Raw genomic sequence first — 72,089 nt, forward strand, 5'->3', positions numbered from 1 at the left:
AAATAGCATCAAAGTTCTCACACACTTTCAGAGCCATGACCTCGTTACTTACACACCACCAGACACATTGCCAAAAGCTGAATTTACCTATGAAATGTTCTTCAGAAGCAGGAACAACATAGCTGACAAGTCTCATACCCAGCATCAGTACAGTGTCAGACCCCTTTTCTGCCAGATGAACAGGCTTTCTGCTCTGAAAGTAGTGGAAACTATCAATAAGGGCACATATAGTCAGATGGAACCTGGTCATTTGCACTGTCATGATGACTGCCTCCACAATGGCAGAGACAACGTATATCAGAAGTGCAAGGGTGCAGATTAAGAAAGACGTCAGAATGTGGAACAGTTCCAGGGTGGACATACTGAGGCATCCTCTTTTATTGTTACGGGGTGGTGGTGGTGGACCCAAGTGCACAACACAGACACAATAAAACAGAGGGATGGTCCAGAGGGGTTTATTGTTGGGGTAAGTGCAGAGGAGAATGACAGTGATGGAAAACAGACAGGACGGCAGGGTAGGCTGTGCAGGGTTTGGCTGGGAGGCAAGGTTGGTGATCCAAGGGTAGAATAAACTATTATCCAGCAATGAATGATGTGAAAACCAGGGTTGATAAACTGCAGGGCTGATGAGTTGATGGGAGACAGGTGTGGAGACTGAGGCAGAAGAGTGGGTGATTGGAACTGGAGACCATGGCCACACCCACAACCGGGAAACACAAACAACAATCCGCCACTAGGGGGCAGAGGGCATGACACTTATCTTCTCTGGGGAGTATTGCTGCAGTGGGATCTTCTCTTCCACATGGGCCACTGTTTTACAGTTTATTTCTACCTCTATCAATGACATCCCCTAAACGCATGTTCCATAAACTAACAACACAACCAGTGAACTTGGGTACGAGTGTTATATTATATCAAAGGCTATATTAGATAGATATATAGATTATTTTTAAAGAACAACATTAATAAGACTTGAACTACCACTAATGCAAGCCATTTATGATGACGCTTTTCCAAGTAACTTGCTTACCATTACTTTTTTTCATGATGACAGACGGGGAATGCTGCACATCTAGAGAAAAAATTTAGTTCAGCAGTTTTATTTTACATTAAACCACACCCCCTACACTTTCTTGCCTGAAAGAAGAAGGAGGTAGAATACCGCTATACTGAATCACACGTGCGATGGAGGGTAAATATAAAATTTGTGTTTAGAAGCTCCTATAGGCAACCGCAACGGTTAGCCTACTGTGGGCCAATATTAGCCCTCACCGATGGCCGCAGGGGGGCGTCCAAGTTCAATCATGTTCATTCATCGTAAAGGAGCCACCTTCAAAATTCTCTATTAGTGTATGGCTGTGTCTACTACTGCGCACTTGTGCACTTCGAGCACTGACTTTCAGTGCTTAGGGCGCTTCACTCACAAAACCAGAAGAATTCAGTGCACTGAAAGTACCCGGATGGCGCACTGCAAACTGTCCAAAAAAACAGTGTATAACGATGGACACTACTCGCCCTAAACGGGCGCCATCTTGGCTTCCTAGCGAAAAAAAGGAGGAGCCCTTTCGGCAGCTTTTTCCACTTGAGTGGAGAAGCGCGTTCATTTTGGCAGGTTTTGCGGGTGTGGCGAGCAGATTTGCTTCCGTCACTTCCACCAAGTGTTTAACGTAAGTGTTCCATTTGAGACAGCACTTATCAGCGACGGAGTGCACTGAATATGTAAGTGCACTGTTTTGCAGGGCACTGTATTGCAGTGTACTTCATAAAGTGCACGGTAGTAGACGTGTCTATGTCCACATTTTAATTCAGATGCTGATTTACACGTACTGTTTAGCTGAAATATGAAAAGTTAAAAATTACAGTTTTGAGGTTTGTCCGCCTCGCTTGACATCTTGCAATGACTTCTGGGAAATCAGAAGCGTTCTCGCTGGTCAAGTCACCATCCGATGCATACTCGATAAAAGGGGCGGATCAGGAACATTTCCGGGTATTTTTGGCGTTCTTGGTGACTTGTGTCAGAGAATGGCTGTTTATCAATCCGAAGACCGCTGAGAACGCAAGTACATTCTTTTGAAGAACGTTCTGGCAAGCCTCCTTGCGAGAATGGTCTTGCAAGGACGCAAGGACGGAGAAAGAATAGGCTCTGTGCACAATCGTACTGACGAACTTCCGCTGTAGCCGCATTAGGGCAAATCGGCTACCGGTTTACTGGAGACCATCACAAAATACTCAACTTTAGTATATGTCTCCAAGCCCTGCCTAAAGTAAGCGTCAGTGACGTCCATCGCATCGTAAATGCTTTTTCCCCTGCTCCAACAAGCAAGCTGGACAACGGATTCAAACTATACATATCCAATTATCTGCACAACTATGAGGGTAAGTAGTTTAATGTGGTGTTCGGTCGGCTAGCGGCTAAGCTAGTTAGCGATGTGTTCATTTTTAGTGTAGTATAGAAGCTTGTTTTTCTTTATTTGAAACGCTAACTGTCCGTTTTTATGTATTATCATTTATTTCTGCCCCTCTCAGTTTCTAATAAAAATCAGGACACAGGGGAAGTCGTGGTCAGGGCATTGTGCTACAGGTTCATGCAGAAAGCTGAGAAACCTCATCAGAGTATGGAAGCAAATCGTGACCAAAATTCAAATGAAAATGCATTTCCAGAAATGCATTTTCATTTTAAGAATGTGGCTGCATTATTTGACTCATAAATCAAATTAGTATTCAATCATCCTATTTGCATTTTCATTTTCTTCTTTAAGACTGCTCATTCTTTCCCTTAATTAAAATGAAAACGAAAAAGACATTTGAAATTTAATTTTCAAAATATGCCCCAGCAAATAGATACCAAAATTCAATTTGAAATGTAAAATTTGAAAATGAAAATGCATTTCCAGAAATGCATTTTCATTTTAAGAACGTGGCTGCAAAATCGTGACCACAATTCAAATTCAAATGCATTACCAGAATTGCATTTTCATTTTCAAGAACGTGGCTGCAAAATCGTGACCACAATTCAAATTCAAATGCATTTCCAGAAATGCATTTTCATTTTAAGAACGTGGCTGCAAAATCGTGACCACAATTCAAATTCAAATGCATTACCAGAATTGCATTTTCATTTTCAAGAACGTGGCTGCAAAATCGTGACCACAATTCAAATTCAAATGCATTTCCAGAAATGCATTTTCATTTTAAGAACGTGGCTGCAAAATCGTGACCACAATTCAAATTCAAATGTATTTCCAGAAATGCATTTTCATTTTAAGAATGTGGCTGCATTATTTGACTCATAAATCAAATTAGTACTGATTAGTACTGAGCGGACATTGCATTTTCATTTTCATGTTCTGCCCGCAAGAACTGCCCATAATTCGAAAACGAAAATGCATTCTGAGCGGCGCAGTAGAGTGACGTCAGTAGCCGCTCTTCTTCAGCTCCCTGCTGACCGAGCTACCCATCTTGTTCGGTAGGGGGCGGTGTGCACATACGCATTGCATTACATGACAAATGTGCCGGGAAATTGATTGAATTGCCGGGTCTTTAGAGGACGCATCACAGATCATGGCGCTCCCTCAAATTGTGCAGACACTGATAGAATTAGCTGAGCTGGTAGAAACTAATAATATATCTGAGTCTGATGCCCGTGACCGAGTAGAACAAGTCACAGAGAGCTTGGCTGCATACTCTGCCGTCACAGACGTACACATTAATGAGGTTGCCATAGTAAACCTCTCTTCAGTCCTGGAACGGCTGGATGCTGTGGAGCCTCAAATGGGACGGGGACGACCAACCATCCACATCCCGTTCGAGTCCATCGAAAACTATTTATTAAATGGTCTACTTTTTCCTGTGAAAGCAAGCTGTTTCACCTTTGGCCTGGTTCAGACAAAATCTGAATTTCCGCAATCTGAATTTGAATTTCCGCAATCTGAATTTCAAGAATCTGAATTCCTGCAATCTGAATTTTAGAATGTTTTATTTTTGGATCAAAATAATTCAGTTGTATTAAATTTGGCATACAAATAATTCAGATATTATATATTCAACAGCAATATATTTCAGTTTTATGAAATTCGAGACACAAATATTTCTGATCTTTCATATTCAAATTCAGATACTTTTGTCAGCTTTCTAGCTCCGTAAATCCGTTGCTTTGCATCCTCCGACGGATGGTCTGGTGGCCGACAACAGCTCCGCTATGTCCTTTATTTTTAAACCATTTAATAAATAGTTTTCGATGGACTCGAACGGGATGTGGATGGTTGGTCGTCCCCGTCCCATTTGAGGCTCCACAGCATCCAGCCGTTCCAGGACTGAAGAGAGGTTTACTATGGCAACCTCATTAATGTGTACGTCTGTGACGGCAGAGTATGCAGCCAAGCTCTCTGTGACTTGTTCTACTCGGTCACGGGCATCAGACTCAGATATATTATTAGTTTCTACCAGCTCAGCTAATTCTATCAGTGTCTGCACAATTTGAGGGAGCGCCATGATCTGTGATGCGTCCTCTAAAGACCCGGCAATTCAATCAATTTCCCGGCACATTTGTCATGTAATGCAATGCGTATGTGCACACCGCCCCCTACCGAACAAGATGGGTAGCTCGGTCAGCAGGGAGCTGAAGAAGAGCGGCTACTGACGTCACTCTACTGCGCCGCTCAGAATGCATTTTCGTTTTCGAATTATGGGCAGTTCTTTGCGGGCAGAACATGAAAATGAAAATGCAATGTCCGCTCAGTACTAATCAGTACTAATTTGATTTATGAGTCAAATAATGCAGCCACATTCTTAAAATGAAAATGCATTTCTGGAAATACATTTGAATTTGAATTGTGGTCACGATTTTGCAGCCACGTTCTTAAAATGAAAATGCATTTCTGGAAATGCATTTGAATTTGAATTGTGGTCACGATTTTGCAGCCACGTTCTTGAAAATGAAAATGCAATTCTGGTAATGCATTTGAATTTGAATTGTGGTCACGATTTTGCAGCCACGTTCTTAAAATGAAAATGCATTTCTGGAAATGCATTTTCATTTTCAAATTTTACATTTCAAATTGAATTTTGGTATCTATTTGCTGGGGCATATTTTGAAAATTAAATTTCAAATGTCTTTTTCGTTTTCATTTTAATTAAGGGAAAGAATGAGCAGTCTTAAAGAAGAAAATGAAAATGCAAATAGGATGATTGAATACTAATTTGATTTATGAGTCAAATAATGCAGCCACATTCTTAAAATGAAAATGCATTTCTGGAAATGCATTTTCATTTGAATTTTGGTCACGATTTGCTTCCATATCAGAGTATATGGTGATGTCGATTGATAAATTCAAGTTCAGCCAAAATTTATAAGCTTGTTACTTTAATAACCCGGCGTTCCTGATGTTCCTGGGGTTTAGCTAAAGTCAGTTATGTTTATTTTAACTCCCCAAAATAATGATCTTTATTAGGCAGGTAAGTTTACCTCTGGGTTAAATGCGTTCTTATTCAAGTTTTCCCCAACTCAGTCATTCACTTCAGATGCAATCTTGTGTTTAAGGTATTAGGCTATCATGTTTCAAAGAAAAACGATTATGGATCTTGATTTAATGCAGTTGGCAATGGCATATTATACAACATACTGTATGTAATCCAACATATAGAAATTAATGACATTTGACAATGCCCTGACCACGACTTCCCCTGTGTCCTGATTTTTATTAGAAACTGAGAGGGGCAGAAATTCAAATGATAATACATAAAAACGGACAGTTAGCGTTTCAAATAAAGAAAAACAAGCTTCTATACTACACAAAAAATGAACACATCGCTAACTAGCTTAGCCGCTAGCCGACCTGTGTTACCAGAGAATGTCTAATAAAGAGAGAACTCCCACTCTCGGGAAACTTCCGGGTTCTGAACTGGTTGCAGTTCCACTCAAATTCCATATAAGGGCGCTAACGGTCGAGTGCAGAATGAATGGAGGTCTATGGAGCTGTACCCCTCAAAATCCACTTTTCTCAGGATATAATTTTTTGTCTAGTAATTTGAATTCTGAATTCGACAGGGGAGGCAAAAAAAACACACCACTGGGTGTTAGATTTTTTTTAAAGTCGCCTTTCTGTTCTAAAAAGCCTTTGAAAATGGCATTGACGTCATACACATCGTATGACCAGAGGTACTGCTTGACGGCAAGCTCTGGTTACTTCCACTTTACTCTCGAGGCATCGACAACACAGCTGACAGGTTAGGCTCTCCCTGTCAATACAAATGCTAGAAAGAGTTTTGGCTTGCTAATGTTGTTGCTAATGTTGCTAATGCTCTGACATTCTGGTTCTGCTTCGGATGCCATCAAGCGGGATCTCTGGTCGTAGTCAGTCCTTCACTAACCAATCAACATTCGTTAGCAGAATGCTAGTGTGTTATGGGCAACAACGACTTACCCCGTAAGAAATCGAAAGGACATAAGTACTCGTTCAGTCAACTTTTGACCTGAAATCCATGTTAAACATGCAAAAACTATAATCAAATCTGAGATTTATCAACGACAATCAGGCGAAAGAGACAAATTTAGCCGTTTAGCTCCATAGACTCCCATTCATTTTGCACTCGACCGTGATCACTCCCGGTGGAACTCTGGTGGAACTGCAACAAAATTCGGTACAATGGGGCTTAATAGGGAGTGGGCAGGCTCTCCTTAAACAGGCTCTGGGTGTTACGTCCCAACTGGTTCCCAATTCAACTGGTTCCCCAGCTGTGCGTGGCACCTATCAGTCCGCCTCCATCACCAGATTCGTCACAAATTCGCAAACATTTTACTGGCGATTTTCAAGTCGGATCTCATATTTGCTGCGGCAAACATGAAAGTAGGCCAATAGCCTACGTGCGCACTACATTAGGCTACCATTTGCGACAAAATAAATGGAGACAAAATAAAACATTTGCAGGCTCGCATGAAGTGGGATTCGATCCCACTAGAGCAAAAATACGTTCACACGTAGGTCAGTAGACTTACGCCGCGTGCCATACCAGCTCTGAAATATAGGCAATATGATTACGTACTTGTTAACTACGTTGGCCTTCAGGTAACATTTTGATTTGGCTTCTTCTGAATCAACTGGTTCCCATAGACACTACCCGAATGTAGGCTACTAATCACGTATTTGGGGTTGTTCAGAGGCAATAGCCGTATTTACCACGACATCAAAGCTCCTTCTGACACCACATATTAAAAGATCATACGAAGAACGTCGCTGCTAACCCAGACAATATGATCAAAATACGCGTAACACAACATGGAAACATTCGTTTCCTATGCGATTTGTGTAGCCTATGGCTGAGTGTTTCTTCGCTATATCTTTTGAAATCAATTCATTTCATAATTGAATATTCTGAACAAATGTAGTGAGCGCTACATTACAGCCAAGCACACCATAATAAATGGAAGCTAAGAAAATAAAAGATTCGAGTTGGATTCGATACCACAAGCAAAAACACCTGCATTATTACAAACCATTGCATTATACCGTGAGCCACTGAGTCACATGCAAGTCATGGTCACAAAATCTTTAAGAACGTTGGCCTTCAGGCAACATGTTGTTTTGGTTCTTCTGAATCAACTAGTTAACAACATGTTGCCTGAAGGCCAACGTTCTTAAAGATTTTGTGACCATTACTTGCATGTGCTTCAGTGGCTCACGGTATAATGCAATGGTTTGTAATAATGCAGGTGTTTTTGCTCGTGGTATCGAATCCAACTCGAATCTTTTATTTTCTTAGCTTCCATTTATTATGGTGTGCTTGGCTGTAATGTAGCGCTCACTACATTTGTTCAGAATATTCAATTATGAAATGAATTGATTTCAAAAGATATAGCGAAGAAACACTCAGCCATAGGCTACACAAATCGCATAGGAAACAAATGTTTCCATGTTGTGTTACGCGTATTTTGATCGTATTGTCTGGGTTAGCAGCGACGTTCTTCGTATGATTTTTTAATATGTGGTGTCAGAAGGAGCTTTGATGTCGTAGTAAATATGGCTATTGCCTCTGAACAACCCCAAATACGTGATTAGTAGCCTACATTCGGGTAGTGTCTATGGGAACCAGTTGATTCAGAAAAAGCCAAATCAAAATGTTACCTGAAGGCCAACGTAGTTAACAAGTACGTAATCATATTGCCTATATTTCAGAGCTGGTATGGCACGCGGCGTAAGTCAACTGACCTACGTGTGAACGTATTTTTGCACTAGTGGGATCGAATCCCACTTCATGCGAGCCTGCAAATGTTTTATTTTGTCTCCATTTATTTTGTCGCAAATGGTAGCCTAATGTAGTGCGCACGTAGGCTATTGGCCTACTTTCATATTTGCCGCAGCAAATATGAGATCCGACGTGAAAATCGCCAGTAATATGTTTGCGAATTTGTGACGAATCTGGTGATGGAGGCGGATTGATAGGTGCACGCACAGCTGGGGAACCAGTTGAATTGGGAACCAGTTGGGACGTAACACCGGAACACCACATTAAACTACTTACCCTCATAGGCGTGCAGATAATTGGATATGTACAGTTTGAATCCCTTGTCCCGCTTGCTTGTTGGAGCAGGGGAAAAAGCATTTACGATGCAATGGACGTCACTGACGCTTACTTTAGGCAGGGCTTGGAGACATCTACTAAAGCTGAGCATTTTGGACACTCGGGTGATGGTCTCCAGTAAACCGGAAGCCGATTTGCCCTAATGCGGCTACAGCGGAAGTTCGTCAGTACGATTGTGCACAGAGCCTATCGAGATGGTTAGGGTTTTCCTGGACTCGCAGCATTATGATAACTCTGACTAACTACAAAAACTAGATAACAAAGCTAAAAAATGGTCCGTCTACCTGTAATTTTACGTTTTCTGTAGCCCTTGCTAACTTACAGTACCTGTTAACTAGTGTCTGCACTGCACTGAGATGCTACTAGCTAGGTTATCGACAAGTCGGAGCAAATTTACAAATTAGCCGTTTCATCAATAAAATAAGAACATTTTCAGCGACTGAACTGCCTATTTCTCGTCACATTTTATTTCAGATGCTGATTTACACGTACCGTTTAGCTGAAATATGAAAAGTATAAAATTACAGTTGTGAGGTTTGTCCGCCTCGCTTGGCATCTTGCAATGACTTCTGGGAAATCAGAAGCGTTCTCGCTGGTCAAGTCACTATCCGATCATAGAGTTAATATAACTAAAGTAAGCTACTTTTGTCTTCCAAGATGGCGTCCCCATTCATTTCTATGAAAAGTGCTCAGTGGCGCAGTGAGGCAAGCGAGAGCGCGAGACCGGACACGGCCATCTTTCGACTTCCGTGTCTTCCTGTCTAGCTTTAAACAATGGCTCTTTTTTTCCCTAGCTCCGAGAGCTCATGTAAATCGGCTATCGGCCAATGTGAACTTTTCTGCTCGTGCCCTGTTAGTATCCGCGAGCACATTTGCAGGAAACCTTCATTGACTAAGCAAATAAATGGGTTGCTAGTTTACCCATTTCAGATTGGTTTCAAACTTAGCAAAAATCTGGAAAAATTCTTCTATGAAAAAGCTAGTAGTATGAGCCAGGTTCGAGAATCAAACAAAAATTATTGGGGGAGATAGTTTTGTAAATGTTGAATGGAGTTAATAGAATAAAAACGACCGGAAGAGTCGGAAACCTAACCGTACATGCAATACCACCTACATCCACCGGGGCCATTGCTTCAGGGCGAGGGGTGGGGGCTTGCATCCATAGTTAATATAACTAGAGTAAGCTACTTTTGTCTTCCAAGATGGCGTCCCCATTCATTTCTATGAAAAGTGCTCAGTGGCGCAGTGAGGCAAGCGAGAGCGCGAGACCGGGCGCGGCCATATTTCCACTTCCGTGTCTTCCGGTCTAGCTTTAAACAGTGGCTCTTCTTTTCCCTAGCTCCAAGACCTCGTGCACGCTTGCAACTAGCTGTACACGTCATACTTTGCGACAACCAGTTGCGAGCATAGATTTATATGATTACGAGCGTGTGAGCTAAGGCAGAATCTATGGACAGAAAGTCCGATAAGAATCAGAGACATGATGCCAACTTAATGGAAATGTATTCTGTCACTGTATAGTATTCCTTCTACTTGTTTTTTAGAAATAGGCTATAGGGCTAAATATTAGGCTATTCTAGATGGAACTCATCACATATGTTGCTTTTTTTTCTTCGTGATTTCCAACGCATTGTATCGGATGAAATAAACTGTTAACATGATCAGCTCCGTCGTTGTTCTCGCCAGGCAAAGAAAGCTTAGTTATTTTGATAACAGAAATCTTCCATAATGCAGACTTATCAAAGCTTACTGTCAACTTAATAGTCAAACGAAATGCCACGAAAATCACACTGCCTTCAATTTTACATCAGTGTCGAAATGCGACCTGTGTTTTATATGTTCAACCTAGAAAACCAAACGTCTATTAATGGATATAACGTGATCTAACAAGACGTGTTAATAATGTAATAAATAAAAGCTCGAAGTGTCTAAAATATTATTGTTTGAACATTTGCCTTTGAAAGGGGCATATTCATAGAACCATATAGGCTACAAGACGTTACCATCAGATGTGGCCTAAGTGGGGGTGAAACATAGTCACTGAGGACCTTCATTATCCACAAAAGCAGTCTGGCACGATCAAAAAAAGAATAATGGGTGTGTATAAGCTTCTGAAGGCAAGACTAATATTATTTAAATATATATCAATTCCTATTGCGGTTAACAGTTAAAGTATTAATCTTCGTCTTTGCTCCAGATAGACATGTCAACAATCTATGCTCGCGCTTAACATAATATATTTGCCATCATATCATGAAAGTTTTTACGAAAAATCAAATCCGTTTTAAAATAACGGGAATAAACTATATCAACATTTCATGTATGTGTGACAACGATTTGCTAAACTTGCTACAACAAGGCAGGCAACTCAAGCCATTTCTCCCTGTGCTCATTCAATATAAGTCTATGGCTCATTCAGCTCCATGTAAATCGGCTATCGGCCAATGTGAACTTTTGTGCTCGTGCCCTGTTAGTATCCGCCAGCACATTTGCAGGCAACTTTTATTGACGTAGGCAAATAAATGGGGTGCTAGTTTACCCATTTCGGATTGGTCTCAAACTTAGCAAAAATCGGGAGAAATTATTCTATGAAAAAGCTAGTAGTATGGGCCAGGTTCGAGAATCCAACAAAAATTATTGGGGGAGATAGTTTTGTGAATGTTGACTGGAGTTAATAGAATAAAAACGACCGGAAGAGTCGGAAACCTAACCGTAATGCAATACCAGCTACATCCACCGGGCCGTAGCTTCAAGGCGAGGGGTGGGGGCTTGCTTGCATCCGATGCATCCTCGATAAAAGGGGCGGATGAGGAACATTTCCGGGTATTTTTGGCGTTCTTGGTGACTTGTGTTCTTTGGATTGGAACCGTACTTGGGCAATAAAAGATGACGTCAAACGAGTTTGCAAGAACACAAGAACGGAAAAAAACGTGGATTGATAAACAGCCACTGTCTAATAAAGAGAGAACTCCCACTCTCGGGAAACGTGCGGGTTCTGAACTGGTTGCAGTTCCACTCAAGTTCCGTATGAAGGCGCTAACGGTCGAGTGCAGAATGAATGGAGGTCTATGGAGCTATACCCTCAAAATCCACTTTTCTCAGGATATAATTTTTTGTCTAGTAATTTGAATTCTGAAATCGAAAAGGTAGGCAAAAAAAAATACACACCGCTGGGTGTTAGATTTTTTTAAAGTCGCCTTTCTGTTCTAAAAAGCCTTTGAAAATGGCATTGACGTCATACACATTGTACGACCAGAGCTACTGCTTGACGGCAAGCTCTGGTTACTTCCACTTTACTCTCTAGGCATCAACAACACAGCTGACAGCTTAGGCTCGCCCTGTCAATACACATGCTAGAAAGAGTTTTGGCTTGCTAATGTTGTTGCTAATGTTGCTAATGCTCTGACATTCTGGTTCTGCTTCGGATACCATCAAGCGGGATCTCTGGTCGTAGTCAGTCCTTCACTAACCAATCAACATTCGTTAGCAGAATGCTAGCGTGTTATGGGCAACAACGACTTACCCTGTAAGAAATCGAAAGGACATAAGTACTCGTTCATTCAACTTTTGACCTGTAATCCATGTTGAACATGCAAAAACTATAATCAAATCTGAGATTTATCAACGACAATCAGGCGAAACAGACAAATTTAGCCGTTTAGCTCCATCCCATTCATTTTTGCACTCAACCGCGATCACTCCCAGTGGAACTCTGGTGGAACTGCAACACAATTCGGTACAATGGGGCTTAATAGGGAGTGGGCAGGCTCTCTTTAAGGCTCTGCTTGTGTTCTTTGGATTGGAACCGTACTTGGGCAATACAAGATGACGTCAAACGAGTTCGCAAGAACACAAGAACGGGAAAAAAACGTGGATTGATAAACAGCGTAAGTCGGGAATGGATCTCATTCTATGTCGGGAACGGATCTCCATCGTCTGCCCTTGGATTTAATGAAAGGCATGATATGGAGATCAGTGTTCCTCAAGCCGACAATCTTGTGTCCGTTGTTGACCCCAATCTGCCAAGGCTTTTTACCTTCTATAGAAGGACAGGACTTGCAACGAAAGGGAAAAAGTATGACTGAGGAGAATACATTGAAAATAAATTAAATGCATGTCAAAGGAAGGGAGATAGAATAACGATAAACATTGTGTGGAAAACATGGCACTAAATACCCATATACCGTAGGCTACATGCTATGCATATTGCGGTAAGCAGGTTACAGCGTCTGAATAGCTATGCAACCGTTCAAAATAGTTTACCTTGTCAAATACTAACAAACATTTGATCCGGCACCGCGGACCCTGTAGTCACTCGATACCGACTCAAGTGTGTAAGTCATTTATTGTGTAGGCCTATGACAAAACTGGCTCCACGATGTGCAAATAATATTGTGATTAGATGGTCTCTATGTCGTGACTGTAATGTGCATAGTAAATGCTATTTACCACTTTTTGAAAAAAGCTTGACCGTAAATGTAGCTTTCATCAGTCCTGAGAATAACAAAATGCATTGTACTTTTACTAACTCTTTCAGGATATGTGTTTCATAAGATGTATGTTTGCATGAATATTTAAAGATATACTTCACTGTTTTAAGGCTGAAGAAAGAGAAAAAGAAAGCCGCAATATGATAACTGCTTGGAGGGCTCACCTATTAATCGGCTTTTCCTTTGACGAAGCTAAATAATGAGGCTACTTATGCAATGAATCCACCCTCAGGGATACTCCCTACTGTTGCCCAGAAGTGATTTCACACAAATGCAGATCCCTCTGCTCTATGTTGAATTCCCCAGGTTAAAACAGCAGGGTTCTGGGCCCATCCACTTACACCCTTAGGTCCCCCCTCAAGTATACTGACCCTCACAAACTGTACTACATTGTATATTTACACACACATTTGTGTCAATGCAGTATAAACATCTGCAATTGATATGTATAGCATGTACCATCTAGGTTGGATCCAGTGACACATTGTCTGACATACTGTACCATAGTTGTGTGACTGAAATACAAATTAAACTTGCAATTGACCTTCATAAAGTATATTGTAACTTATGAACCAAAGGCCCATGTCATGAATTCTTGAGATGAATATGATGAGCAAATATGGCAGTTGGATTGTCATTGGAAATCTATCCCACCCCTAAAGTAATATATATTTCAGACAAGCTTGCTCAAATATACATTAAAATTTACAGTATTTCACAGGCATGTGACATATTCCCTGATGTGCATAGAATGATTGAAGGACAGTTTGCCACATAATGTTTGTACATCTAAATGGGACATTTGACTGTACACTTTATTTAAAATAATGTCTTTATGTTTAGTAAATGTTCATCATTAAAGGAAAGTGTGAAATATTGCAAATAGAAGAACGTTTTATCATATACCTCTCCTATGTTCTGTAATAATACCTTTCATTGAGTGGAAACAAGAAGCTTTCTTTTCTATTGTGGGTTTCAAAGCTTTGCTTCGGGTTTCAAACCTATACTGTGGAAAGTACTTGTGTCGGTGAGGACATTCAAATGGGAGCTTGGCGTTGAGGATCATTATCAGGATGCTTGTTCCTGCATCCTTGTTCTATGGTTGTGTCTGCCAGTGATAATGGCAGTGGCCTGCAATGCATGCCAATAAGCCAACATCAGCTCTTTCAAAACATCCATATTGAAAGTCAAGTGGTTATGCTTTTATCCTTCTGTCCATATAGTGCTGTGAAGACAATGCTGTGAAAACATCTGTTTCATGTCTAGAGCAGTGTTTCTGAAGCCCATGCCTACACACCTGAACCACTTTACAGACAAATATCTGCCTTTTTACAATGTTTACAACGAATTAAAGAGCAGTTGATGTACTAGTAAGAGCCAAAGGGAGAACCCAGTACAGTCTTATCCACTGCTAGATCAAAGATAAGGGCCTCGATATATTGGATTTCTAATTTTCTCAAGTGGTTTCCAAAGGAAGCTCCCAGCCCTACAGGACACCTACCACACACGTTGCCTAAGGAAAGCTGGCAGGATTCTAAGAGACTGTTCCCACCCATCCTTCAGTCTCTTTACCCCGTTGCCTTCTGGCAGGCGTTACCGCAGCATCCGGTCGCGCACACGCAGACTGGACAACAGTTTCTACCCAAGGGCCATCAGGCTTCTGAATGGACACTGATATGGACATTGTTTTTCTGCACACTAGTCACTTATACACTGTCACTTTCAGCTACTGGTTGCTCTATCAGTAACTTGCACTACTATACCTCACTGTACCTCGCCAACAGGCTCCTGTATGGTCATTGACATAGTCACTGATCTGCAAATTTGCACTATTGTATTGTACTCCACTTAGGTTAGAATAGGTTATAGGGTTGAAACAGTTTTTTTGTGCATTTAGGGTTAGTATAGTATACTATCTATTGTTATCTGTAATTTAGGAAGTTTTAGTATTAGGGTTAGTATAGTCGATATTTATTGCTCTCTGTATATTTAGGAAGTTTCACTTATTTAAGCTCAGCATTGATGTAAATTGTGTTCCGTGTACTTATATGTTATGTTATGCCAGGTGCTTGCGTTGTCTTGTCTTAAGAATTTCAGTGCCCAGTCTAACCTTGTGTTGTTCTGTGTACCTGACAAATAAAAGACTTGAACTTGAACAAAGTATAAAGGGCATGCCTTGCTGTTGCCTGGCCACACAGAAGACCTGTGACAGCGAACAACACATAGTGGTGAAGAGGTGTAGTCTCTAACGGGGTGATTTGCTGGATGATGTTGCTTAAATATATGATCCCTTTGATTGCTTTTATATTCGAGCAGCAGACCTCTGGTTGATGGGTGACGAGGGCTACATTAATTTGGTCATGATGATAGTTTTTTCAAGTGGTCCATCCACTTCAGTGAACTTGTTTGCTGATCACGGAAGTCTCAAATAATCATGTCACCCCTGAGTGCCTGTTCTCTGGCCAAAAGCTATTATTTAGATGTTAGAATCGTTATCACCTTGGCTTAGGACCACTGATACAAATACCCCACTGTTCAGGTAGTGCTGAGATAGTTTTGAACCTTCCTACCCTTCCCATTTGCTCAAGTATCAATACAGGGGTGGCAGCACTCTCTTTAGAATGCTGTAGTTCAATTTACCAATTGGATTGTTTTGCTTGGGGTTGGTCTAGTGCAGTTTAAAGATAGTATTTTTTCCAAAAAAGCTTTCGGTCCAGTTGAAGTTTCAGGTTGGCCTGCAGCCAGGATGACAGTTTGGAACAGTCCACTGCAGGGGCCTTTGGTAGCTTGAGTGGAAGATAACTTTTCTGGAGGTCATTTGGAGATTTTAAGACTGGCACGTGTCACCTTATTATAAAAGGTAAGATCTTTATTCACATTAGTTGACACTATTGCAGGACTTTTCCCATTTAACCATAGGAACCTTGCATTAGCTGACCCTGGCAAGCTGATCGAGCGGACTCTAGAGGAGAGTGGCTGTGATTTCTGACCTATTTACAAAACGAGACAGAGATTGAAGACGAGGAAGAAGCTTTGCAGCCGGACAAGTGAAACAAGCTGGTGAAACAAGCTGAAAAACCTTTTGTTGAAATAATCCAGTGCTATTCAATACAACACAAATTGAGAGTTGGATGTGATGTCAATGGCATGGATTGCGTTGCAAGTAAAATTGCTGTTTGCTATAGAACTGCACTTTCACAATGCTCTGAGATACTTGAGTTGGGCTAAAATAGAAGCTTTGGCAAAATATTTCAGTGTTGGTTAGATTGCTGGGTACACTTAAAGCAGACAGCAGAGAACTGGCAGGAAACTGCCAGCAGCAGAGCAGAAATGGAACAGAATCTGGTTCAAAGCTTGAAGTTGGTGTTGAATATGAAAGATTTTAAGCTTGAAATGCTTCTGAATTCTTACATAATTGTACAACCCACTGGAATTCACTTAATTAAAAAAATGTATTTCCAATATGCCCGGCACGGTTTCTGTAGTAAGGGAAGGTACCAAATATCTCATCATCCATGCAGGAAGGAGAAAATAATGGACGACGATGATGATAATCTAGTGTGTTCCTTGATTTTTTTCCAATATATTAAGGAGACTAAATAACATGTTTATAAGAGTTCCTTTTGAATGCAGAGATAGCCTTGTGGAATCATTTCAGAGCATAAGAATGTGCTATAAGTTTGCCACTGGCTGACAGAAGCTCTACTCAAGTCTCCAAGGCAACCCGTTTAAAGGTTGGTTTCTGAAGGTAGTTGATGGCGCAGGAAGACCGCTAGTCATTTTGAAGATGAGAAAAATTAATTGTTAAGAGCAGGTGGCAGCTGTTGCAACGGTGACCGAAGGGATAGTTATTTGAGTGATGTGTGCGTAGCCTAAATTCCCATATTTCTCCTTCCAGATTTTGGACTGTGGACGGTGCTCTACGTTCGTAGTTTGCTGTAAACTGCCTTATCAAAGGGACCGACACGATATGGGGACTTGATATTTTCATGGGAGTTCTCGGCTACTTATTGAATCTGCTCCTTGCCATCGTCTTCCGATTTTTTTTTATTATTATTAAACGGAATATAATTGAAAGACGCAACCTTCAAGTCTGTTGTCGACTAACAACCAAGATCACAAGGGATCACAAAGTTTCTTGTTCTGAGTGGATTAAAAACCTACAACGACCAAACACTTTTTGATTGTGTTGATTTTCTTTTTTCAAAGTCGGCTACGTTACACAGCTCATGAGGGACAAACAGGTGCTTTTTGATGGACTTGGTATATTTCATCTTTCTTTCACACGTTATTCTATGAGTCATTAAGAGCGAAACGCAATATCACTTTGCCCGCGTGAAAATCACAAGGTTTATCAAGGTCACCATATATGTGGAGGATAATTCAATATGCTTGACTACAGTTGCAGATCAGGTACGACTTTTTAAACGTCCTGTCTTTATATTCAGAATCATAGGATGTATAGTATACTAATTTCATGTGGCGCTTATGTAAGCGGGAGAGGTAGATGAAGTCACATCATTTTAGTACAATATGTAATTCCTGCATGAACAAAAACAAAATCTGAATAATGAACATGTGTTTGTGTAACAACTTCTATAACAATAATAGCCCACACATTTTAATCCAATAAAATAATGTTTTTTGTTTACACTGAGGATGAGGTTTCCAATATAATCACATGGGGGGTGAGAACTTATAAGCGCCTAGATCCCTACCGCATGAAGAGAGATGAGTTTCAATGTATCTTATAGTAGCCTACCAATGCGTTATAGTTAATGCATCGTAAGTCAATTTGTTTTAAAATGAAAACTACGAAATGCTCTGTGTTTTTGATTTTGAACATTTTGATTTTTCAACAGTGTAACAGTGTCCAGTGTTCTGAAGAATTAATTAATGGAGAAGAACAACAAAATCCATTCTGTGTTGTTTCCCCCCCGGATATGACTGACAGCCCATATTAAACCATTATGTTTGATCAAATGATGGAACACACACAGAATGGCAGCTGTAATACATCCATTTGCAACAAGAGTAGAACTGGAGACACGCTCCAGCTTCCCACCTTCTCCACCGCTGCGAAAGTCAGAGTGATCATTACCTTTGCTCTATGTATTTTGTCAGCTGTCTGCAACCTTGTTGTCCTGTGGGCAGCCAGCACAGACGGCAAACGCAAATCTCATGTCAGGATACTTATAATCAACCTCACTGTTGCAGACCTGTTAGTGACGTTCATCGTAATGCCTGTTGACGCTTTCTGGAACATCACAGTTCAGTGGCAGGCAGGGGACATTGCCTGTAGACTGATGATGTTCTTAAAACTTGTTGCAATGTACTCCTGTGCTTTTGTAACTGTCGTCATTAGCTTGGACCGACAGTCTGCTATCCTCAACCCGTTAGGCATCAGTGAGGCCAAAAAGAGAAGCAAAGTCATGTTGACTGTGGCTTGGGTGATGAGTGTGATTCTTTCTGTTCCACAGGTAAGGTTCTGGGTTGGAGGGATTTAGTGTTCTTTACAATAATACCCCATCAAAGATAACCACATTCCTATTACATTACAACCCACAGCTATTTAGGTCATATACACATAAATTATGCAAATCAGGGCTAAGAATGTCAAAACATAATGCGACAGGCCTAATGTCAGTTCTTATATTTGGTTACAAGTAGAATTTGAAGCTACATTGAGTGGACATTTATATAAAGACCAATTGTTTGGTTACAATTAGGATTAAACATTTAGCAATACATACTGCAATCTATGGCGTGCAATGAACCCACCACATTTTTATGTGTAAACTGGAGGTAATCGCAAGATAGCTAGACACACTAAGGGATGCAATTGCTATGTAGAATACTTTGTTACAACCCCAAAATACAGACACCATGCTTTGGTGTATTCTACAATGTTCCTTGACTACACAAGAACAGCTGGTCTTTTGTGTGTAAGCCATTGCTTTTCTATATCAAGTTGGAAACCTAATTATGACAAATTCAGGACAAAAGGATATGCTTTCTTGAGGGAATGCATTTTTTCTATTTAGAGGCAAGTATTGCAATGAATGACAGGTGTTTATACTGACTGTGTAACCTTTAAACCAATGTATGATTGTGAAAAACCTAAATTTGTGGATCTTGACTCTGAAATGAATTTAAATAGACTACTCACATTTTTGTCTGCACATGAAAGCTGTCTGACCTTTCAGGGTACGGAAATGATTACATTTTCTCTAGTCTGGAAGCCTACTGAAAAACCAGGTAGCAGAAATGATGACTGCTTCTTAATTTGCAATTAAGTCATTACCCATCAACTAGACTTGTGTCTCTCTTCATGTTTAACTAACGCTGGATTTTCTTTTGCAATCTATATAATTTAACAGACTCAATTGTGGATTTGTCACATTGTACATAGATTACACTACTGAGCTTGCTCTACTCTGCTCCATGACACATTCATGAAAAACCTTATAAAGTTCTACCAAATTACTTCTCATTCTTCACACCAAACCACATAATTACAGATGGATTTAGAACAAAGTCTGATGACATGAATACAAACCTATGAATCATGATGTGCTAGTTAACCTCAGTGACGGGTGAAAAACTTTCAAGGAAGTTTCCAGTAATGCTTGTCATGAGCTAATGTAAAAGAAAGATTTACACATGGATTACAATGTCCAAATCTGCACTGTGTAGAATCCTCTTGTACAGTACATTTTTGCTTCTTTATCAAAGTAAAACAGATACTGTATTATTGCTTTCAAAAGATATTTCATTGTTCTGTCTGAAATAGATTTAAATGCTCTGTCACTGAGGGATTTATTGGCCATGGTTCCTTCACAGAATAGGAATAAAATCACATAGATGATGGGGACTAATGATATTGCTTTGGCTGTGCAGTTCATTCAGGCTTAAACTTGAAGAAAAACACTTTACGATATCATGCATGTCTCTGAATACGTTCCATTTATTGTGACTTACAGAGGGATCATGAGAAGGGAAGTAAAATGACGACTGTGTTCTCACGCAGATGTTTCTGTTCCACAACGTGACGATCACAGTGCCAGAGAACTTCACCCAGTGCACCACCCGAGGAAGCTTTGCCAACCACTGGCAGGAGACCCTTTACAACATGTTTACTTTTGTATGTCTCTTCCTGCTCCCTCTGGTCATCATGATCTTCTGCTACTCACGGATCCTGGTGGAAATATCCAGTCGCATGAGTCGAGGAAAGAGTGAGTCATATTACATCTCCCCACGTACCTCTTACTGTCAGTATAGTGTGGTGGTTGTCAATGTAATGGCACAGTTGAGACATAGTAGTCTGACTATTTAAAATTGTGCATCTTACTGAAATAATAAATTTCTTTATGTCAGTGTCATCTAGGGAGGTGCATCTACGTCGGTCCAATAACAACATCCCAAAAGCACGAATGAGAACTTTAAAAATGAGCATAGTTATTGTGACATCCTTCATTGTCTGCTGGACCCCATACTACCTACTGGGTCTGTGGTATTGGTTCTTCCCTGATGATCTGGAGGAGACTGTCTCCCACTCACTGACTCATATGCTCTTTATCTTTGGTCTTTTCAATGCCTGCTTGGACCCCATCACTTATGGGCTATTCACCATCCATTTCCGTCATGGCCTCAAACGCCATTGTCAAAATGTCGCTGAGTCAGAAAACACAACACTAACTGGATTGTTTAAGTGCTCATCCGTCCGCATGACACGACTCTCACATCAAAACCAGGTGTTGAACAGTGGCCACACCATAGAGGTGGAACAAACCAAGACAGCGTGTCGCTATAGCAATTATCTTACAGTAAGCAACACTGGAGAAGGTGACCCCAGATTCAGGCAGGTTAGCCCTGTAAGCAAGATATAATGGAGCCAATGACTTCTTCTCAAGAGCATCGCTTCACTTCAAATTTCAGCAGTGGAGTCTAAAATCAGTTACATGGAAACACAATACAAAGGTTTACAATGGAATGTTTCACTGTTCCATAACAATGGGTTAAATACCAGTGTTTTTGGTGCAGGAGGAGAAAACATTTGAAATTGTTACCGCAAGTACCAAAATAGAAGATTGTATGAAAGTGTCCAAGGAAAACAATTTCCACCAGCGGGAATATCAAGCTTTTACAGGTCTCTGACAAAGATGATATTCAAATATGAGTTTGTGAGCAAATATCGTATTTCATTTAAGTCATAACTCATTACTGTGTCTTGATGCATGTCCATTGCAGAAAAATGTCCTACTAAATTGAGTAAAGTATGTGATTCCAATTATACACATAGGTAGATGTAATCCATGTGAAAACATTTCAAAACATCCACATTTTTTATTAAACATAATTGCCGCAACTGACATAAAATGGAAGGACTGAAAGCAATGGCAAAATGTAATGTTGAATTAAATGTGAGAGCTGTGAGAGCCTTGCACCAGGCTATTTGAAAAGACAAGGTTCCACTCTAAAATATCCACAAAGTAACAATATAGGTCACCCCTAAGCAGTCTACATTCCCCAAGGTAAAGCTTTATATTAACGTTGTATTTCTGTAGCTGGAAGTATCTGGATCTAGTTTCCTTTACTTTCATTCATAATCTCAAAAATGTTTGACCAGAAATATTCAAATGATTTCCAAGGCTGGTAAACGTGAGCAGCATTGCAAATATATGCCTATTTTAAGCATAAGAAATCCACTCAGTGAGGGTCATACAAATAATGATGTTCATTGCGCCCTGTGAATAATTGCATATAAATAGGTAAATGTGAAATAAAAATGTGTTGAATGAACAATGAAACCAATGCTATGAGATTGTCAGAATCCATTCTGACAAATATTTTTGTGAATGTAGCAACATTTTAAAGTATTCGTGCTTTGTTGATGTATTCATGATCATTGTTAATGTCTATGGCCTCAGGTAAATGACTGAATAGTGTGTTGAGACATCCATTTGGAGACAGATCAACTGTAAAATCCAATTCACTTGTCATTAGAGGAAATAATGTTGTAGTGTTGTATTTGTGCTTGGATTGAACTTTAGGTTTATTTTGACACATTGAATGTAAAAACGCATGGATGTACAGTATAGTAATGTTTGTGTTTGAATTAGTAAATTAAGGAAACAATATGTGTTTGCATGGAAATATGTAGTGCTATAAAAAACCTTCCCTTTCACATTTTTTTTTTTCACTGTTTTGACCACTGAACATTTATTTGAGTATTTGAGAAATAGAGCAAATTATCTCAATGTCCTCATGTGTGTCGAACAGTAGTATCAGATCACAAACTGCTCAGAATGACTGATCACCAATAAAGCCACAGAATGAGGCTGTCAAATTTCAATTCACTGGGAATTACAATGTATGGTCATGGAGCCATTTCATGTAAAACCCTATAAAACAAAGACAGTTTTACAAAATAGTGGGGAGAACAGTTGTCTACAGTTGGCATCTTTATTTATGGTAGTACTGTATCTATCTCCACTACCAACGCTGGTTTTGTGTGTAAAACTGACATATTCTAAACAATCTACTGCATCTAATCCAATGCAGACAGCAGTACCTTGTTGACAGACAGTGAGGAGTAGGACACAGGAGCTTACTTCAATAAAAGATAACAGTTCCCTTAGACATACAGTGTATCAGGAAAATATTCACAGCACTTCACTTTTTCCATATTACGTTACAGCCTTATTTTTATTCCAAAATGGATTCAATAAAAAAATAATCTCAAAATTCTACACACAATACTCATAATCATAAGTGAAAAAATAGTGTTTAATAGATTTGCAAAAATTTAGAACGAAAATATAACATGTACATAAGTATTGACAGCCCTTGCTCAATACTTTGTTGAAGCACCTTTGGCAGCAATTAGAGCCTGAACTATTTTTGAGCATGATACTACAAGCTTGGCACACCTAGGCCGACTCCCAATTCTCTGTCTTACCCCTACCCCTTTTTGAGGGTAAAAATGACGTTGTGTCCTTGGGCAAGGCACTTCAACCTACTTGCCTAGCATGCCTTTGTGTAACACACTTTGGTTGTGGTACACAAAGTAGTATGTCCACAAATAAAGCCAGGTTTTTCATGTATTGTATAAATGTTATAAACATTTAATTTATAGTTAATGTTTGTTAGCAATTACATCCAATTAATTTATTTATCAATGTTCAATGACTAGTGAAAATGTGGTTGACAATAAAATATTCAATACACTTTTCTTAATTTCGGAAAACAATATTTAAAACACTGTGACATAAATACAAAATGTGTGTACATAATAAAAATACAAAAAAAATTAATCCCTCTGTTCAGAGTCCATCTGATTCTACATTGTTTGAAGTTGTTTTGATATAAAAACGTGCTATACGCCGCATTGAAATATAAGCCGCACCACCACAAGAAAAATGTAAAATTGGTGAATAAGCAGCGGCTTTATTTCCGAAAAATATGGAAAGTAATGTGATTTTTTTCTTTTCAATAGATTAGCACACATTTAAACTATTTTTATTATGGGGTATTGTATGTAGAATTTTGAGGGGATAAAAAAAAAAATCTATTTTGGAATACAGCTGTATAACAACATGTGGAAAAAGTGAAGCGCTGTGAATACTTTCCAGATACAATTTACGTGAACAAACTTTCAATGTTGGCAAAGTTTCATTTTCACAAAAGGTACCTCTTTTCTAACAGGGAAAATAAAAATGAGATAATGTGCCAGATGAATCTTTCATTTTCAGGTATTCTACAGTGCACCCACAAACTGGCACATACACAGTATGGTTGATGAACTATGACGTGCTAATCACAAAATAGACACATTTGTGGAAAGAAAATATCAGTTGACTGTGGCAGATACAGTGTTGATCTCTCTTTCGTAAAATAACTGAGCTTGTTAATGACTACAGATACCTCCAAGTCAGTCACCAGAGTCAACAATTAGCAAAGTGGCCAAGCTCCTATTTATCCATCATTTTATTTTTGTTTTGTCTTTGGTATTACTTTTGGACACGTCTGCCTATTGATCAACTACTGAATTGATTAAACTTCTGATAGCCTAAATTAGTATACTTTTATTTTTTTGAGGACTGCACATTCTCATGAGTCAGAAGGTGGATATAGTTTTTCTTGATACCAATTCATAAGTTGAGCTTATCACATGTTCACTAGGTATTTACTGTGTTTTCCTTCTTAGCCACCCAAATGTAATATGCCTCAACTGACATGTTCACTGGAAACAATGCAAGTGTACAACAGCAGTAGTTGTAGATATGCAGTATACTATATACTCAACTTAGAGATGTGGCTTGCTTGAGCATGGCTCATCCGATCTTCCTATAATGAATCTGGATGTGTGAGATTTGGCAGGACACCGTTTCCCTGATCAATAATAAATAATTGCCTTATCCATGCTGTTGCAATGCAACCGTACAGACAGTGCAGATGTTTTCATTATTTGAAAACAGCACAATTCAATGAACCTCTTGTGCTTCACTTTCCATTAACAATTCAAAAAGATGCTTTATAAACCCATCTAACATCGACATAGTACAACTACTTTTCATGACGTTATCTTCCAAGAACATGGAAGGCCATATGGCTTAAGGAAAAGAAAAACATTTGAAAGAAGAGAAGTCAATAAATGGATCTCTTCCAGCTTCCCTGTGCTAATGTCAGAACCATTTTTGATAAAGGGCTGTGTCTATTCAGAATTTTTACTCAAGCAATACATGTACCATGGACCTAGAAAGTAATGTAATTGTTTGTAGTTCTTGCTGTACAGATATCTTTGGCAGTTTTAGCACAAAATACACAGGGAGCTGAAATAATTTTGTTTTGATAAAGAATGTATGAAGACATTTTCATTGAGGAACATGAGGACCTGACTGAATCTTATTCCATCATCATCATCATCATAATATTTAATACTTTGTCAATCACCCTTCCCATACAATGACTGCTTGAATTCTGAGACCCGTGGTTATCACCAGATGTTAGCCTTTTTTCATGGTGATCCTCAGGTCTCAGTTATTGATATCTTCACTCAGGGCACAACTTTAAAGTATGCATAGGCTACTCACTATGCATACTTATGCATACAAATCAGACGTTTATTTCTACTATGGATATGGACTTAACCACCAAAACAGTATGCAAACAGACATCCAGAGGCTACAGTATTACCTTTGGAGCATGGAAAGCCTACTGTAAGTGACTCAAAGGCCTTAAGTTAAAACCTACTTAGAAAATGTCTATAACCAGTGTTAGCTGTATCAACTAGATCAAGGTTTTCACTGCCTTAGTGTGATAGATACAAGAAGAACCAATAACTTAAAATGCACAATGATATTTTATTATCTAAATAGTAAGATAATCAATACAATAATAATGAAACATAATAAAATACAAAACATACCTTCAGAGCAATCGTTAACGAAGGTAAACACAATGAAACTGGGCGCCTAACGCACTGGAGCTCCTATAGTAAACAAAATTCAAAGTGATTGGTAAATCTTCTCCATATATACCCAAACATGCGTACTAAAATAGGAACACCGACCATATGAAAGAAAGGTTGTCTAACGCATACATTACATTTAGTCATTTAGCAGACGCTCTCATCCAGAGCGACTTACAGTAAGTACAGGGACATTCCCCCCAAGACAAGTAGGGTGAAGTGCCTTGCCCAAGGACACAACGTCATTTGGCACGGCTGGGAATCGATCCAGGTTCTGATTACTAGCCCGACTCCCTCACCGCTCAGCCATCTGATTCCCCAAGTGTACATATTCAAATTGGATTATCAACGGTTTACTCAAGGCTGCAGTAGACCAAGTTTGAAGCCTACTTCATGCACAAACTCTGTAAACTCTGTAAATGGTAACACTTTACAAAAAGGGTGCATTAATGAGCGTTCATTGATGCTTTAACTAATGCATGAATCATCATAAGTTAATACATAACTCAGAAGGTTTGTTACGTAAATGTGTTAATAGGGAGTCACATATGATTTACTAATAATTAAATCTGGCATCATGGATCAATTCTATCAATATTACACATGAACTGATAGTTAAGTTAACTACTTGCGAACTAATACTGTTCTTGTGAAACCTGTTAAATGTGCCTAAAAACGCCTAAACAGCACACTCAAAGTAAATTGACAGCTGTTCTTGAACCATTTGGAGTACATGCATGTAAATGGGCTCTTTTGAAAGCTGACACTCTGAAATCATGTTCCTTGTTGTCAGGACCCCTGACAGTCCTACTGGTGTTGAGTAATAGAAGCTTTAACACAAGGAAAGTGAAAGTTTCTATTTCCGCCTAGATTTTGTTTTGAAAACAGAGGCCTGAAGAGGCCTAGAGGTGGTAGGTATTAGCTGGAAGACAGAATTGGACCAGAGGTTGAAGCCTTACCCAATTCAAATCAAAAGTCAAACATAATACCACAATATATTCATATTTGACACATGTTTTTATAAGAGTACATCCAGGCGTTTTCTAAAAGGGCCTTTTGGAGACTCCAGAATGACCCTTGTAACCAAGGTCAAATTCTTAGGATAAAAAGGTATAATTGATATCTCTAATGAAAGGTGGTACTTAGAACTATCATATATAACAGCTAAATCCCTCATTAGTATTACTGAAACACAAAAACTGAAGCATGAACACATTGGAGTGCTTTATCTGATTCCCAGGATTGGCGCACAAAGAACACTGATTCTTTCAACCATATTGCGCAATCGACTTATATTTTGAAGGCTCCACAACACCTAACAAATGGGGTATTGCCATTTACAACTAGCGCTAAGCTACAAGGATAATTAGCTCATTTCAGAGCCAGTCAAAGTTCAAAAAAATCGTGTTGAGGGGGCAGGGGGGGGCGGCCATTTTAAGACTATCCCCGCGTTTGTACTCGACCCACATCGACCCACATCTCCTCCTATGAGACTGAAATAAAAATAATTGGCAAAGGAAGAATGAAGCAACAAGATCGTGGCTATGTGTGGATATAATTCACTGTTTGGACAATTACTCGACATGGTTAGATACTTTGGACCGTTGGGAATTACGCAGATTAGGTTTTGATGGGTTGTGTGCATACCTGGAACATTCCGAAGTAATGGTAGGTAGCGTTAAGTAAAACTTTTTTCTCTGGCATTGTTGAAGGAAATGTTAGCGGACAAAGACGTTGACGGTACTTACTGTTGCGAGTTGAACTTGAATTGGTTTATTTCAATGGAAGCACAAGAATCGTAGCTTTCCAATGATGTATCATTTGTGTAGCCGTCTAAAAAATATATTACTTACGATTGAGTGCGTTGTAACTGAGGGAGGGGCAGCGTTTCTAGTGCAGCACTACTACCCCTTCATACTATATCTGACCTATTACATTTACATTTATGCTTTTAGCAGACGCTTTTTTCCAAAGCGACTTCCAAGAGAGAGCTTTACAAAAGAGCATAGGTCACTGATCATAACAACGAGGTAGTCCCAAACATTGCAAGCAGCCAAAACATGAAGCATACATTGTGAAAAAAAACTAAACAAGTGCCAGAAGGGAAGACCCATAAGAGCATGCAGTTATACAAGTTACTAATTACAACTAAAAAAACATTAACCACAAAAATTGCAGGACTGTACCTGTAGAAGAACAATCAACAGTTAAAATATTTCACAGCGAGTACAAGACTTAACTTTATTTTAATAATGTTATAACTAACCTACAAGAGTAACAAGTCACTCAATAAGAGTCATTGTGATCCTGGAGGAAACTAACATCAGGTCCAGCCAAGCATTCCTAAGTGCCATTGTACTCAATGGCACTCTATTAGTCAACGTGCAACTGTTTAACATGTAACAGACGTGGCCTTGTTCCATCAGAGGTACACTGGCCGATGTTCGCCCTTCACTGGGATCAAACCACAACCAGCTACGCCAACAAAAGGCTAGCTATTCGTTGACGCGGGTGGCCTGTTACATATGGATTGGAGCAAGTTTAACCGAACAACACGGGCTACACACAGAACACAGTGTGGATGGTGTGTGGCTAGTCCAGCATCAATACTCAACAACCATAACCTCATAGAGACGGTACCTAATAATTTGTTAATCCTCATGTGCCTCCCCAGGTAAAGTCATAACATAATGATACATTCAGAAATCATTAACTAATTATTCACCAAACAAATAGGACTTACTGTTTTTTCAGAGACAACATTTACCGTATTTTTCGAAAATAAAACCGCGTTGATAACCCGATTTTTCATTTTTCTTGTGGTGGTGCGGTTTATATTTCGGCTTATAGATAGATTTTATAACAACACAACAGTCAGTAGAAACACTTTTTCCGTGAATGCTATTTAACCCGTGAAGGCGTAACATCACATATGTGCGTAGCCGGTGAAGCGAACTACCTGAAATTAGTTTTTGTAGGTTGGGATGTCTGCTATGGAGGATTCTAGGGTCCAAAACTAAATAAATACATAGTTAAATAATTGAATGGCAAAATACTTGAATAAATAAATAATTATATAATAAAATTAATCAAACAAGACACTAAATATATAAATTTTACATGTACTTGTGTGTATATATGTATATAGATTTTTGTTTTAATTTGTTCATATTTATTTATTTATACTTTCATTTATCCACGGTGTATCCAGTGTTTGCTGCAGCAAAATATATCTTTCGTCACCAGTCACCATGGGCGTATCTAGCCCTATAGGGCACGATTAATCAAATTTTAATCACGATCACGATTTCGGCTTCCCACAATCAAATTCGCATGATCGAGCGATATTTAAAATGCGTCATTCCGTTCAGAACGTTCCGTATCAAAGTTTTTTTTTTTGCAAAGTCAATCTAGCGCTCCGTAAACCAATAGGTGCGTTCGACAATGGCTGTGGCTGCATGAAACGACCAGCGAGAGTTGCCGCTTGCAGTCGGGGAGGAGTTATAAATGGCTCATTAAATCGGAAAGATTGTCATTTTATGTATTGGGCTATGGTAAACTCTTTCTCCAATCTGCAGGCTGCAGCCGGCTGCGGCGCTGCATGGAGTTGAATACACCTAATGTCTGATCACGTGCTTCCATGAGCCAGAGTTGTTCCCTGCACTACGCAGCTCAGTTTCCAGATGTAGACGGTAATTTACAGACGATAAACGTGAGGAAAATTCTGCAACAGATGGCAGTCGGTCATAAGGCTGCTATTTTAACAAAGAAAACCAAAAAAACTACCTGTGACCTGCCTTCGCTAACCCTTAAAGCCTTGTTTTAGATACAGTATAAGTTTAGATATTTACATTTAGTCGACGCTCTTATCCAGAGCGACTTACAGTAAGTACAGGGACATTGCCCCCGAGGCAAGTAGGGTGAAGTGCCTTGCCCAAGGACACAGCGTAATTTGGCTCGGCCGGGAATCAAACTGGCGACCTTCAGATTACCAGCCCGATTCCCTCAACGTTCAGCCAGACTCCCTAGATAGCTTGCAAATACAGAGGATAGCGTACCGAAGTTGAGTTAGCCAATGTCGTTAGCGATGCTAGCTAACCTTAGTTTGCTAGTTGTATAACATTTAACTGGGTCTTGCAGCGCTGCTTGATTTACTGAAATTATTCTGAAATGTTATGTTCTACTAGCCATTAGCCTACTTGAGCAAGGCACAGTTTTCCAAAGCCCTAGTGTAACTGAGGCGACACAGTAAATAATTCCTCTTTCAAGTAATAAGCCCCCGTTCCATTGTTGAGCATTAAATTAGCTGCAAGGTCTGTAGAGATCTTGGGACTAAGCCACTCGATCGAACACAGATCTGTGTTTTGCTAATGCAGAATTTGGTAAAATAAAATCGGTAAAATAAACGTAATGAGTGGAGCATAACATGAAGTAACGTGGCATTTTAATTTGTGAGTTTTAACTTGTCCAGTGGGGCAAGTACATTTCTCTTCCACTTGGCCTACAAAAAAATCCACTTGTAGCGGACAAGCCTTAATGTCGAGCCCTGCATAATTGTTTTTTATTGATTATAAATGTTGAGTTTTATTCACATCCATTATGCAGGTACAATGCATTGTGACAATAAAATCTGATTAGGTTAAAATCAACAAATAATCATGATAATTAATCGTGATCTCAATATTGATCAAAATAATCGTGATTATCATTTTGGCCATGATCGTGCAGCCCTACTTCCAACAGGAGGTCAGTTTCATGGTCTTTGTTCCATGTGGTTTGATAATACCATAGCATTACAGATATAGACAACACTTTAAACTGCATTTTCAGACAATCAATATTTAGCATGTTTACCTAACCATGTCTTTCCTTTTGATTAAAGCTGTAAAAATGTATTTTTTTTTGCTGAATTGTGCATCCCCTAACACTGATCACTTATAACAAGAGCCAGCAGGCTTTTGAATGGATATTGATATTGACATTAAGAAGAGGTGTTGAAATTAATTGAATAATCGATGCATCGCAATGCGGACATGGACGATGCTGCATCGATGCAGTGGCCGACTATAATCGATTATAACGCAATGATGTCGCTAGATAATTTTCCGGCCGTGGCATAAACATTCAAATGAAAAATAACGTTCTCAGTAGCCTAACCTGTTTCCTCTAGACCAGTGGTTCTCAAACTTTTTAGACCCCGTACCACCTCAGAAAATATTTGACTCTCCAAGTACCACCATCGTGACCAATGTTAATATACAGTACGTAGGCTATACCTTATTGGGTCTAGACAAACATTTTTTATTAGGATTACAGTAGCCCCGGACTGAATTTCTTTGGCGCGCAAGCGGACAATTTAGGGGTACACCTTATATAGATCTGCAATGCAATTATTAATGTAGAGAGGGGGAAATTTTACCTGCCTGATCCTTGTCGGTACCTTCGCTTCTCTACCTGCTTCTGGATTTTGACTTCCTGCTTGAATATTGGATACGACTAGCCTACTCCCTCTTGTACCTTTGCTAAATAAATCTGCGCTCTGCGCTTGGGTCTACTCCTGTCTCCTGTGATGCGTTACAGAAGACTTCGCCTCAACAAGACCCAGCGGAGTTTGTCACAAGCCCCTCAGCGTTTGAGGATGTCCGAGCCGGGTCAGCATGCAGTAGGATCCCCCAGTATGCAACAGGTCTTTGAACACCTTGCTGCTGTACAAACGGAGCAAGGTCACAGACTCGGCCAAGTTGGGGAATCCCTCAACAATTTAGCGGGAGTCTTCCAGGATTTAAAACACCATGTGATGAGGCTTTCTGCTTAGGAACCAGCTCCTGCTGTTACAGCTGGGGTTTCTGGTGCCGAAGCCCCCCCCTCCTCAGCTCAGCACTCTGCACTCCATCTAGCTCCACCCCAGCGATATGATGGCAGCCCTGAATCTTGCAGAGGTTTTCTAACCCAGTGCTCTTTGGTTTTTGAACTGCAGCCTACACAGTTTGCCTCTGGTAGCGCTAAAGTGGGTTTTCTTATATCTAGACTCACAGGAAGAGCTTTGGAGTGGGTCACGGCAGTGTGGGATCAACAGAACCCTGTTTGTTCAGACAGTGAGATGTTCATGCAACAGTTAAAACGAGTGTTTGATCATCCCACTAACATGCTGGAAGCTGCTAAACGCCTCCTAAATCTACACCAGGGACAACAGTCTGTTTCTGACTTTGCTATAGATTTCACCAATGTCTTTTACCTGTCATTGTCTATGGGAGTGTGAGTCATGCAACCGTTTCAGCCTTGATAGACTCTGAGTCTGCAGGAAACTTCATAAGTAAACGCCTGGTTCAAAAACTTAAACTGTCTACGTCACCCTGTTCTCCACCACTACCGATTACATCCATTAACAACCAGCCCCTTGGTTCTGGCTTCATTACTCAAGCTACAGTCCCGGTAACTCTGGTTGTGGGTGCTCTTCACTCTGAGGAATTTTCTCTGTTAGTCATAGACCACACAACAAACTATGTTATTTTAGGTATGCCATGGCTCGCTTATCATGAACCACAGATTTCCTGGTCCACTAATGAACTGCTCCGTTGGGGTAGCAAATGTGTTTCCCAGTGTCTTGCTAAACCCATCAGAGCAACCAGCATCGAGAGCCCTTCAGTCTCTGTCACACCAGAAGTACCCTCGGCATATCTAGACCTCGCAGCGGTCTTCAGCAAGTAGAGTGCCACCTGCCTGCCACCACACAGACCGTGGGACTGTGCCATAGATTTGGTGTCTGGAGCTACTCCACCCAGAGGTAGGATTTATCCATTATCGTTGCCAGAATCAGAATCAGAATTTTTTATTGATTATAAATGTTGAGTTTTATTCACATCCATTATGCAGGTACAATGCATTGTGACAATAAAATCTGATTAGGTTAAAATCAACAAATAATCATGATAATTAATCGTGATCTCAATATTGATCAAAATAATCGTGATTATCATTTTGGCCATGATCGTGCAGCCCTACTTCCAACAGGAGGTCAGTTTCATGGTCTTTGTTCCATGTGGTTTGATAATACCATAGCATTACAGATATAGACAACACTTTAAACTGCATTTTCAGACAATCAATATTTAGCATGTTTACCTAACCATGTCTTTCCTTTTGATTAAAGCTGTAAAAATGTATTTTTTTTTGCTGAATTGTGCATCCCCTAACACTGATCACTTATAACAAGAGCCAGCAGGCTTTTGAATGGATATTGATATTGACATTAAGAAGAGGTGTTGAAATTAATTGAATAATCGATGCATCGCAATGCGGACATGGACGATGCTGCATCGATGCAGTGGCCGACTATAATCGATTATAACGCAATGATGTCGCTAGATAATTTTCCGGCCGTGGCATAAACATTCAAATGAAAAATAACGTTCTCAGTAGCCTAACCTGTTTCCTCTAGACCAGTGGTTCTCAAACTTTTTAGACCCCGTACCACCTCAGAAAATATTTGACTCTCCAAGTACCACCATCGTGACCAATGTTAATATACAGTACGTAGGCTATACCTTATTGGGTCTAGACAAACATTTTTTATTAGGATTACAGTAGCCCCGGACTGAATTTCTTTGGCGCGCAAGCGGACAATTTAGGGGTACACCTTATATAGATCTGCAATGCAATTATTAATGTAGAGAGGGGGAAATTTTACCTGCCTGATCCTTGTCGGTACCTTCGCTTCTCTACCTGCTTCTGGATTTTGACTTCCTGCTTGAATATTGGATACGACTAGCCTACTCCCTCTTGTACCTTTGCTAAATAAATCTGCGCTCTGCGCTTGGGTCTACTCCTGTCTCCTGTGATGCGTTACAGAAGACTTCGCCTCAACAAGACCCAGCGGAGTTTGTCACAAGCCCCTCAGCGTTTGAGGATGTCCGAGCCGGGTCAGCATGCAGTAGGATCCCCCAGTATGCAACAGGTCTTTGAACACCTTGCTGCTGTACAAACGGAGCAAGGTCACAGACTCGGCCAAGTTGGGGAATCCCTCAACAATTTAGCGGGAGTCTTCCAGGATTTAAAACACCATGTGATGAGGCTTTCTGCTTAGGAACCAGCTCCTGCTGTTACAGCTGGGGTTTCTGGTGCCGAAGCCCCCCCCTCCTCAGCTCAGCACTCTGCACTCCATCTAGCTCCACCCCAGCGATATGATGGCAGCCCTGAATCTTGCAGAGGTTTTCTAACCCAGTGCTCTTTGGTTTTTGAACTGCAGCCTACACAGTTTGCCTCTGGTAGCGCTAAAGTGGGTTTTCTTATATCTAGACTCACAGGAAGAGCTTTGGAGTGGGTCACGGCAGTGTGGGATCAACAGAACCCTGTTTGTTCAGACAGTGAGATGTTCATGCAACAGTTAAAACGAGTGTTTGATCATCCCACTAACATGCTGGAAGCTGCTAAACGCCTCCTAAATCTACACCAGGGACAACAGTCTGTTTCTGACTTTGCTATAGATTTCACCAATGTCTTTTACCTGTCATTGTCTATGGGAGTGTGAGTCATGCAACCGTTTCAGCCTTGATAGACTCTGAGTCTGCAGGAAACTTCATAAGTAAACGCCTGGTTCAAAAACTTAAACTGTCTACGTCACCCTGTTCTCCACCACTACCGATTACATCCATTAACAACCAGCCCCTTGGTTCTGGCTTCATTACTCAAGCTACAGTCCCGGTAACTCTGGTTGTGGGTGCTCTTCACTCTGAGGAATTTTCTCTGTTAGTCATAGACCACACAACAAACTATGTTATTTTAGGTATGCCATGGCTCGCTTATCATGAACCACAGATTTCCTGGTCCACTAATGAACTGCTCCGTTGGGGTAGCAAATGTGTTTCCCAGTGTCTTGCTAAACCCATCAGAGCAACCAGCATCGAGAGCCCTTCAGTCTCTGTCACACCAGAAGTACCCTCGGCATATCTAGACCTCGCAGCGGTCTTCAGCAAGTAGAGTGCCACCTGCCTGCCACCACACAGACCGTGGGACTGTGCCATAGATTTGGTGTCTGGAGCTACTCCACCCAGAGGTAGGATTTATCCATTATCGTTGCCAGAATCCCAGGCCATGGAAACCTATGTGGAGGAGGCTCTTGCCAATGGTTTTATTCGCCCTTCCACATCTCCCGCAGCCTCAAGTTTCTTTTTTATTGGGAATAAGGACGGTGGTCTCAGGCCTTGTATAGACTATAGGGGTCTGAATTCTGTTACTGTTAAGTACCGCTATCCCTTGCCTTTGGTGCCTGCAGCAGTAGAACAACTCCGGGAGTCTCGGATATTCACCAAGCTAGATCTTCGCAGCGCCTATAACCTCATTCGCATCAGGGAAGGTGACGAATGGAAGACGGCTTTTCATACTACTACAGGCCACTATGAGTATCTGGTGATGCCCTTTGGATTAGTCAATGCCCCTTCAGTGTTCCAAGCTTTTGTTAACGAAGTTCTCCGTGAATACCTTGGCAAATGTGTGATCGTGTACATTGATGACATTCTGGTCTACTCCTCAGATCTGGGTGAGCATGTCAAGCATGTACGCCAAGTCCTCAACAAACTCCTTAAAAACCGTCTGTACGTCAAACTGGAAAAGTGTGAATTTCACAAAACGGAAGTACAGTTTCTGGGGTACAGAGTATCATCCCAGGGGGTCCAGATGGATGAGGGTAAAAATCAAGGCGGTAGTAGACTGGCCTGAGCCCCAGACCGTTAAGGAGCTTCAGCGTTTTTTGGGCTTTGCAAATTTCTACAGGCGCTTTATTCGCAATTTTAGTTCAGTTGCGGCCCCTCTGACGTCTCTGTTAAAAGGGTCCCCCAGGAGGCTCTGTTGGAATGATGCTGCCGACCTGGCCTTCAGGAAGTTGAAGAGCGTGTTTACCTCAGCGCCTGTCCTCAAGCATCCAGATTCGGATCTCCCATTCGTTGTTGAGATAGATGCATCAGAGTCTGGAGTGGGAGCCATTCTCTCCCAGTGCCACGGTAAGCCCGGTTACACCCGTGTGCTTTCTTCTCTCACAAATTGACCTCGGCAGAGAGGAATTACGACGTGGGAAATCGAGAACTCCTGGCAATCAAACTTGCCTTTGAAGAATGGCGGCATTGGCTGGAAGGCACCAGGCACCCTTTCCTGGTGCTACACTGCAAAAAATGACTTTAAAAAAATAAGAAAAAAATAACCAATAATTAGCTAAATGTTCTTTTAACAAGCAAAATTATCTGCCAGTGCAGCAAGATAATCACACTTGTTAAGATTTCTTGAAATAAGAAAAAGATTTCTTGAAACAAGAAAAAGAAATCCAGAAAATAAGACCGCTCTAAATCTCAATATAGGCCTGGACCACTTGTTTTGAGCATTCTTGTTACGATTTTTTGACTAATTTTAAGATATTTATTTTTTCAGTAAATAAGAACTTGGGTACAAACCAGGTTAAGGCAAATTTGCTCAAATTAAGTCGAGAGAGGATGAAAACCAGATGACAATTCTTGTTTTAAGTACATTGAGAATCTCATAATAAGTAGATAATTCTTATATAAGGAAGACTTGTTAAGAGAAATTATCCTGTTCCTAGCAGCCATTAAATCTAAAAGTCTCTCCATTCATACTTGCAGGGCAGAATTCCGAGACCCTCCCCTTGCAAAACTTAAAACATTGTAGTTGTCTTTGCTTAACATGATCAGTGCACTGAATCTCTGTAGCTAAATATTACAATTGACTAATCTGTATTAGTACTGAGATAGTTTTTCACTAAAACACACTTATTAGTAATGACAACTCAAAAGTTTGATTTCAACACAGAAATATTTTGTTTATTTGCTCAAATCAGAAAATATGGTATACTGAAATAAAAACATTGCAACAAACTTTGCAGCCTCAAAAACAAAAAAGGTCAAAGACATGAAACATGGTTATCTAGCCAAGGTGATCTATATGGTCATCTATATGTTATCTAGCCAATAAAGGCATGGTGATGGGGTGTAGCATGGGCCATCGTAATTCTGACCATGATTCGTCATTAGACTCATTAACGATCACTGCAAAAGATCTGCATTTCCTGTGCAGACAGGAGAACCTAGCAGAACAACCATCTCTCCAGCTCTCCATCGCAGCCATAGCCCACCTGAGAGGTCATGACAGTTAGCCAGATTCGTTAGATTAGAGAGGTATATTAACATCGCATCGTTTGATTATCGTAAGAGTCGAGACTTCAGGACCCCGGGTTCTAGACTGGATGGAGTGCTACGGAGATGGCGTTCTGCTAGGTTCTCCTGTCTGCACCAGAACTGCAGCTCTTTTGCAGTGATTGTCTCCTATGTATGCGCCGGAACACTGAAGCTATGTAAGAGTGTCTCTTTTAGTACAGGTTTACTGTGCAACACTAGTTGGGGTGTGCTTGCCTTCGGCGAGCACAAACCATTGTTATCTCACATATATATTATTATTATTGTTTCTCTTCACACTCCTAAAACTCAGTCAATATTTGGACTACATAGACAACCTAGGTGTCAAAAGTTTTGTCTTGGTAGCGATTGAGTTGCTTGTATTGGGATTTACGTTCCGTTGCACGGTTTAAGTAGACATTAAGAATTTGTGGCGAAAGGTGAAGCTAATGGGGGCAACTTGCTAGCCACAGTCACTAACGTCACTAACGTCACGAAAGCTCGCGTGACTATCTCTAGCAGAACATTAGTTTAGCAGCTTATTAACTTATGGGAGATAGCTAGGCTAACTGCTTTACTGCAAGGCAGCTGCAGAAACGCCACAAGCAAAGAGGCCTGGGTGATAACTATTTGCTCATTTTACTTTGTGATATGACAGACAGTTGTAATGTGTAATGTTCAATATAAGCTAATAGTATTAAGGAAGTACATCTACTTTCGGAAACAGTCTACTATTTCACTGAAGCATTAGCATCATGACATTAGCCTCTGTTGCCCGGGCAACACATACTACAGCTGTCTATGATGCATCTGTTTTCAATCGTTAAAATAAACATTCCTCACACGGATATATTATGACATTAGATTACAAGTAAACGATTTGTGGGTGAAATTATCATTACCAGTGGTTTCAAACCAGTATAGCTCACGACACTGCAACGCTGTAGCCTAGTCTACTAACGCTAGCTAACAAAAACATCTCCACAGCTGTTTACAGTAGGAATTCAAACAGCGGCACATCCATTGCCACAACCTAAACTTTGTCAATCGGTTCATGAAAATAATTCATTTCAGCCTAGACCGTACAACGGATGTAACGTTGAATCGAATTCAACCAACGCAATCGCTACAGTACCAAGACGAACAGTCTAGTATGTAGTACAATCTACCGGGGCAGCTTCTCCACACAGGTCTTATCGCATTCTGCCTTGTTACTGACAATGATCGCTACCACTGACATTTTTATGAATGAGGGATATCCCCCTAAATAAATGTCAAGCTTATTTACGTTTTGGGGGGCATATTTTCAGTTAGCAGATGGTACTATTTGAATCGCGATTCCATCTGAGATAGCTACTGCTGGTACAGTACAGTAACGTTTTTTTAAAAGAAGCTTATGAATCAATGCAATGAGTAGGCTACTAATGCCTGAAAATATCACGAGAAGGGAAAAACTTACAATGATGTTTAAATCATAGAGATTAGGTCATTTTTTACACCGGTATATTTAGCCAATTTAAAACCTGCATGTAATAGCCTAATGTGTCACATTAAAGAGTTGTCTTAATAACAAATAGCCAGCTAGACCATATACTAGACGCCCAGCAGAAGTTTGTAGCCATATAAGGCCTATCTATATATATAGGCTACTTGATTTGGCTGCAAGATTCGCTGATTTTGGGTGTCCAAGATATGAAGGATTCTGATCTGTAGCAACAGTCTAGCCATGTAGCTAAGCCTTCTACGGGAAGAGTGGATTTTCGAAGTCTGGAAGAGAAATTTAGGCTAGTGCTACTTGCCCCACTGCACTGGACAAGTTATTAAAACTCAAATAAAATGAAATGCAATGTTAGGCCTACTTCACGTTATGTGCCACTCAATAGGCTACGTCTATCGATTTTATTTGACCGAATTCAGTAAAACACCAAAAAAGTGGCTTCGTCCCAAGATCTCTACAGACCGGCTAATTCAATCAAGCAGCGCTGCAAGACCCAGTGAAATGTATATCCTAGCTAGCGGTTTAGGCTGAAATGAAGTATTTTCATGAACAGACAGTTTTGACATTGACAAAGTTGAGGCTGTGGCAATGAAGTTAAGTAACAACTTTGTTGCAGCAGCATTCTTTGTCTACGTTGCGAGCTAACAGTGTCCGGTAGGCTTCTTCGCTATAAATAATGATGTCGCTATAAATAATGATGTTAAACCGAGACCATAAGCCCTCAAAGAAAATGTAAGGTAAAAGAAACAAAAGGTTTGAGGTTACTCTGAAAATTATCAATACAATAGGCTAATGTAATAATACAACTCCTAAATCCTTTTCTAACTAGACTCTATCTTGCATAATGAAACGTAACGTTTTTTAAGTAGTCTAATCAATAAGCCTGCGCTTGCCATCATTACTCAAATGATGCCATTCAGGGCGGTAAAATTACAAAATAGGACGCAAGTGTCTCAGAAATAATAGAGAGCTATTTGTCTTCAAGGCCAACCAATGGGAATATTGTGAATAAAAACAACACAGACACAGGGAGCAAATAAACAGGCAGATGTTAGCCTTGCATTGTTTGAAAAAGAAGAAGCGGGAAGCCAGCTAGTATATAATAGGCAGATGTTGGATGTTGGATCATATCACACCATGGAAAACCAAAGTCGTCCCCACGTCTGGATCGTTTGCAGCTCGTAGACCTACTGGCTTGCGCGGCACGCGGACGAGGTCGGACTGTACCCCGACCTTGCACTGCAGTGCCATATTGAATGGGTAGGGGTGAGGGGCATGAGGTGGGCAGACCTTGTGCCTAAGCTCCGTGAGAAGCGTGGCATGCTTCCCAGCCCGAACATAATGGTGCTCCACGTCGGGGGAAACGACCTCAGCCAAGTGACCGGGCTGGACCTGACGAGGCGGATGAAGCGAGACCTGGGGGCCATCATGTAGATGTTCCCAAACACTCTGCTGGTGTTTTCATATATCCTGGAACGCTGCGTCTGGAGGTATCAGAGGAGCACCAGCGCTTCTGGTATCGACAGGGCAAGACGTCGAGTCAACGCAGCGGTGTCTAGCTTCCTGGCCGACCGTGGGATGGGGAGCATTCAACACCCCCAAATACGACACGGTTTCGTGGGGATGTACCGACCCGACGGTGTCCACCTTGATCACGTTGGAAACAATGTGTTCTTGGGAAACATCCAAGACGGTCTCCGACGACTCCTGTGCTAGCCACAGCACACACAACAACGGCTCTTTTAAGAGCCACCCATAATGTAAAAAAAAGAGCAATTAGACCGTTCAAAGTGCAGTGTTTCCCACACATAGACTAATTTGTGGCGGTGCGCCACAGAATCAACACCGGCCGCCACACATTGCGCTTCGTGAAACATTTTTTTTATCGCTATTTAGGTTAAAACACGCAGCGTATTCGTTCAGCTGCATTTACTTTCCCCTGCTCTCCCTCCGTCTCTCTGTCACTCATGCGTCTTTCTCACATATGCACAGTCACAACGTCAGCACACGTTAGCAACAATGCATACATACGCCGTTCTAGTAAGACCGAAAGCTATATCAACGAGCTTTCAGCATTAGTGCCGTACCTAAAAGTCGAGGAAAGTTGAGGCTACTTTTCGCTAGGTACCTTACTCGAAGGTTCCCCTTCGTTCTTTTGGTGAGAAGTCTCAGGAGCTAGCTACTTACCCGGCATCCTGGAGCCGACCAGTTAAATAGTTGTTTAGCACTAGCGTGGCTACATGCAAAATGCAGAAATTATATATTAGTTGTTGTTAATTTTGTGAAGGTGTGAATCATTTAGGATTAATATTTAATGTAACAAATTATTAACAAATTAAGTGTGTAACAAATTATTAACGAAGGAATTATTACGACTCCCCCCCCCCGTCTGACAACCCCCACCCCCCTCCCCGCCACAACTAGTTTTCTAATCTGTGGGAAACACTGAAGTGCCGTTGTAATTTCACAACCATGGGGTCTTACAGGGTTAAATGGTACCATCTTTACATCTTTGAAGTGTGTCATAAAAAGCGGCGTCACGTAGGCTAGGCATTGCGAGCTCAGCTCACGGTGTAGGCTATACGGTAGGCTACTCCATATAGTGACCAACTCTACATTCATACGTCTCTGAGCTTGCTTTAAAATAACAGAAAACATTAATATATTGACGTTGATAGGCTACATTTAGATGCTCTTATGAATCAAAATGTCCTACCACTTGAGAAATACGGTCCTACACATAATTAGACAAATGCAATATTAGATGTCCCATAGCCTACAACCTCATAACCAGGTGCAACAGTTGCCTCGAGAGGATTAAGGAGTTGAAGAAGCAGATGCTGTGTCTTCCTCTTGTTGGGCAACCAACAAGTTGTTTATATCTGATTACAATTTAATAAGTTACCTAGCGCTGCATCTTCATGAGCTACATTTGGCCTCCTCCTTACCAGTATCACCTCTCCTCCATCTGAGTGATACATGTAATTTTTACAAAATTATCATCAAGGGAACACAATGGTCAGAACTGCAGTCAGACATTTAAATGTTTTTTTAAATTACCTTTTTTTTATAAACACCAGGAGACTATGGGCAGCAAATTGTATGCTCTCTAGTTCACTCCATTGTTAATACTTAGCTTAGCTATAAAAATAGCATTTGCGCTGACCCACAGCAGAGTTAGCTAATAGTTCATCCTAAATTTGGAACTGGCAAAAACCTACACATTCGTATGTATAATTTGAACAGTACTTGCTACGAATCTTTAGCTGAGGCAACATACTCTATGTTCCTATTTCACCGACGCCAGCCGCAAATTAGCCACCCTAGCTGAGGCATCGACCATATGAGACTTAGCTAGCTATCAAACTAGACGAAAATGTTTTCAATCATGACGGAATTACTGGATTTGATTATTTAAATCAGTTAAGTACGGTGTTAACGGCACAAGTAAAACATAAGTACGCACAGAGATAACTAGCAGCTAAATTGGATGACTGCAGATAGTTTACCGTTACAGAGCAAAAGTCACGTAAATAAACCCCAAAATGAGTGTGACAAGGTAAATATACTGAATATAAGGCAATTTAACTAGAACAGATTTTAATTTTTTGTAGTGTAACGGACCACCGCAATCTAGAATACTTACAGTCTGCAAAATGGTTAAATCCCCGCCAAGCTCGTTGGTCTTTGTTTTTTACTCGGTTCCATTTTACTCTAACCTATAGACCAGGTTCAAAGAATGTGAAGGCAGATGACCTCTCTCGGCTCCATGATTCTTCTTCCTCCCAAAACACCCCGGAGCCAATCTTGTCACCTCAACACATCATCGCCCCCATTAGATGGGATGTCCTGGAACACATTCAACAAGCCTTGCCAGCTGATCCAGTTCCCCAGGGGTGTCCCGGTGACAAGACTTATGTCCCCACAGCTGTTCGTGCTCAGCTTCTTCAATGGATTCACTCGTGTCCCAGCTCAGGTCATCAGGGTATCCAACGCACCCTGTCACTGGTCAGAAACAGATTCTGGTGGCCATCTGTGAGACGTGATGTTGTGCAGTATGTTAAGTCTTGTGCTGATTGTGCGTGCGCAAGTAAAGTCTCCCCGTCAACTACCCTCGGGTCTCCTGGAACCCCTTCCCATATCTAACAGACCATGGTCCCACATCGCTGTGGATTTTATCACTGACCTTCCCTGTTCTCAAGGTTTTAACACTATCTTGGTTGCGGTGGATAGGTTTTCTAAGGCATGCCGTCTGATCCCACTCAAGAAGCTGCCTTCTGCCATGGAGACCGCGGAATCCCTATTCCACCATGTGTTTCGGACTTTCGGCCTACCTGAAGAGATCGTGTCGGACAGAGGGGTACAGTTTACCTCAAAAGTGTGGTCATCGTTTTTCACACTGCTGAACGTGCCAATTAATCTGTCCTCAGGGTATCATCAACAGAGCAACGGTCAAACGGAGAGACTAAACCAGGAGATTGGCCGGTTCCTTCGCACCTACTGCTCTCAGCAACAGGGGGAATGGAGCAGGTTTTTGCCATGGGCAGAATATGCCCAGAATTCCCTTAGGAGCTCTTCTACAAACCTCACGCCATTCCAGTGCATCCTGGGTTTCCAACCAGCCCTCTCCCATGGTCTGAGGAACCTTCGGAAATCTTGGCAGTGGACGACTGGTATAGACGGAGTAAGGCGGTCAGGGATGCTGCTCACGTTCGGCTACAACAGGCCGTCTGAAGCCAGACTTCCCGATCAATCAAGTCTGGCTCTCCACGCGGAACATCCGTCTCCGCCTCCCTTCCAAGAAGCTAAGCCCTCGTTTTATTGGCCCATTCAAGATTGTCAAGCAAGTCAATGCGGTGTCGTATTGGTTACTGTTGCCCTCTCATTACAGGATCAATACAACTTTCCATGTCTCCTTGCTCAAACCTGTTGTCAGACCCCAAGATGGCCAGTCAGGCCCTGAGGTTCAGTCTGCGCCACCACCCCCTTTGCTTTTGGATGATGGCATGGCATACACGGTCAGGTCTCTGCTTGACTCCCGTCGCCGCCGGACTGGTTTTCAATACCTCGTGGACTGGGAGGGTTATGGGCCGGAAGAGAGGTCCTGGGTTCCAGCCTCGGACGTTCTTGACCCTTCCCTCATGGCTGACTTCCATCTGGCCCATCCCGAGTGTCCTGGACCTCGCCCCCGTGGTAGGCCGCCCCGTGGAAGTCTGTCTTCGGCTTCAGGAGCCGCCCGTGGAGGGGGTTCTGTCACGATCCAACGCTCCTCTTCCCCTGAATACCGAGGCCTTCCAATCTGGACCCCAAACCCCCCCCCCCCCTGTTTACCCTCTAGTTGGTTTGTTCCATTCTGTTTGTTTTGCACGCCCACTCCTTGGATTGAGTTGCCCACTTATCCCTACACACCTGTGTCTGGTTACCCATCAAGCTGGTCTGTATACATACCCCTGATTCCCTTGTGTTCCTTGCGAAGTCTTGTGTAGTTTACCATCACATTCTGAGCGTCTTTTATTACCTGTTTGGCCTCTTGTTGACAATCCTTGTTTGTTCCAGACCTCGTTCCCTCCTGCCTGATCCTTGTCGGTACCTTTGCTTCTCTACCTGCTTCTGGATTTTGACCTCCTGCTTGAATACTGGATACGACTAGCCTACTCCCTCTTGTACCTTTGCTAAATAAATCTGCGCTCTGCGCTTGGGTCTACTCCTGTCTCCTGTGATGCGTTACACTAGTTTTTCCAACAACTGAAAGAAAAAAAACACCTTTATTTCAGAATTGTCTAGTTGCTCAATTTGTAATTTTGGCAATTCGCAGAATTTCATTGCTACATGTTAGTCTGTAACATGAAGGCAAAATTGATTCAACCATTAAAACCATATATCTTCAGAAAGCTTATACTCTCAGGAAGTTATCTAATGAGACAAGAGACACGTCCTTCTCTCCATATTAGTATGCTGCTCATGCACAATAAATTCGGTATTGATAAATGGAGTATATGGCTGATACTTTTTTGGGCTCTGCCATTTAGGAAAACTGATTCAACCACCTAAACCATGTATTTTCTGAAAGCTTACATGTGATTTGTGGAAACGACTACAGGTTTGAACACACATTTGACAATTTCTGAACTGTCCAGTCATGCTTTAAGTTTAGGGAGATGCTAATTTTTTATGTAGCCTACAGAATTATTAGGCTACTAAACCTATACCAATTGTGATTTTGATATGCTGATAACATGATTTACATCTCAGAAATTTTCATATGAACAATCTACATTAAGCTTATTTCAATTATCAATATGAAAGAATTCTCAATGCATCTCCATGTCACCTGATATAGGTGGTTGAGATTGAGAGTGAGTCAGAGGCTGGGGCAGCATCAGAGGCGTTGTTAGACCTAAAACTCTCCTGGGGCACAGGCCCCTATAATTTTTTTTCTTCTTCCAAGCGTGCTCTGCACAATACACTACTCGGCTAAAGAAACTCACCTTGCTTAACCCACTATTCAACAGTTCAGGGATGCAGGTTTGATATCAGCTTCTGTGGCAGAGAGAGGTATAGACATTGTTGGAACTTTCTTTAGTTTTGTAATGTTTTCTTAGCCTACCTCAATTCTTGTGTCTGAGTCCGACACCAGGGGCCTCATGTATAAAGGATTGCGCAGCTTTCATACCAGAAGATGGCGTACGGCTAAAACTCGAAAAGTACCTACGCACAAAAATATTCACATGTATAAAACCGGTCGTACGCCAGGTCCTGCGCACCTTTCCTTTATAAATCACAATCAACGTGAGATTGACCGCACGTGAACGAGCCACTGACCCCGCCTTGCCTCCTCCCATAAATTAATATGCAGATGGACTATAAATGCGCTCCTGAGGTTATTTTGTTGTCTGAATTACCGTATTTATTCAAATAAACGCCGCCCACGAAGAAACGCAGCACCAAAAATGAACGTTAAACGCTGCAGCGTTTATTTGAAGAACTACGGTGACTGTGAGATCGCGGTTCTGACAACAGAGGTGGAGGCGAGAATATGTGTCCTGTTTGGCGGCCTGTCATCAGGTATTAGTGACAAAAGACATTACAATGCATTACAAATAAAATTATCATTATTATTATAGGGCAATCAATGCTGTGGGTTCAGCGAACCGGACCATGGCAGAAATTAAGAAGAAATGGTCCGATATAAAACTTTAAATGAAGAAATGAGTGGTGGCGCATCGTAACAGCATGATTTTGTCGTTTGTTTGACAGCTATGGAAGCAAATCGTGACCAAAATTCAAATGAAAATGCATTTCCAGAAATGCATTTTCATTTTAAGAATGTGGCTGCATTATTTGACTCATAAATCAAATTAGTATTCAATCATCCTATTTGCATTTGCATTTTCTTCTTTAAGACTGCTCATTCTTTCCCTTAATTAAAATGAAAACGAAAAAGACATTTGAAATTTAATTTTCAAAATATGCCCCAGCAAATAGATACCAAAATTCAATTTGAAATGTAAAATTTGAAAATGAAAATGCATTTCCAGAAATGCATTTTCATTTTAAGAACGTGGCTGCAAAATCGTGACCACAATTCAAATTCAAATGCATTTCCAGAAATGCATTTTCATTTTCAAGAACGTGGCTGCAAAATCGTGACCACAATTCAAATTCAAATGCATTTTCAGAAATGCATTTTCATTTTAAGAACGTGGCTGCAAAATCGTGACCACAATTCAAATTCAAATGTATTTCCAGAAATGCATTTTCATTTTAAGAATGTGGCTGCATTATTTGACTCATAAATCAAATTAGTACTGATTAGTACTGAGCGGACATTGCATTTTCATTTTCATGTTCTGCCCGCAAAGAACTGCCCATAATTCGAAAACGAAAATGCATTCTGAGCGGCGCAGTTGAGTGACGTCAGTAGCCGCTCTTCTTCAGCTCCCTGCTGACCGAGCTACCCATCTTGTTCGGTAGGGGGCGGTGTGCACATACGCATTGCATTACATGGCAAATGTGCCGGGAAATTGATTGAATTGCCGGGTCTTTAGAGGACGGAAAACAGATTGCGGAAATTCAGATTTTGTCTGAACCAGGCCAAAGGTGAAACAGCTTGCTTTCACAGGAAAAAGTAGACCATTTAATAAATAGTTCTCGATGGACTCGAACGGGATGTGGATGGTTGGTCGTCCCCGTCCCATTTGAGGCTCCACAGCATCCAGCCGTTCCAGGACTGAAGAGAGGTTTACTATGGCAACCTCATTAATGTGTACGTCTGTGACGGCAGAGTATGCAGCCAAGCTCTCTGTGACTTGTTCTACTCGGTCACGGGCATCAGACTCAGATATATTATTAGTTTCTACCAGCTCAGCTAATTCTATCAGTGTCTGCACAATTTGAGGGAGCGCCATGATCTGTGATGCGTCCTCTAAAGACCCGGCAATTCAATCAATTTCCCGGCACATTTGCCATGTAATGCAATGCGTATGTGCACACCGCCCCCTACCGAACAAGATGGGTAGCTCGGTCAGCAGGGAGCTGAAGAAGAGCGGCTACTGACGTCACTCAACTGCGCCGCTCAGAATGCATTTTCGTTTTCGAATTATGGGCAGTTCTTTGCGGGCAGAACATGAAAATGAAAATGCAATGTCCGCTCAGTACTAATCAGTACTAATTTGATTTATGAGTCAAATAATGCAGCCACATTCTTAAAATGAAAATGCATTTCTGGAAATACATTTGAATTTGAATTGTGGTCACGATTTTGCAGCCACGTTCTTAAAATGAAAATGCATTTCTGAAAATGCATTTGAATTTGAATTGTGGTCACGATTTTGCAGCCACGTTCTTGAAAATGAAAATGCATTTCTGGAAATGCATTTGAATTTGAATTGTGGTCACGATTTTGCAGCCACGTTCTTAAAATGAAAATGCATTTCTGGAAATGCATTTTCATTTTCAAATTTTACATTTCAAATTGAATTTTGGTATCTATTTGCTGGGGCATATTTTGAAAAAGATATATTCTTCTTTAAGACTGCTCATTCTTTCCCTTAATTAAAATGAAAACGAAAAAGACATTTGAAATTTAATTTTCAAAATATGCCCCAGCAAATAGATACCAAAATTCAATTTGAAATGTAAAATTTGAAAATGAAAATGCATTTCCAGAAATGCATTTTCATTTTAAGAACGTGGCTGCAAAATCGTGACCACAATTCAAATTCAAATGCATTTCCAGAAATGCATTTTCATTTTCAAGAACGTGGCTGCAAAATCGTGACCACAATTCAAATTCAAATGCATTTTCAGAAATGCATTTTCATTTTAAGAACGTGGCTGCAAAATCGTGACCACAATTCAAATTCAAATGTATTTCCAGAAATGCATTTTCATTTTAAGAATGTGGCTGCATTATTTGACTCATAAATCAAATTAGTACTGATTAGTACTGAGCGGACATTGCATTTTCATTTTCATGTTCTGCCCGCAAAGAACTGCCCATAATTCGAAAACGAAAATGCATTCTGAGCGGCGCAGTTGAGTGACGTCAGTAGCCGCTCTTCTTCAGCTCCCTGCTGACCGAGCTACCCATCTTGTTCGGTAGGGGGCGGTGTGCACATACGCATTGCATTACATGGCAAATGTGCCGGGAAATTGATTGAATTGCCGGGTCTTTAGAGGACGGAAAACAGATTGCGGAAATTCAGATTTTGTCTGAACCAGGCCAAAGGTGAAACAGCTTGCTTTCACAGGAAAAAGTAGACCATTTAATAAATAGTTCTCGATGGACTCGAACGGGATGTGGATGGTTGGTCGTCCCCGTCCCATTTGAGGCTCCACAGCATCCAGCCGTTCCAGGACTGAAGAGAGGTTTACTATGGCAACCTCATTAATGTGTACGTCTGTGACGGCAGAGTATGCAGCCAAGCTCTCTGTGACTTGTTCTACTCGGTCACGGGCATCAGACTCAGATATATTATTAGTTTCTACCAGCTCAGCTAATTCTATCAGTGTCTGCACAATTTGAGGGAGCGCCATGATCTGTGATGCGTCCTCTAAAGACCCGGCAATTCAATCAATTTCCCGGCACATTTGCCATGTAATGCAATGCGTATGTGCACACCGCCCCCTACCGAACAAGATGGGTAGCTCGGTCAGCAGGGAGCTGAAGAAGAGCGGCTACTGACGTCACTCAACTGCGCCGCTCAGAATGCATTTTCGTTTTCGAATTATGGGCAGTTCTTTGCGGGCAGAACATGAAAATGAAAATGCAATGTCCGCTCAGTACTAATCAGTACTAATTTGATTTATGAGTCAAATAATGCAGCCACATTCTTAAAATGAAAATGCATTTCTGGAAATACATTTGAATTTGAATTGTGGTCACGATTTTGCAGCCACGTTCTTAAAATGAAAATGCATTTCTGAAAATGCATTTGAATTTGAATTGTGGTCACGATTTTGCAGCCACGTTCTTGAAAATGAAAATGCATTTCTGGAAATGCATTTGAATTTGAATTGTGGTCACGATTTTGCAGCCACGTTCTTAAAATGAAAATGCATTTCTGGAAATGCATTTTCATTTTCAAATTTTACATTTCAAATTGAATTTTGGTATCTATTTGCTGGGGCATATTTTGAAAAAGATATATTCTTCTTTAAGACTGCTCATTCTTTCCCTTAATTAAAATGAAAACGAAAAAGACATTTGAAATTTAATTTTCAAAATATGCCCCAGCAAATAGATACCAAAATTCAATTTGAAATGTAAAATTTGAAAATGAAAATGCATTTCCAGAAATGCATTTTCATTTTAAGAACGTGGCTGCAAAATCGTGACCACAATTCAAATTCAAATGCATTTCCAGAAATGCATTTTCATTTTCAAGAACGTGGCTGCAAAATCGTGACCACAATTCAAATTCAAATGCATTTTCAGAAATGCATTTTCATTTTAAGAACGTGGCTGCAAAATCGTGACCACAATTCAAATTCAAATGTATTTCCAGAAATGCATTTTCATTTTAAGAATGTGGCTGCATTATTTGACTCATAAATCAAATTAGTACTGATTAGTACTGAGCGGACATTGCATTTTCATTTTCATGTTCTGCCCGCAAAGAACTGCCCATAATTCGAAAACGAAAATGCATTCTGAGCGGCGCAGTTGAGTGACGTCAGTAGCCGCTCTTCTTCAGCTCCCTGCTGACCGAGCTACCCATCTTGTTCGGTAGGGGGCGGTGTGCACATACGCATTGCATTACATGGCAAATGTGCCGGGAAATTGATTGAATTGCCGGGTCTTTAGAGGACGCATCACAGATCATGGCGCTCCCTCAAATTGTGCAGACACTGATAGAATTAGCTGAGCTGGTAGAAACTAATAATATATCTGAGTCTGATGCCCGTGACCGAGTAGAACAAGTCACAGAGAGCTTGGCTGCATACTCTGCCGTCACAGACGTACACATTAATGAGGTTGCCATAGTAAACCTCTCTTCAGTCCTGGAACGGCTGGATGCTGTGGAGCCTCAAATGGGACGGGGACGACCAACCATCCACATCCCGTTCGAGTCCATCGAGAACTATTTATTAAATGGTCTACTTTTTCCTGTGAAAGCAAGCTGTTTCACCTTTGGCCTGGTTCAGACAAAATCTGAATTTCCGCAATCTGTTTTCCGTCCTCTAAAGACCCGGCAATTCAATCAATTTCCCGGCACATTTGCCATGTAATGCAATGCGTATGTGCACACCGCCCCCTACCGAACAAGATGGGTAGCTCGGTCAGCAGGGAGCTGAAGAAGAGCGGCTACTGACGTCACTCAACTGCGCCGCTCAGAATGCATTTTCGTTTTCGAATTATGGGCAGTTCTTTGCGGGCAGAACATGAAAATGAAAATGCAATGTCCGCTCAGTACTAATCAGTACTAATTTGATTTATGAGTCAAATAATGCAGCCACATTCTTAAAATGAAAATGCATTTCTGGAAATACATTTGAATTTGAATTGTGGTCACGATTTTGCAGCCACGTTCTTAAAATGAAAATGCATTTCTGAAAATGCATTTGAATTTGAATTGTGGTCACGATTTTGCAGCCACGTTCTTGAAAATGAAAATGCATTTCTGGAAATGCATTTGAATTTGAATTGTGGTCACGATTTTGCAGCCACGTTCTTAAAATGAAAATGCATTTCTGGAAATGCATTTTAATTTTCAAATTTTACATTTCAAATTGAATTTTGGTATCTATTTGCTGGGGCATATTTTGAAAATTAAATTTCAAATGTCTTTTTCGTTTTCATTTTAATTAAGGGAAAGAATGAGCAGTCTTAAAGAAGAAAATGCAAATGCAAATAGGATGATTGAATACTAATTTGATTTATGAGTCAAATAATGCAGCCACATTCTTAAAATGAAAATGCATTTCTGGAAATGCATTTTCATTTGAATTTTGGTCACGATTTGCTTCCATAGACAGCCTCAAGTTTAACAGAAGTTATTAAGCGGTGGCGGTATAAACAGAAGGCTGAATAGCATTTCCCGTTTTGGGTTTTGACATTTTGATATGACCATCCACATTAATGATCAAACGTTTATTTTTATGTTTTTTGAATAGTCAACGTAATAACGTACTAGTGGAAACTTTATTTTGTAATGTTTGGTGAGTCTCGGCACTTTTCAGTTGGAATTCGCCATGTTACAGAGCCAGACAAGACTTTGCGGACGGTCCGCACATTCTCACGTCTGCTCAAAAGTTTATGTGACGGACCGCACATTCTCACGTCAAGTAAATCTTTATAAATCACAAAGTGTGCGTGAAAACCATTGTACGCAAGCTTTTTGTGCGTACGCAACGTTTATACATGAGGCCCCAGGACTTCTGTGTGCATGCTGCAGTGGCTATTTGGCAAGCTCAGAAGAGCGCGGTGACATGGAATGCAGGCATCGGTTTGTGTTTTTAGTTAAACTGCTTTGATTTTACAAGCATTGATACGTTAATTTTTTCCGGGATTATCAATCTAAATAAATGCACTGACTTATAAATTAAATTGTTAAAAATCTAACTATAGATTTTACTGGGGCACAGCAGATTTATACTGGGGCACGTGCCCCAGTAAAAAGGGTCTAACAACGCTCCTGGGCAGCATGCAGGGGCAGTGGAGACAGCTCTGTTGCTGAGGTGAGTGCTAAAAGGTGACAGGTAGTTGATGTCCCATTGCTTATTGGGAAGATTAGTTTTCAAAATATTTTTATGTCCAGCCCCTCAGTATGTATATGGTTAATAGTTGTGGTAAATGCACCAAAATGCGGGAAATTGCATCTACATCTTTTTTTTATTCTGGGGGAGAAACCCCCAGACCCCCCTGCAAAATGTGTCCCCACCACTCTCAAAATGCTGCTGACGCCCATGCCTTTATGAAATTGTTATGAATTCGGCATGTTGGTCGGTCTTTAAGCGTGGCATGTCGTCAAAGCGTTTTGTTAATAATGAATATAGAAATAAGTAACACATAAAACTGTATTATATTGAACTATACAGTATCTTAATACATTCTGTCAAGTCAAATATCCTATATGGCTTTAATAGAAAAATGTATTTGACACATCGTGATGCATCGAGTAATCGAATCGAATCTCTGACATGATAATCGTAATATAATCGAATCGGGAGATCAGTGTCAATTCACACCTTTAGTAAGTTAGCACGAGTCGTTCTTCTTTATGAGCTAAAGATTGTGTAGATGCCAGACTGTGGAGCGGGAATATTTTTTTTAAAGACTTTTCGTGGTTCACCTCGCGGCCTACCTCCAAACCATGTCTTCGGATCAATGTTTCGTTCTTCTGCCAACCGAGTCTTTGGATCAATGATTTGTCCATCTGTCGGGTATGAGTCTTTGGATAATTTTTTACGTGACTTACATAGGCTCAGAAGAGGAACCAGAAAGTATTTGTTTCCTTCATTCACTTTCGCGTGACTATAGGTTTAGTAAGACGTGAATGATATTTGTTCACAAGTGATAATTATAAGTTTTGTTATTTTCGGCCACGAGAAATTAACGAATCGCTCTCTGAGAATACTCGTTACTCCCGAGTCATACTAATGATTCATTCAAAATGATCGTTCACGAACAACACATCACTATACTTTACATGTGTGAGCTAGCTTACAGAAAACAACTATTTCATATTATATTGACATTGACATTTATGCATTTAGCAGACGATTTTATCCAAAGCGACTTCCGAGAGAGAGCTTTACAAAAGAGCATAGGTCACTGATCATAACAACGAGGTAGTCCCAAACATTGCAAGCAGCCAAAACATGAAGAATACATTGTAAAAAACTAAGCAAGCGCCATAAGGGAAAACCCATAAGAGCATGCAGTTATACAAGTTACAAATTAAAACAACATGAACCACAAAAAGTGCAGGACTGTACCTGTAGAAGAACAATCAACAGTAAAATATTTCACAGCGAGTACAAGAGTTAACTTTGTTATAACTAACCTACAACAGCAACAAGTCACTCAATAAGAGTCATTGTGATCCTGGAGGAAACTAACATCAGGTCCAGCCACACATGTGTGTTAGCATGTGTGTTTTGGATGAAATGACCAAAGGGGTTTGCATGTGTGTTTTAGATACAATGACCAAAGGGGTTTACATGTGTGTTTTGGATGAAATGACCAAAGGGGTTGGCATGTGTGTTTTAGATAAAATGACCAAAAGGGTTAACATGTGTGTATTGGATTACATTACATTACATTTATGCATTTAGCAGACGCTTTTATCCAAAGCGACTTCCAAGAGATATATCAAAACGTTTGCTCGCCGTAGGCTACCAGTTAATAGAAACAACACGGTATTCACTTTAAAAGTTGCTACTTCAGCTATTTCATGCAGGAAGTACCGTATTTTTTCGGAAAACAAGCCACATTTTCTATAACCCGCACCCCACCAGAATGGGAGCTTTGTGTTTGTAAATCGGATTTAAAGGTCACATGACATGTAAACTTCACTTTAGGAGGTTATTTAACATTAATAAGAGTTCCCCTAGCCTGCCTTTGGTCCCCCAATGGCTAGAAAGTTCGGTAGGTGTAAACCAGGGGTGGCCAATCCTGGTCTTCGAGGGCCACTGTCCTGCATGTTTTTTATGTTTCCCTGCTCCAGCACACCTGTTTCAAATGAATGGGTCGTTATCAAGCTCTGTGGAAGCCGGGTAATGACCATTCATTTGAATCAGGTGTGCTGGAGCAGGGAAACATCTAAAACATGCAGGACAGTGGTCCTCGAGGACCAGGATTGGCTACCCCTGGTGTAAACCAAGCCCTGGGTGTTCTTCTCCGCCTTTGAGAAAATGAAAGTTCAAACGCTTAGTTTGAAAATCTTTACGCTTAGTTTGAAGGTCACCTCCCCTCTCTCTGCTTTGCCCGCCCAGATAATCTGGCCTGCCCATGAGAAACTGAGCTATGACCGTGCAAGTGTTTTTATCCTCGAGAGACATCATGGCTTGCAAACGAACGAAGCATTGCATTTGCTCAGTTTGGATGTACAAAGGAAAACAAAAGTATTTTTACAGTTCCTTCATCTGAGCCTCTGAAGTATGGGGCGACATTTGTAAAAGGTTGCACGTCCGTTAATCCTGCTAATTTTTCGCACATTTAGAACAAATAAATAGAGCACAATTTTTTACGGTCACTTTTTTAAACATTTAGAGGGAAATTCATCTAAATACATGTCATAACTTATCCAGAGCAATGTTCTGCAGTATGCAAGATAATAAAATAATATTTTATAGAACTGTTAAATCTAAATGTTAAATCTAAATGTTAAATGTTAAATCTAAATGTTAAATCTAAATGTTAAATCTAAATGCTAAATGTTATATCTAAATGTTAAATATTTAGTTAAATATTTAGCTAAATATTTAGAGACAAGCCAATAGCCGAGCTCCTGGCAGTATCAGTGCACACAGCCCCGCCCATACCCGGATCAGTGGGTGCAACATAGGTGACAGGACTCAAACATGGCTAGTTCTTTCCAGTTAGGAGAGATCGAACGCCCCGTTATGGAAGGTGTTAGGGCAGCCTCCAAGGTGCAGGTCCACCGGCGGTGCCGTCCACATCATTAATGGTAAGTTGTTTTAATTTGAACTTCTTAATACACCTTGGAGGACGTTACATTACCTAGCTAGCTAGCTAAAGTTAGCTAACATTTGTCAGGGTGACTCGGATGCTAAAGACTCGGATGCTTAGTTAGTGCGATCGCTAATTACAGTACCTTAAAACGTTTCAAAGTCAATTGACGCTTGAGAAAGACAAAGTGTAATATCTCCCGAACTGTACATGCCAGAAACTAATGGCTGTGTTGTATCCCCTTATTTGTATGTCCCAAAAACTTTTTTTCACACTGGTTTCAAGACCTGGAGGCATGCCAATATAATTGTTCAATTGTACAATAGTATTATGTATTTCACCATAATAAACCAATGGTTTGGCTTTATATTATTCAGCATGTAGCCAAGAGTCGTCTGAATCAAAAACTATAAGGCACTTCACTGTAGGCCGAAGTATGACTCTTTCAGAGGCCATTATATCAACATAGTACCAGGTAGACTTAACCCCTCTAGACCTCGAAGGGGCTTTATTGCCATATCTGGAATTTAACATGTGGGCTCTTGTTTCAGGTCTCCACACCAGTGGTGCCGTCAGGCACTTCCAGCTCTGCCACATCACTGAGATCAGTAAGTAAAGTTGTGTTATATAGCTAGAAAATGTTTGTTACTGTGAGTGAAATCAGTAATGTAGCTCAAAAAAGGAAATCCATCCAGAGACTAAAATAGGTTATATTACACAAATTGTTGTTGTGTTTTATAAGCCCATGGGGACTGGGCACATTTTGGTGTATTACAGAAAGGATGCCAGTTTTCTTAAGACACAAAAGCAGTAACACTCAAACCCACTATCCACACAACCTGGTAATCCAGTGATGAGTAAAACTACCCAATTACTGAATCATCCTGCACATTTCCATCACAGCCTTTCGTTTACTGTAGATGTGGTAGCCTACACTCCCCACTCCCAAAATATGTAATCGTTCAATCCGCTAAAGTGATATGTGTAATACTGTAAATATTTTGCTTTGTAACTTACTGTTCAAATTGCCTGTTTTACAACTTCCTTTTGTGGAGAATGTGTGCAGGGAACTTTCTGATGACAGTGACTTTGAAAGCCCAGTTCTACAACGGAGACACATAACCCCTGATCTACCTGGAAAATCACTGTAAATAACAGCCCCTTGAGGTCAATTGCTGATCTGATTTTCAGTCAGAGAGATGCAGTGTCCACTACCCAGAGAGCACTGTGAGAGGCAAGAGGCTGTTGAAGCCAGTGCTCCATCTGACCATGGGACGGGATTCAAGGACAGCGAGAAGGAAAGTTAATTTATGAATTTACTATTCACTTTGCAGATTTCATGTACAATTTCATGCATTAAACTTTTACCATGTAACATTTAATTGACATTTTAGGGTGGTACATTTTTTAAGGGACTGTATCTTCTTTTATCCTCCTGTGTGCAGTCCTATTGATGTTGAAGAAGACAAAGCCTTTGACGAGGCCATCGGTGTTGTCTCTAGACCTAGCAAGCACTCTGTGTCCTCTTTAAAAATTACAGTATGCCCATTCTAAAAAAAGGGGAAAAACAGACAGGACATTTACTTTTTTGGTGATATAATTTTGCAATGCACATAATGTAATCATTATACGCCACCCATATTAATACACTTCACATTATATTTACATGAGCCAAATAATGACCAATGTTGAACTTGAATATTAACCAGAAATAGCTTTATCAATGCTTTAGTTAAGTAATTCTATGGATATCCTTTTTTGAGCTACATTACTGATTTCACTCACAGTTACAAACATTTTCTAGCTATATAACACAACTTTACTTACTGATCTCAGTGATGTGACAGTGGTGGCAGAGCTGGAAGTGCCTGACGGCATCACTGGTGTGGAGACCTGAAACAAGAGCCCACATGTTAAATGTGGAACGCCGAGTTAGTCAGAATTAAATAAATAAATAGGTAAATGAATAGATAAATACATACATAAATAAATACGGCTATGAAATAGACTCTGAAAAAAAAGAAATTGGTAATAAATATATAAATATAACATTATATAATTATTAGTGCTGTCAGTTTAACGCGTTATTAATGGCGTTAACGCAAACCCAAATTAACGGCGTCAATTTTTTTATTGCGCGATTAACGCTCTTTTTGACCTAGCAAACTTTGTTGTTTTTTTTCACATTCTGTAGCAACAACCACTGACGTTATAAAAATTACAATACCACACCGGATCTAGCTAGACCGGAAACAAAACAACAGGCACGCCACACCCACTTGTTTGGGCTTGCGAGCCGGCTAAACAGTCGTAGCAGAGCCCGTTTAAGGATATTAGACATTCTCTGGTAGTAGGCTAACGTTATGTTTTGAGTTGATTGCCAGCGCCAGACGCCGAAATGGATGCCAATAAGATTCTGAATGGAAAGTTTACTTTTAAAAGGTTGCCAAATGGTTCCATTGACAAGACCAAAGTGATCAGTGTGTTCTGTCGTTGTGAACTGAGCCGGAGGGAATGAGCTATCATCGCAGCACGTCGTGGAGTCGAAAATATAATTTTGATGGCACACAGCCAAGCATACAGCTGATGCGAATTCTCCGCCTGCTCGTCAAAGCCAGGCGATTGCAATGTTGTTTTCAATTAAAAAAAAAACATTTGCACGAAGCAATCCGAACCACTTTTCCATGTCGATAAGAGCATTACAATTTGAAAAAAGAATGGATGAAAAAGAAATCAAGGGACATTTAAAATAGATACAAATGTGCGATTAATTGAGATTACGTGAAAATTACGTTTTTGTAAAGACAACATTTATTTATTTCATGGGACTTTTATTTCCTAATGCCACATTTATTTATTTTTTGAGACTTTTATGCACCACATTTATTTCCACGTGTATTTCCACACCACATTTATTTCCACGCCACATTTATTTCAGATCTCACATGCAAACGAGAGGGGCGTGGTTATCGTCAGACCAACGCAGCAGATACAGTAGCTATGCTACCTGTATGGGGGTGACAGTGGAATCGCACTGCCGAAAAGCATACAATGTAGACAAGCTTTGCCTATAATGTCTGTGTCGTCTCTGCCTTTTTATCATTGGTTCCCAATGGGAGTGATGGCGGTGACCTAGTAGCCTACGTGTGGGGACATCTTTAATAGCTATGAGGTAGCACTGAAGTTAGCTACCTTTGTAAACATTGCTTTCGCTCGTGTGACGTGTAACTCTTCTGCAAAGCTAACAATAACTGCCAACACTATGTCTTCCTAGGTGGTATGTTGGCTATCACCGGTCTCAAAGTCGGCAACTGTGGGCCAAGCGGCTGGCTATCCGGCTAGCTAGCTGACAAAATAATAAAAGGACGACATCAGTGTGGCCATTTCAGCTAAAGCTAGCTACTGTAGAGCTAGTAGTGTTGTGCTGTATTGGCACATACTTGAACAGCCAAACTCGTTTTGTCACTGAATGGTTATTAAAACGACTCAAGTGGTAGTGGTTTGATTTAATATTGAATAATTCCATAAATTATATCTGAGTTTGGTTATTGTGTACCGTGTTGAGTGGGTTTTGGTCCTGACACGTCTTGGTTAGTTGCAACTTTAAATTGCCAATAATAACAAATCGTTAAGAAACTTGTCTTCAATTTGAAGAAGTAGCCGGGTAATGTCTGGAATGGTCTGGCTTCACTTCAGGTCTCGTCTCACTAAATGTTAATACATGGCATAATGGTGAGGCTAGATAGTTATAATCAGGTGCCTTATCGACCTAGCTATCCACATAATAGCAGGGCGATGTAGCGGTGGTGGCAGTGATTGTCTTCTTTGTTGCTAGCTGTGTTAGCTAGCTAACATTACCTGGCACTTATCACCCCCCACTACCTAAACATCTTGCACACAAACAGTGCTCGATAAGTCTCAAACTATTTAAGACTTCAATATCTATGTTCTGTAGAGCACTTATCCGCCCAAGTACCTCTACAAAATCTAATATCTGTGCCAAAATAATATATCCTGACAAGCCATGCTTTTCGGCAGTGCGATTCCACTGTCACCCCCATACAGGTAGCATGGCTATCTGCTGCGTTGGTCTGAAGATAACCACGCCCCTCTCATTTGCATGTGAGATCTGAAATAAATACAGCACAGAAATAAATGTGGCGTGGAAAAAAATGTGGTGTGGAAATAAATGTGGTGCGTAAAAGTCTCAAAAAATAAATAAATGTGGCATTAGGAAATAAAAGTCCCATGAAATAAATAAATGTTGTCTTTACAAAAACGTAATTTTCAAATAAATACATGTATTTATTTATTGATGTCGGTAAATGGATTCAGCTATATAATCATATAATGTTATATTTATATATTTATTACCAACTTTTTTTATTTCAAAGTCTATTTCATAGCTGTATTTATTTATGTATGTATTTATCTATTCATTTACCTATTCATTTATTTATTTAATTCTGACTAACTCGGCGTTCCATAGTTAAATGTCAGATATGGCAATAAAGCCCCTTCGAGGTCTAGAGGGGTGAAGTCTACCTGGTACTATGTTGATATAATGGCCTCTGAAAGAGTCATACTTCAGCCTACAGTGAAGTGCCTTATAGTTTTGGATTCAGACGACTCTTGGCTACATGCTGAATAATATAAAGCCAAACCATTGGTTTATTATGGTGAAATACATAATACTATTGTACAATTGTACAATTATATTGGCATGCCTCCAGGTCTTGAAACCAGTGTGAAAAAAAGTTTTTGGGACATACAAATAAGGGGATACAACACAGCCATTAGTTTCTGGCATGTACAGTTCGGGAGATATTACGCTTTGTCTTTCTCAAGCCTCAATTGACTTTGAAGGGTTTTAAGGTACTGTAATTGGCGATCGCACTAACTACGCATCCGAGTCTTTAGCATCCGAGTCACCCTGACAAATGTTAGCTAACTTTAGCTAGCTAGCTAGGTAATGTAACGTCCTCCAAGGTGTATTAAGAAGTACAAATTAAAACAACTTACCATTAATGATGTGGACGGCACCGCCGGTGGACCTGCACCTTGGAGGCTGCCCTTACACCTTCCATAACGGGGCTTTCGATCTCTCCTAACTGGAAAGAACTAGCCATGTTTGAGTCCTGTCACCCACGTTGCACCCACTGATCCGGGTATGGGCGGGGCTGTGTGCACTGATACTGCCAGGAGCTCGGCTATAGGGGTTATGCACAACATTCTTCCGGGTTCTACAAAACAGATGTAACTACTTCCGGCCGGCCGCTTTTGAGGTAAACACAGCGTAGTAAAGGCCACCTACTATAGCCGGTGGTAGAAGCTACCCTTAATTACAATTTCCCATGTACACAGGATTGCCAAACGGACTTCCAGAGCCCCAAGACCCTGGGGAGTAGCCTTTTTTTTTTTTGCTCGCAGACGATTAAAATAGTCAAACGAAGACTGTACCTGTAGAAGTCCAAGTGGACTCAAAGAATGCAGTGTTTGGCAATCAACTGCAACAACTACCAGTGTGACAGTATTTATTTACAGGTCAGTTTTGTAGTAGCGTAATCTCATACACCTGCTAACTTTAACGTTTTTTTTTGGCCTAGTAGTAGGCTAGTTAACGTAATTCCTTCTAGGAACGATAGGTCCTAGCTATAGAAACCAGAATAATTATATGGATATGACACTAAATTAAAATGAGCTTCTTAAATTAATTTGCTGAATTCATAGACCTATATTTCATTGATAACTTAGCACTAGTTGTGTAGCTATGTAGCCTACTGTAATGTTGTAGTTAATGTGTAGAGCTAGTGTTAGTGCTACCTCCTGGGAAACGGTCTAAAGTTAGGCTATTATAACATTATATGAACTCATCACTTTATTCCTGTCACACTTACCCTAATGTAGAGTGTAATACAACTTATAAAATCCTTGAACTTCCCTGTCAATATAAGTTATTTGGATCTAGGTGATCCGCTGCAGATGTGTACAGAAGTGAGAAGCGGAAACGATTATCTGTTTTCCGGTTCGAACGCTGAGCGCCTATTGGCTCGTCTCTAAATATTTAGCTAAATATTTAGCTAAATATTCAACTAAATATTTAGCTAAATATTTAACTAAATATTTAACATTTCGATTTAGATTTAACATTTAGATTTAACATTTAGATTTAACAGTTCTTTAAAATATTATTTTATTATTTTGCATACTGCAGAACATTGCTCTGGATAAGTTATGACATGTATTAAGATGAATTTCCCTCTAAATGTTTAAAAAAGTGACCGTTAAAAATTGTGCTGCATTTATTTGTGCTAAATGTGCGAAAAATGAGCAGGATTAACGGACGTGCAACCTTTTACAAACGGCGCCCCATACTGAAGACTCAGGGCCTCATGTACGTACATTTGCAGACGTAGCGTTATTACGCCATAGCCAACCCGCAGATTGCGCACGCTGTGAAACTTCAGTTTACGTTGTATTTACGAAACTTGCAGGTCATCAGGTAATCAGCGCCTTTCTCCGCCCACTTTACCGTACATTACGAGCATTTAAAAGCGCAATTGAATGGGCCTCCTCTCTTTCTATCATGGATCAGCCACCAAAGTCAAAACAGCGATGACTGTTTGACATGATCCTGAAGCCAATATTTGTAATGTAGCGAGGAGTTTAACAACTGCTGGAATATCTATCACAACCATAGATAACTGAGACAAACCCCAACTGCAACAACAGCCTGCCAAACGCAGTAACCTCTCATACACAGTCAACATGGACAACCATCAACGATAGGTAACAAAGTCCATGAAACGAACTGCCGGTGTTGTCGCCCAACTGGTTACCACGCTAACTAGTTCCCCAGCTGTGCGTTCACGCATCAGTATTCCTCCATCACCAGATTCGTCACAAATTCACAAACATGTTACTGGCGATTTTCAAGTCGGATCTCATATTTGCTGCGGCGAATATGAAAGTATGAACGTATAGGCTATGTGCACACTACATTACATCCATTCACGACAAAATAAATTGAGACAAAATAAAACATTTGCATGTTCGCATGAAGTGGGATTCGATCGCACTAGAGCAAAAATACATTCGTCATGACAGTCCGTTGACTTACACTGAGAGCTATTTAGCTCACAAAATCATAGATAATCGGTACGTATTTACATTTAGTCATTTAGCAGACGCTCTTATTCAGAGCGACTTACAGTAATCACAGGGACATTCCCCTGAGGCAAGTAGGGTGAAGTGCCTTGCCCAAGGACACAATGTCATTTGGCACGGCTGGGAATCAATCCGGCAACCTTAAGATTACTAGTCCGATTCCCTTACCACTCAGCCATCTGACTCCCTATTTATTAACTATGTTGGCCTGCAGGTAACATCTTGTTTTGGCTTCTTCTAGAACAACTGGTTCCCATAGACACAACCCGAATGTAGGCTACTAATCACGTATTTGGGGTTGTTTCGAGCCAATAGCCATATTTTACACGACATCACAGCTCCTTCTGACACCACATATTCAAAATTCATACTAAGAACGTCGCTGCTAACCCAGATAATACCATCAAAATAGCCTACGCGTAACCCTTTGAAACATAACATGTGTCCATTCGTTTCCTATGCGATTTCGTGTATGGCTGAGTGTTTCTTTACTGAATCTTTTGAAATCAATTCATTTCATAGTTGTATATGTAGCGAGCACTTAGCGTTGGCCATTCGCCAGTATAAAATAAATGGAAGCTAAGAAAATAAAAGATTCGAGTGCGATCCGATTCCACGAGCAAAAATAGAAACATCATTGAAATCCGTTGCATTACACAGGTAGCTACAGAAGCTGATGATATAATTAACTACTTAGTCACAAATCTATAAACTATGGTTTCAGGCAACATTTAGTTTTGGCTTCTTCTGAAACAACATGTTACTGTTGACACACTACCCGAATGTAGGCTACTAAAAACGTATTTGGGGTTTACTCGAGGCAATAGCCATTTACCAAGATATCACAGCCCCGTAATGACACCACATATTGCAAAGTAATACTTAAATCGTCGCTGTTAACCCAGACAATACGATCAGTTTAAATGCGAACACTGCCGAGTAGTAGTCTATACATGAGGTAAAATTCTACCCGCAACACAGTAGGCTTTTAGTGTTGCATAAATTTGTCAAATACGTTTTTAGTAGCCTACATTCGGGTAGTGTGTCAACAGTAACAAGTTGTTTCAGAAGAAGCCAAAACAAAATGTTGCCTGAAACCCAACGTAGTTGATAGATTTGTGACTGAGTATTGATTATCTCATCAGCTTCTGTAGCTCGCTGTGTAATGCAACGGACTTCAATCATGGATGTGTTTTTGCTCGTGGAATCAAATCCCACTCGAATCTTTTATTTTCTTAGCTTCCATGTATTTTATCCTGGCGAATGGCCTACGCTAGTGCTCGCTACATATACAACTATGAAATGAATTGATTTCAAAAGATACAGTAAAGAAACACTCAGCCATACACAAAATCGCATAGGAAACGAATGGACACTTGTTATGTTTCAAAGGGTTACGCGTAGGCTATTTTGATCGTATTGTCTGGGTTAGCAGCGACGTTCTTAGTATGAATTTTGAATATGTGGTGTCAGAAGGAGCTGTGATGTCGTGTAAAATATGGCTATTGGCTCGAAACAACCCCAAATACGTGATTAGTAGCCTACATTCGGGTTGTGTCTATGGGAACCAGTTGTTTTAGAAGAAGCCAAAACAAGATGTTACCTGCAGGCCAACATAGTTAATAAATACGTACCGATTTTGTATTTTGTACGATTTTGTGAGCTAAATAGCTCTCAGTGTAAGTCAACAGACTGCCATGACAAATGTATTTTTGCTCTAGTGCGATCGAATCCCACTTCATGCGAACATGCATATGTTTTATTTTGTCTCGATTTATTTTGTCGTGAATGGATGTAATGTAGTGCGCACGTAGCCTATACGTTCATACTTTCATATTCGCCGCAGCAAATATGAGATCCGACTTGAAAATCGCCAGTAACATGTTTGTGAATTTGTGACGAATCTGGTGATGGAGGAAGACTGATGCGTGAACGCACAGCTGGGCAACCAGTTAGTGTGGTAACCAGTTGGGCGACAACACCGGTCTCCCAGTCCGACCAAACTATCGACGCTCACCGGGGCCGTATCCTGAACAGCCTAAGCGCTAGTGATGGGTATCGAGAACCGGTTCTGTAAGGACCCGGTTCCAAATTTCTCAAAACCGTTGACTTTTTGACTCGAGAAATAAGTAATGTTATTTAAATCAAATCACTGGTGCACAAACAAACAACGTTTGACTAATAAAATGACTAAATTCAATTGAATGGCATGCCAGCCGCCTTTAAACTAAACAAAGAATAATTTATTTGCCTCAGACGCTACTTCGCTTCATTTATCCTTTTGTTGCTAGCTACGATGGCAGAACGCACGAAACGGCCAAAGGCTTGGCTACATTTTATTAAAGCCAAAGATAAAGTCAAAGCAAAGTGCAATATATGTTGTAAAGTAATTTCTTGTAAGGGGGGAACACAACTGCAATGAACAAGCACCTCAATGTTGTGCATCAGATAAAGATAAAATGCAGTAGGCTACTTCGACTGTCTTCGAGTCGCAACGGTGCCAACTCCAGCTGCCTTTGCAGGACAATCCTCTGGTGAGCGCACCCCAACTTCGTAGCCCATCCATTGTTGACAATAATAAGCCAATTCAGGGCTCAACAGTGCAACTATTTCACTCGCATATGCCCCTAAATTTGATGTGTGCGCGAACTGCAAAAATTATTTACGAGCACAGTGTGTGAGTAAAGACTAGCCTCCCGCCCGTCGCTGCTGATCATTCAAAACATAGTCACCGCGAGCATGGCTCTGTGGGATGCTTCAGCATCGTTTTAAACAAAAATAGAGAGAGACAAAATAGGGATAAGATGAGGAAGGTTTGGGTTTGGTTAGATGGTCATTTAGCTATACCTGGTGCCTTTCGTTGAAACGTGTTCAACTTTTCATAAAGTCATGAGCTTGACATTGTCACTTTTCGTTAACCAACCAATCACAGTCTAGTTACTCATCCAGGTTGTGGATAGTAAATCTGTAGTGGACAGATTTAGATTTAGCCAGAGTCAAGATCCATTGTGCCTATATATGCTCCTTTTAGCCAGCCTCTTCCTGAGAGCAACACGTTCCCCTTGTTCTATTTTACATCTGTTTTACTTGAGAAATAGAAATGTATCGATAGTGGTATCGATAAATACTCGAATCGTTAAGCAGTCTCGAAAATGGTATCGATATTGATAAAAATGTACGATACCCATCCGTACTCAGCGCCCGGTGGCTCTTCAAGTCCGCGGTCCCCGTCCCGCAACCCCCCGACCAACAATAAGGGAGCATGAGAAAGAGAGGAAGCAGGGACGTCATGAGACGAAGCAGCCGGCACCAGTCCAACAGTGTAGGGTTTGAGTCTATCATAATGAACAACCTGCTCTCGCCCATTGGGGCTCAAAGGACTGCCAATCCCAGACATGAAAATCCCTCACCTTTCGGCGAAAATTGCCGTTTTGAAACCTAAATAGGTGACCTACGTGAATCGTGTAGATTCGATGAGAAATTGTTTTAAGGGGGGGGGGGGTTGGTATTCATATTCAGTGAACTGCGAACAGGTGCGAGTGTCAGAAGGGAGCGCGAGTGCATGGAAATATTAACGCGAAGGGCCTTGCATCACCAGTGCAGACCACCATCAGAAGCTGAAAGCACTCCAGGCCTCGGCGATTTACTTGACTGAATTTGGTGAATGTTTCAATCATTTTTATATTTTCTGCTATATTTAAGTTTAGTTACCCAGGAGCTCTGTTGACATAGCTTAGCTAACACACAGCAGAAGAGAACGCAACGTTAGCCAGCTAGCTAAAGCTCCAGTGGAAAATTCCAAATGAACGTATGCAGCCCTTAATGCCGCTTATACACACAACAGTGACACTGACAGAAAAGCTAATTTGAGACAATATAAAGATGGAAAACCAGGCTAAGAAACTTAAATGTAATTACCTTCACTAGAGAACGTTTTACCAATTGGACAAACGGCTATGTTTGTTTCAAGCTCCAAAAACTATTTTTCGCTCAAATCAGGCAAAAAAATTGAAGTCCCTAACTACCATCACATCAGACAGAATTTGCATGCTATAGCAAGGCGCTCGGTGTGGTGGCGTATACGGGACCGGTTCTGGTGGGCCGGTCTGGATCAAAGTCCAGCGCCTATTTTCACTTCCAGTCCGTCCCTGCTGTTCTATCAATAAGCATACCTGCCAACCGCAATTTGTGTAGCGGATACGCATTTTGACTTCAAAATACGCTGGTACTTGTATTGGCTGTCAATCATGATGGAAGAGTAGACAAGTTAAGTTACAGCATGTCCACCATCTTTTGGGGGGTTATGCATTAAGCCATTTGTGGTGCCCTTACCACATTGTGCCTCATATACTGTAAATGTTAGACCCAGTGACAGGCTGGCATGAAATGGCTTGCATAATACTTAATAAGGAGGCCATAATAATTTTTGACTCATGGCTTAAGTTACGTTTCTCCAGTTCTCCCCAGGTTGGCTAAAAAGTATCTCAAAATGCATCAGATTGATGCTTTAAAATATGGAATATTCAAATTTTCCTTTTGGGGTAGCATGCACCCGGACCCCCTTAGAGGGGTAATATCATTCTCACCTTTTTCACCCCTGACCTGTTTTCATGCCTGCAATCCGGTAAGTGAGCCCAGGCTCCTCCTGAGAGCCCATGACAACCAGGACCCTGTAGGACCCCCTCCAGTGGGGACTAAGCTTCCTACGGTCCTCAGTGTGGTCATGCAGCCACACCAGATCACCTACCGCATACGGCTTGTGACCGGCAGCTCTGTCATAATACAACTTCTGATTCTCGCGGGTGTCGGCACCACGTTGCCTGGCAGTGCCGAAGGCAGTTTCCAGCCTCCCCACCAGGGAAGTCACAAAGTCAGCATGAGAGGAAAGACCATCCAAACATCCTGTCTGAGAGGACACCAATACATCCACTGGAACACAAGCCTCCCGCCCATGAGTCAAGTAGTAGGGAGTGAAGCCGGTGCAGGTGTGGATAGATGTGTTGTACGCAAAAGCCACCTGCTTCAGGTAATCATCCCATTCGGCTCCACAGGCGAGCAACAACTTGGCCATCTGATCTATGAGAGTCCGGTGGAAGCGTTCCACCATGCCATCCGATTTGGGGTTGTAGGGCGTAGTCCGTGTCTTCTTAATCCCTAAAAGTTGACACATCCTCTGTACAATCTTTGCTTCAAACTGCCACCCTTGGTCACTGTGGATGACCTCCGGAATGCCATGCACCAGCACATAATCCTCAAACAAACACTGGGCCACAGATTGTGCTGTCTGATTAGGGAGGGCATACAGATTCAAAAACTTCCAAAAGTAGTCTTCCACTACCAAAACATACCTGTTTTCCTTTGAAGTCACTGGTAGTTCGAGAATGTCAGTAACCACTCTGGAATGGTCGAGTCGCCTGGAAACACCCCATTGGCGCCCGGTGCTTAAGCACAGGAGCCCTTCGGGTCTGGCATGGAACGCACTGTTCACACCACCGTTGAATGTCTTTCAGCATGGAAGGCCAGTAACAAGTTTGCCTCGCCTGCTCCCACACTCGTTCCTTAGAGAAATGTGCTTCAGCAGGACCCCCATAAAGGTGTCGCAGCACCTCAGGGATGAGTGGGGGAGGCACAACCACCTGACACAGAGAACCCCTTCTGAAGGGCGAAGACACAGCTCGGCAGAGCAGTCCATCTACAACTGAGAGGCGGGGATATTCGGTCCATCAGAAGGGAATCGGAAGGGATTTTATTCGCCATGAATGTTTGCACACACAAGGAATAATTTCCTGAGCCATCGAGAGCTGCCTGAATACAAAGTAATACACGTTAAGTGTTGTAGTGCATCCTGTTAAGTATTGAGGGCTCCAGCCATTAAGTGTGTTGCTTTGAATTTGCATTTTGTGAAAGTTACTTTGAATTTGTTTTTTATCTACTGTCAGTGGGTCTATGTAGGCCAAAGCATTCGTTGACAATTTAAATTAGCTTTCTTGTGTTAACATGTCAGAAAATAAAAAGGTAAATCCATACCTTTTGTAGCCTTTATTTTTATAAAAAAAAATATTGGTTATCGTATCGGTCACAATAAACCAATAATTATCGGTTATTGTTGTCGGCCCTAAAATTCACTATCGGTGCATCTCCTTACGATGGCGCCGACGATGGCAGCCGCGGTAGCTCGGTGTGCTCTGTTTTTTCTTGTTTTGTCGGTTAATTAAGAGGCCGCATTTAGGAGTGGGGACAGGGACAGATTCAAGGAGTCGAAGAACAGGTTTAGCAAAGCGGTGAGAGAGGCTAAACGACTGTACTCGCAGAGACTAGAACATCAATTCTCTGCTAACGACTCTGCTTCTGTCTGGAGAGGCCTCAGGCAGACTTCAAGGCCTCACCAACGTCAAGCCCAGAGCCCCCCACTCCACTGACGACTCCCGCCTGGCCAACGACCTGAATGAGTTCTACTGTAGATTTGTAAGACAATTGGACAGTCCTGAACAACTCCTTTCCACCCGTGAGGCCCCCCCCCTCCCCCCGTCTACAATGGCGACCCTCTCCATTCAGGAGAGAGAAGTGAACAAACTGTTCAAGAGACAGAACCCCCGCAAAGCAGCTGGGCCAGACTCTGTCTCTCCAGCCACCCTCAAGAACTGCACTGACCAGCTGTCTCCGGTGTTTACCTACATCTTCAACACCTCCCTGGAGACATGCCATGTTCCAGCCTGTCTCAAGTCCTCCACCATCATCCCTGTGCCCAAAAAGCCCAGGCCAACTGGACATAATGACTACAGACCCGTCGCCCTGACCTCTGTGGTAATGAAGTCTTTTGAGCGCCTGGTGCTGGCGCACCTAAAATCCATCACAGACCCTCTACTGGACCCCCTGCAGTTTGCCTACAGAGCCAACAGGTCTGTGGACGATGCAGTTAATATGGCCCTCCACTTCACCCTACAGCACCTGGACTCCCCAGCATCCTACGCCAGGACCCTGTTTGTGGACTTCAGCTCTGCCTTTAATACCATCATCCCCGCTCTGCTTCAGGACAAGCTCTCCCAGCTGAACTTGCCTGACTCCACCTGCAGGTGGATCACAGTCTTCCTGTCTGACAGGAAGCAGTGTGTTAAGCTGGGAACACAAGTCTCTGATTCCCGGTCCATCAGCACTGGATCTCCCCAGGGCTGGGTCCTTTCTCCTCTGCTCTTCTCCCTGTATACCAACAGCTGCACCTCCAGTCATCCGTCCGTCAAACTCCTTAAGTTTGCAGACGACACCACCCTCATTGGGCTCATCTCTGGTGGAGACGAGTCTTATTATAGGTCGGAAGCGGACAACCTGGTGACCTGGTGCAGCCAGAACAACCTAGAGCTCAATGCTCTCAAGACAGTGGAGATGGTTGTGGACTTCAGGAAGAACACAGCCCCACTCACCCCCATCACCCTGTGTGACTCCCCAGTCAACACTGTGGAGTCCTTCCGCGTCCTGGGCACTATCCTCTCCCAGGACCTCAAGTGGGAACTGAACATCAGTTCCTTCACCAAGAAAGCACAACAGAGGATGTACTTACTTGTAGAAATTCAACCTGCCAAAGTCGATGATGGTGCACTTCTACACAGCCATCATTGAGTCCATCCTCACCTCCTCCATCACCATCTGGTACGCTGCTGCCACTGCCAAGGACAAGAGCAGGCTGCAGCGTATCATCCGCTCTGCGGAGAAGGTGATTGGCTGCAATCTGCCTTCCCTCGAGGACCTGCACACCTCGAGGACCCTGAGGCGAGCGAAGATTGTGGCCGACTCCTCCCACCCTGGACACTCCCTGTTTCAGTCACTCCCCTCCGGCAGAAGGCTGCGGTCCATCAGGACCAAAACCTCACGCTACACAAACAGTTTCTTCCCTTCTGCTGTTGGCCTCCTCAACAAGGCCAAGAGTTCACACTGACTTTAATGACTTTGTGTCTTAAAACAATTGCATTTGCACTACTCACAGTTTGTGTAATATTTGTATTTTATATTGTATTTTATACTGTAAATTGGCAACTTATATTTTCTTTTATGGCAACTTATATTTTATTTTATTGTATATTTTATTTTAATTGTATTCCACTTAGTATTGCTAGTTTATGTATCCTTAGTATAGTTAGACCTTATATCTAAATTTAAGATTCCTATATGTTTATTGTATACACCTTCCTGCCAAAGCAAATTCCTTGTCTGTGCAAACTTTCATGGCGAATAAATCCCTTTCTGATTCTGATCTCTACCTCTTTCAAGTACTCAAAGGTTGCATCACAATCGAACGTCCAGTGGAAAGGTGTGTCTTTGCAGGTTAGGCGATGCAAAGGTGCAGCAAGTAGGGCAAAGCCCTTAACAAAACGCCTATAGTAAGAACAGAGGCCCAAGAACGCCCTCACCTCAGTGGGGTTTTGTGGTGTAGGCCAGGTCCTGACCTTGGACGTGTTACGAGGGTCCGGTTGCAGACCATGATGAGACACAACGTGCCCCAGGAACACAACATGGTCTCGAGCTAGGTGACATTTCTTCGGATTAAGTCTGAGGCCGGCCGCCTGAATCCTGGAGAAAACTTCACGCAAACTGGAGAGGTGCTGCTCAAAGGTGGGGCTGTATATAAGCACATCATCCAAGTACACCATACACACCTGTCAGGGGAGCCCTCTAAGCACCAGCTCCATCATGCGCTGGAATGTAGCGGGTGAGTTGTTGAGTCCCACAAGCATTGAACGCCATTGATATAGGCCCCTGCCCGTTGTAAAGGCAGTTTAGTCCCCCTGCCGTGCAAAGGCAAAAGACCGTAACTTCAATTTTGTCGAAAATGATATTTTTTCATTTTCGGAACAGTTAAGATCTGCTTTATCATGTGGCCAAATATCTTAGATCAACTCGTCTTTTTTTCAGAGAAAATAGGTTATTGTCTTCACCGTAACTTCCAAAAGCCTGCTTTAGAAAGCCAATGCAGAATGCTTTGCCTTTGTTTTGCGGCACTCAAAAACGTTCAAATGGAGTTACGGTTTCACTTTAACTAATACGTAACGTAGCAACAACAAACACATCTAGCATTAGCCTAGCCTACTCGCTGGCTTTCAACACAAAACATCCCAAACATGAGTCGTTTATAAGTATTCTACCCTGGCAATTAAATAAAAAACAATCATGTGTTGTGAGTCTTGTGACAGGTAACCACGTGTATGTTACTTTGGCTTATAATATACAGAGTTGATATCGTGATAACCAACTAAGTGAGCGAAGAAACGGAAGTTACTGTATTTTGCCATGGCATGACCACTTACTATAGACAATAATATACTACCGTAACTTCAAAATAGGGGTCAAAAGTGCAGTTTAAGATCGACATTTTCAAAAAATTCTAATTTAGATAATGTGTAATCACTAAAACATCAAACTGATAGATTTCCAGTGTCCTACCTAAAATACATTTGGCGGGACAACTACTTTGAAAGTGCAAAAACGTTTTTAGTTACGGTCTTTTGCTTTTGTAGGGCAGCCCTGTCCTCTTCAGCGACCTCAACCTGCCAGTAACCATTAGAAAAATCCAAAGTGCTAAACCAGAGGGAGCCCGCTAATGCATCCAGGGTATCATCCACTCTTGGGAGGGGATGAGATTCCTTTACCGTGATACTGTTCAAGCGACGATAGTCGATGCAAAATCTCCACCCACCATTCTTCTTTGAGAACAACTGGCGAGGCCCAGGGGCTGCAGCTCTCCTCAACTACCCCGTCAGCTAACAGGGCAGTCACCTGTCTGTCTATCTCGTCCCTCTTTTCTGGTGAAGTCTAGTAGGCATGCTGTCATAGAGGTGGGTGATCATTTGTTTTGATGTGATGTTTGATAAGTTTGCACTTCCCAATCACTCCCATGGATGTGCTGAATATCTCTCTATGCTCATCCAGTAATGCCTCCAGCTGCGCTTTCTGCTGCTGACTGGCCGGGGACTCCTGCAGCGGCAGAAGAGGCCCAGTGGCCGAAATAGAGAGTGTACCAGCTGGCGCCCGTGGGAGTGACCCCAGCTCTGACTCATCCACAGAAAAAAACTTTCACTCTCTCAATATGATGTCCTGATTAGCAGGGTTCAACACTCGAGCTGTAGTAATGCCGTTCTTTACTTATGTCACCGTGCGGGCCATAACACATTCACTTTTATTCTGGGGATTAGGCTCTAGGTAGCCCACAAAGTCCAGGATTCAATTCCTAGATGCAGAGTGGCTGTTGTGGTGCCCAACGTGTCAAACACTTGACTGTTCACAGCACGCTCAGCAATAAAATCAGCATTGAGGGGATGCTTGCGGAGAGCTGGAACGGACATGCAAAGGTCTGCACTGATGTAGGAATATGTCGCTCCTGAATCCAGCAGTACGTTCATCTCCGTCCCCTTGATGTTACCCCTCACATATGAGGTACGCTGCAGTCCTGGTGTGCCTTCCACAGGTACATTGCACGTGATCTTTTCTTCAAACAGGTGACCCATGGGTTCTGTAGCTGATGTTTGGGCCGCAACATCAGCTACAAGTCTTTTCCCGACTGGCTGGCCGGGTATTCCCTCTTGGG

At 41.3% G+C, this 72,089-nt stretch overlaps 1 protein-coding gene across 1 annotated transcript; it reads left to right on the forward strand.

Moving 5' to 3' along the window:
* The first annotated feature begins 2,146 nt into the window (after positions 1-2,146).
* Positions 2,147-23,681, forward strand: gnrhr4 (gonadotropin releasing hormone receptor 4). Its single transcript, XM_047033200.1, has 4 exons — positions 2,147-2,376; positions 16,966-18,547; positions 20,098-20,302; positions 20,445-23,681. The coding sequence occupies exons 2-4, from the start codon at positions 18,038-18,040 to the stop codon at positions 20,954-20,956; spliced, it is 1,227 nt and encodes a 408-aa protein (XP_046889156.1). The 5' UTR covers positions 2,147-2,376; positions 16,966-18,037; the 3' UTR covers positions 20,957-23,681.
* The last annotated feature ends 48,408 nt before the right edge of the window (positions 23,682-72,089 follow it).

This window comes from Hypomesus transpacificus, chromosome 14 (genome assembly GCF_021917145.1).
Source record: "Hypomesus transpacificus isolate Combined female chromosome 14, fHypTra1, whole genome shotgun sequence".
NCBI classification, from domain to species: domain Eukaryota; kingdom Metazoa; phylum Chordata; class Actinopteri; order Osmeriformes; family Osmeridae; genus Hypomesus; species Hypomesus transpacificus.

Excerpts from the sequence above, each read along its gene's own strand:
- gnrhr4 (XM_047033200.1), top strand. The coding sequence starts at position 18,038 with ATGTTTGATCAAATGATGGAACACACACAGAATGGCAGCTGTAATACA. Across the intron at positions 18,548-20,097 it reads TGATTCTTTCTGTTCCACAG|ATGTTTCTGTTCCACAACGT; the intron begins GTAAGGTTCTGG and ends GTTCTCACGCAG. Across the intron at positions 20,303-20,444 it reads TCGCATGAGTCGAGGAAAGA|TGTCATCTAGGGAGGTGCAT; the intron begins GTGAGTCATATT and ends TCTTTATGTCAG.